This window comes from Sebastes umbrosus, chromosome 16 (assembly GCF_015220745.1).
Source record: "Sebastes umbrosus isolate fSebUmb1 chromosome 16, fSebUmb1.pri, whole genome shotgun sequence".
NCBI classification, from domain to species: domain Eukaryota; kingdom Metazoa; phylum Chordata; class Actinopteri; order Perciformes; family Sebastidae; genus Sebastes; species Sebastes umbrosus.
In genome coordinates this window covers 16,819,732-16,890,393 of record NC_051284.1, presented here as the reverse complement: position 1 = coordinate 16,890,393, position 70,662 = coordinate 16,819,732, and the positions used below count along the sequence as shown (strand labels likewise).

The 70,662-nt window shown below is 41.2% G+C and overlaps 6 protein-coding genes across 8 annotated transcripts in view; all 6 read left to right on the top strand.

Annotated features, from left to right (window-relative positions):
- LOC119474577 (serine/threonine-protein phosphatase PP1-beta catalytic subunit-like) overlaps positions 1-5,775 on the top strand; it is a 14,767-nt gene extending 8,992 nt beyond the window's left edge. Inside the window, exons 3-8 of the mRNA XM_037746666.1 lie at positions 1,336-1,566; positions 1,665-1,769; positions 1,903-1,974; positions 3,008-3,159; positions 3,786-3,920; positions 4,024-5,775. Of these exons, the coding sequence (XP_037602594.1) occupies positions 1,336-1,566; positions 1,665-1,769; positions 1,903-1,974; positions 3,008-3,159; positions 3,786-3,920; positions 4,024-4,128 (800 nt within the window). The 3' untranslated portion in view covers positions 4,129-5,775. The remainder of the gene's footprint in view (positions 1-1,335; positions 1,567-1,664; positions 1,770-1,902; positions 1,975-3,007; positions 3,160-3,785; positions 3,921-4,023) is intronic.
- A 2,488-nt stretch (positions 5,776-8,263) lies between these two features.
- On the top strand, positions 8,264-14,168 carry manea (mannosidase, endo-alpha). Of its 2 annotated transcripts, none has more exons than XM_037746659.1 (5): positions 8,264-8,420; positions 10,602-11,205; positions 12,587-12,696; positions 12,876-12,952; positions 13,134-14,168. In XM_037746659.1, the coding sequence occupies exons 2-5, from the start codon at positions 10,701-10,703 to the stop codon at positions 13,768-13,770; spliced, it is 1,329 nt and encodes a 442-aa protein (XP_037602587.1). In that variant the 5' UTR covers positions 8,264-8,420; positions 10,602-10,700; the 3' UTR covers positions 13,771-14,168. The 2 variants fall into 2 exon arrangements, with proteins under 2 accessions (XP_037602587.1, XP_037602588.1); XM_037746660.1 differs by having other exon boundaries at positions 8,283-8,420; positions 10,765-11,205.
- A 3,441-nt stretch (positions 14,169-17,609) lies between these two features.
- fut9a (fucosyltransferase 9a) lies at positions 17,610-24,499 on the top strand. The gene is made up of 3 exons (XM_037746661.1): positions 17,610-18,555; positions 20,301-20,545; positions 20,834-24,499. Exon 3 carries the CDS (start codon positions 20,842-20,844, stop codon positions 21,922-21,924), a length of 1,083 nt encoding a protein of 360 aa, XP_037602589.1. The 5' UTR covers positions 17,610-18,555; positions 20,301-20,545; positions 20,834-20,841; the 3' UTR covers positions 21,925-24,499.
- A 4,757-nt stretch (positions 24,500-29,256) lies between these two features.
- fhl5 (four and a half LIM domains 5) lies at positions 29,257-33,058 on the top strand. The gene is made up of 6 exons (XM_037747388.1): positions 29,257-29,340; positions 29,535-29,712; positions 29,907-30,081; positions 31,730-31,899; positions 32,045-32,231; positions 32,397-33,058. Exons 2-6 carry the CDS (start codon positions 29,554-29,556, stop codon positions 32,546-32,548), a joined length of 843 nt encoding a protein of 280 aa, XP_037603316.1. The 5' UTR covers positions 29,257-29,340; positions 29,535-29,553; the 3' UTR covers positions 32,549-33,058.
- Positions 33,059-33,204: 146 nt separating this feature from the next.
- si:ch211-266g18.9 (transforming growth factor-beta receptor-associated protein 1) lies at positions 33,205-41,855 on the top strand. Its single transcript, XM_037747387.1, has 11 exons — positions 33,205-34,731; positions 34,894-35,088; positions 35,275-35,429; positions 38,204-38,286; positions 38,421-38,768; positions 38,876-38,933; positions 39,006-39,149; positions 39,314-39,448; positions 39,535-39,679; positions 39,748-40,169; positions 40,264-41,855. The coding sequence occupies exons 1-11, from the start codon at positions 34,047-34,049 to the stop codon at positions 40,405-40,407; spliced, it is 2,514 nt and encodes an 837-aa protein (XP_037603315.1). The 5' UTR covers positions 33,205-34,046; the 3' UTR covers positions 40,408-41,855.
- Positions 41,856-42,639: 784 nt separating this feature from the next.
- col10a1a (collagen, type X, alpha 1a) lies at positions 42,640-70,351 on the top strand. 2 transcript variants are annotated; one of them, XM_037746373.1, is made up of 3 exons: positions 42,640-43,142; positions 65,715-65,862; positions 67,858-70,351. In XM_037746373.1, exons 2-3 carry the CDS (start codon positions 65,730-65,732, stop codon positions 69,696-69,698), a joined length of 1,974 nt encoding a protein of 657 aa, XP_037602301.1. In that variant the 5' UTR covers positions 42,640-43,142; positions 65,715-65,729; the 3' UTR covers positions 69,699-70,351. The 2 variants fall into 2 exon arrangements, with proteins under 2 accessions (XP_037602301.1, XP_037602300.1); XM_037746372.1 differs by lacking the exon at positions 42,640-43,142 and adding an exon at positions 65,219-65,341.
- The last annotated feature ends 311 nt before the right edge of the window (positions 70,352-70,662 follow it).

Genomic DNA, 70,662 nt, shown 5'->3' with positions numbered 1-70,662 from the left:
CTGCCTGACTGATGTCAAAAAGAGACGAGGTTGACCCTGATTCCTGGGAGAGTTGTTCAAATTAAAATTAGTTTTATGTGGATAATGTGTATGTGCGTTCTTTTTGTGATTAACCTGGATTGTCGGCATTCTCTCCCGAGGCAGCTCATTTCCCATGGGCCATGGCATTGATCTGGTGGCAGTTGTAATGACTCATTTAGTGTGTGTATACCTGCTGCTGTAGGCAGAGTCATATATCCCCACCAACCTACATGTTTGGCTGTGTTCTGAAAATCAAAATGGTTTCAGAGAGATAGGAGTTAGTGTGTGTATATATGTGCGGGTGAATATTTGTTTTGGAGATAGAAAAAGTTTTGTTAAGTCTTGCATTGGCTTTGATTAATATGTCTTATCCTTTTTCTCCACAAACTGCACCACCATTCTTTTTGATAAATCGCTTCCCTTTGGCTCCACTATCTTTAACTCTACACAGTGTTCTCCTCTCTAAGTAGTTCCCCCTTTCTGTACTAATGTATGTTAAGCAGCCTGTTCTTGTGGCTGCACTTACAGTAAATAATAGGGCTCTCAATTGATAAATATTTTATTAATTAATCGCATGATTGTCCGTAGATAAATGGGATTAATCGCAAATCAATCACATTTTTTAATCCGTTGAAAATGTACCTTAAAGGGAGATTTGTCAAGTATTTAATACTCTTATCAACATGGGAGTAGGCAAATATGCTTGCTTTATGCAAATGTATGTATATATTTGTTATTTAAAATCAATTAACAACACAAAACAATGCCAAATATTGTCCAGAAACCCTCACAGGTACTGCATTTAGCATAAAAAATATTCTCAAATCATAACATGGCAAACTGCAGCCCAACAGGCAACAACAGCTGTCAGTGTGTCAGTGTGCTGACTTGACTATGACTTGCCCCAAACTGCATGTGATTATCATAAAGTGGGCATGTCTGTAAAGGGGAGACTCGTGGGTACCCATAGAACCCATTTTCATTCACATATCTGGAGGGCAGAGGTCAAGGGACCCCTTTGAGATTGGCCATGCCAGTTTTTCCTCACCAAAATATAGCGTAGGTTTGCAGCATTATTTAGCCTCCTTTGCGACATGGTTGTTACCAATGGATTCCTTAGGTTTTCTAGTTTCATATGATACCAGTATCTTCACTCTAGCTTTAAAACTGAACCTGCTACAACCTAAAAATCTCAAGTTGCGTTAATGCGTTAAAAACGTTAAAACGAAGTTGCGTTAACGGGTTATTATCACGTTAACTCTGACAGCCGTAGCCAATAGTCAAACTAACTCGCCTCTCTCCCCCCTTTTTTAGGAGATATCCATGGGCAATACACAGACCTACTGAGGCTGTTTGAGTACGGTGGTTTCCCTCCAGAGGCTAACTACCTTTTCCTGGGTGACTACGTGGACAGAGGGAAACAGTCCCTGGAAACCATCTGCCTCCTGCTGGCCTACAAGATCAAATACCCAGAGAACTTTTTCCTGCTCAGGGGCAACCACGAGTGTGCTTCCATCAACCGCATCTACGGTTTCTACGATGAGTGTGAGTTGAAATAAACTCACCCTGCACACACACACACAAACAAACAGCCCTGCAGCACATAATAGTTTGGTTTTAATAATGTTTATGTGTCCCACCAGGCAAGCGCAGGTTCAACATTAAGTTGTGGAAGACCTTCACTGACTGTTTTAACTGCCTCCCCATCGCTGCTATCATTGATGAGAAGATCTTCTGCTGCCATGGAGGTAAGACAACTGTTGGCACATGTTTCCACCTCTCGTCCCAAATGTGTACCGGGACTTTTTGATGCCCTGGTTCGAAATATAATCGTAGTAGTAACTCCAAACAAAGGTAACCTCTTTTATTTTTCTATTTTAGGGCTATCGCCTGATTTGCAGTCAATGGAGCAGATTCGCAGGATCATGAGGCCAACAGACGTGCCCGATACAGGTACTGTATGTGTGTCTGTACATACTTAAAGGGGTAGCTCGGGTGTTTTGAAGTGGGGTTCTATGAGGTGTTATCCATAATCAGTGTATTACCTACAGTACATGACGGTCGGCACGCCCCCAGTTTGGAGAAGCAGACAGGAGTTACTGCACGGAAGCAAAGCAATGTACTGCTGTGGACGAGTGCAGCAGCAAAATATATTTTTGCCACCTAAAAATAAATAAATAAATATCAGTTAAGTGTATGCTATATTAGAATATTTTCGCCAGTTTAGCTTGCCGTGAAACAGCTAAACCGTCTATGTTTCCGACAGGGAACTGAAGCTGCTATCTAAGCTCTCGCCAAAGAAACCAGACTCCATTTGGGAAAAAAAGAGTAATATTACCTCGCAGAACGCAGGAGTTGCTGGTCTACCGCTGCCTTGATTCGTTTGTTTGTGTTATTGTGTGACTTTGGTTTGTTCGGATTCTCCAAAGTCACACAAACAAACTAACCGATGGAGGCAGCGGTAGACCAGCAACCCCCGTTTTCTGCAATGTAAAATTACAGTTTTTTTCAATGTAGTCTGGTGGCTTTAGCGAGAGCATAGATGGATACAACGACTTCAGTTCCCTGACCGAAAGGGCTGTCTGACGGCAAGGTAAAGCAGTGAAAATATAAATTTTTTAGGTGGGCCTTTCTTTTAGATGGCTAAAATACATTTTGCTGCCGGCCCCGTCCATTACTTTGCTCCCGTGTGGTAACTCCTTTCATCTACTGTAAGTAATACACTAACTATGGTTAAGAACCTCATACAACCCCACTTCAAAACACCAAAACTATCCCTTTAAGTGCATTCGTATATTTAGTACTGAAAATATTCACTTCCTTTGGATTTTCTCCCTGGAATTTTTTCCTGATTGAATGACTATTTCATCAATAGATCTCCTCTGTTGCATCAGCAAAGTCGGCTGAATCTTTAACACATTCTTCCCTCCTCCCTTCTTTTCTTTTTGTTTTTAATCTCCATCCCTCCTCTCTGTGTGTGTCTCAGGCCTGCTGTGTGACCTTTTGTGGTCAGACCCAGATAAGGATGTACAAGGTTGGGGAGAGAACGACCGCGGGGTCTCTTTCACCTTCGGAGCAGATGTGGTCAGCAAATTCCTGAACCGCCACGACCTGGACCTCATCTGCAGAGCCCACCAGGTAATTATGAAGGGAATGAAGGCCTGGATGTGGAATGTGTCAATGCAGGAAGTGCATGGTCAGCAAACTGGGTTTCTTTCTTTTTCTTTTTTTTCTTAGAGACTTAAAATTGGTTGACCATGCACTTTAATGATAGCTGACCTCCATTACTTTGTGTGTCTTTGGCACAAGTAATTACTGTGGCTGATGCAAAGACACAGACACAAGAGCTAAACCACGTATTAATAGTCCTTGTGCAGTAGTGTAGCCCACTGTGTGTATTTGTCCCCCATGTATCATTCATTATAACTTCATTTAGCTCTCAGTTATTATCAATCTTTTTTTTTTTTGCTGAAGTAAGACAGTATAAAACAGAGAGTGCGAAACTATTGTTTGCATTTGGGACACTGGCATCAAGTATATTTTACCTGATGGATGACTAAAAGCAGTTGGAATGTATAACTTTTCTGTTATACATTCGCTATTTCGGCTCTGCGTTGGGCGTTTCATATCGATTTCAGGTGTGGGTGGTTATCATGGAGACTCGAACCATGATGGCATAGTTAGATTCTGAAACTAGCTGGAGATCTGTTTTCTTGCTATTGATCGCAGTGGGCGGTGGAATAATGTCATGTGTCTTCTAACAGGTTGTGGAGGATGGATATGAGTTCTTTGCCAAACGCCAACTGGTCACACTTTTTTCTGCTCCAAACTACTGCGGGGAGTTTGACAACGCAGGCGGCATGATGAGCGTCGACGAATCCCTCATGTGCTCCTTCCAGGTAGTCTAGAAAACATAGGGACACATGTACATTTATGCTAATTTCATTTTGATATTTGTCTTAACTTAATCTTCTCTCTGTGTGTTTGTGTCATTATTTAAAGATCCTAAAGCCCTCAGAGAAGAAGGCCAAGTATCAGTACGGTGGTGTAAATTCTGGTCGGCCTGTAACCCCACCCCGCACCACCCAAGCCCCCAAGAAGAGGTGAACGTGCAGCCTTGGCTTCTCCCCACCCTCCTTCTCCCCTTGTCCGTCCCTGGTCTGCCATCACGGCAACCCCTGTAACTCCCCTGTATAGCAAAGATACAGGGCTTATCTAATTGCCCAAATCTTTCTCCTCTTTCTTCCCCACTCACCCACCCCCTCCCCGACTCCACTGACAGCTCTTTTCTTAATGTGTATGTGTACATAAATTTGCTGTGACCAATCTGTTTTATTTTTTGCCTGTTTGTTGGTATTTTTGATATTATTAACAGATAATCTTTCTTGTGGTTTTACTTCCAAATGCCATTTGAGGTTCTCTGAGGTTCTGTGTCATCTCTGTGTAGAGGAGCAAAGTGACTGAGTTAGAGGAATTTCTTTTTCAGTTTAACAAGTAGAGATTGAACATTGTTTTTGCCTTGACCTCTCAAAATACAGAGAGAATCCTTCCAATGAGACTGAGGTTTCTGTGCTAAATCCGTTGACACAAATAACATTTCTTATATTCCGGCTTAACAGTTTAAACACATTACAGCATTCGCTGTGCACTTGCGGTTGTTGTGTTGGCGCACATTTTATATATTTAACCATTGAAAAAGTGCAACTCCCCGTGAGTAACAAAGAATGTGAAGTGACCGGTTTGAATGAAATATAGAGGATAAATCGGACGCCACTGGCAGTGGACACGCTCTCCCCGAACACAACGCCCTCTGGGCATTGATTCCTCCACTCTGTTATGCCTCCCTGTGCCTCGACTCCACACCCACACAAAAACATGCCGCTCGTCTCACACAGAGCTGGTATCGACATTTTCCTGGGTCTATTTATTATTTGTTCTCATCAAGATAATTTCCCCCATATAATCCTCTTATCCTCTGGATATATGGTGTACTAAAAGTGCTTTCCTAGTCTTTGTATGAAGAAGCAGTTATGGATAGAAAATATCTAACAGCACTGGTTGCAATTTTGCAAGTCTCTAATGTATCTATAAGTAAGCCGTACAGTGTTAAAAAGACCAAATACTTAAAAAAGCAAGCTTCACAAAATGCTCCACAGTATTTGAGTTGTTAGTGCTGAGCACACAACAAAAACATAATGAAGGAAGTTTGCTCTTGGAAGCTTTGAAGTAAAATGCCAGCTATCCTCCTGTCACATCACCCAATCTGTTCTGGTGCAGAGTCTAAAAACTGGAGGAGTCAGGAGTGGGTGGCAGGACCAGCAGGCCGTTACGCTATGTGACAGTGATGCCACCTGGTGTACAAATACAGTAGTACAGTACGAATCCGATGTGAATTTCAAATTAGACAGCTCAGGATGGGCTTTTCATTACATATCCAGTACTAAATGTTGTCATTCACCACAAGGAGGTACTGGTAGATGACTTCAGTCCACTGCGAATAAGACGCAGTTGACCTTTTGTGGAAAACGGTTGCCTCTTTTCTTTCTTTTTCTGGTTTTTTTTCTGCTCTTTGTGGTATTAATCTTTCTGTTGTATTTCTATGTTCTCTATTCACATTGTTCACTTTTTATTCAGTTAATTTATTTCCTAATACTGATAATAAGAAAACAATAAGGTGTTACCAAAAGCTGTTTTGCAATTTGTACAAGTTTGTTTGAAAGTCTATAAATTCAATAAAATGGATGGAAACCAAAATTGTTGCTCCCCTCGGTTTTTACTGATGTCTTTGGATGGATGTATGTCTCTGTAGTGTCAAGGAATTTTGAGACATTGCAAAGTTGCTATTCTCTACACTTCTTTATCTCAACATACAACTGATACTTTAAACTCAGGTGTCTCACTGGTAGAAATGATTAAACAGAAAAGGGACTCCCTTTCTTGACCCGCAGACGCTCTTTAGCCCAGTTCAGAGCTCAGTGCATCGGCCCGAGGATCAACCAGAGGAACAGTGGCAGGAATAAACATGGAGCGCCCAGGTAGAGGTGGGACAAGATCCAAGCAAAGAGGATCCACAGTCCTTTTAAGATAAGATAAGATAAGATAAGATATTCCTTTTATTAGTCCCACAGTGGGGAAATTTGCAGTGTACAGCAACAAAGGGGATAGTGCAAAAAACAAGATGCATCAGCTAACACTAAAAAAAAGAGCTAAACAAAGTGTAACAAAATATGAACCATTTAAATAGAAGGAAGTATAAAAAAGGAGCAGTATATACAGTATTGACAATAAACAGACTATTAACAAAATTGCACAAGTGGAAAATGATATTGCACAGTATGAATTACAGCTGAGTAGTACTGATAGACAGTTGGTGTACAGTAAAGTGCAGTTATTGTCATTTTTTTTGGTGCGTAAGTGGTCTACTGGGAGCAATGCTGGTTGTGGAGTCTGACAGCTGCAGGAAGGAAGGACCTGTCATAGTGCTCCTTCACACACTTTGGGTGGAGCAGTCTGTCGCTGAAGGAGCTCTCCAGTGCTGAGATGGTGTCCTGCATGAGGTGGGAGTCATTCTCCATCATGGATGACAGCTTAGCTATCATCCTCCTCCTCTCTCCCACCACCTCCACTGTGTTGAGGGGGCATCCTAGGACAGAGCTGGCCTTCCTGATCACTCTGTCTTAGAAAGAGGAGAGTGTAGTAGATGATGCTCTGTGAGCTCAACATGGCGTTGCCATGAGGAAAGATTTGAATGCATTAATTTTAACATGCATTTATGATTCCAGCAATAAAAACAGGTTATGATGTTGGTTCACAAGCAACAATGACCGGCTCACTGTACTTTATCCCTTACATAAACTTACACTTAAAAAATCCTTACAAAAAACAAAAATATATATAGAGCTGCCAGCTCTACTCTCTCTGAGAGGGATCAAATGCTTAAACACACAAATAAGGTAGCTCATTATCCAGGTCTGAGAATGTGCTGTACTGTATACGGAAAATTAATTTGATAAGTTTACAGGTTTTGAACAGGAGGTAATAGAACAAAAATCTTTGTTTACCAGTTGAATACTTTGGCTCATTCAAAATACAAATATGCACAATTCATGCGATTATGTTGTGACATTATGAGTAATATCATTACATGATATTTAATACCAACCAAAGTATTTAAAGGAATGTTTCGAAATTTTGGGAAATATTCTTGAACATGTAAACCACTATAATGTTTGAATGAGAAATATACAAATATATATATATAAAGGTATTTCATTTATTTAAAGGTATTTCATTTATATATATATATATATATATATATATACAAAGGTATTTAATTTGTATATATATATATATAAAGGTATTTCATTTATTTAAAGGTATTTCATTTATATATATATATATATATATATAAAGGTATTTAATTTGTATATATATATATATAAAGGTATTTCATTTATTTAAAGGTATTTCATTTATATATATATATATATATATATATAAAGGTATTTCATTTATTTAAAGGTATTTCATTTACATATATATATATATAAAGGTATTTCATTTATTTAACGGTATTTAATTTACATATATATATATATATATATATATAAAGGTATTTCATTTATTTAAAGGTATTTCATTTATATATATATATATATATATAAAGGTATTTAATTTGTATATATATATATATAAAGGTATTTCATTTATTTAAAGGTATTTCATTTATATATATATATATATATATATATATATATATATATATATAAAGGTATTTAATTTGTATATATATATATATAAAGGTATTTCATTTATTTAAAGGTATTTCATTTATATATATATATATATATATAAAGGTATTTCATTTATTTAAAGGTATTTCATTTACATATATATATATATATATATATATATAAAGGTATTTCATTTATTTAACGGTATTTAATTTACATATATATATATATATATATATAAAGGTATTTCATTTATTTAAAGGTATTTAATTTACATATATATATATATAAAGGTATTTAATTTATTTAAAAGTATTTAATTTATACATATATATATATATATGTATAAATTAAATACCTTTTTATGGCATCAATTCATTGGTCCTTTTAGTGAGGATTGTTTTGTGTAATACACCTTCCCAAACGAGTGGCGGCGATAAGCATCACTTCCACTGCTTCTTTGACTGTTTGACTGGACAGGACGACGTGATGACGCAGTGCGTAACATCAGCCTCCTATACAGCATGGATGGGTCACAGTCAGTGCGCAGGCGCTGCAGGACAGTTTACAGATCTACAGCGACGTTTTCCGGGACAAGACACCGAAGCAGAAGCGTCCTCTGCAGCTCATGCACCGAAAATAATTCATGAAGAGTCCAAAGTTCAGGTAACGTTATAGAGTCGAGGTATCTGACGTTGTTAGCTTGTTAATTGTGTCTTTATGCATTCATAAACTGTATTCTAGTAGCTTATATGATGCATAGCACAGTTAGTTTACTGTAAGTGGTTGTAATTGTGCACCTGACAGTACTTCCGCACAGTGTGCAGTCATTCATAACAAACCCAGCTAGCTCTCAGTTTCTGCCTTTCTTTAATTCTATGGTTTTTAGAGATTAATGAGCAGCTGATTACAAGTTTTCCAACCAAACTGCGAAACATTTTGATGGTTGCAGCCTCTTAAAATGGGAGAATAGCTGCTTTTCTTTACCTTAACATCATAGTAAACTGAACTAGAGCTGCAACAATTAGTCGATTAGTCGATTAGTCGCTCCAGAGAAAAACTCATTATTGATATTCTCTTAATCATTGAAGTCATTTTTCAAGCAAAAACAAAATGCTTGTCATATGTGAATATTTGCTACATTTCCTTGTTTCAACGTTATAGTTTGTATTTTGGACTAGTGGTCAGACAAAACAAGACTTTTGAAGACATCATCTTGAACTCTAACAAATTGTGATGGGTGATGTTTCACTGTTACATACATAAAACTATTAATCAAGAAAATAGTTATGAAAATACTTGTTAGTTTCACTCTTAAAGGGACTGTTTGTAAGAATCAGAAATGCTTGTTAAAGTGGCAGTAGGCAACAATATTTTGGCATAATTTGGCAAAAATTCCATAATAACCTTTCAGCATATTGTAATTCAAGTGATCTGAGAGAAAACTACACCTCTGCACCTCCTCATGGCTCTGTTTACAGGCTTTAGAACATCTTGCCCGTGACGGCAGACTTTGACCAATCACAGGGCATTTCAGAGAGAGCGTTCCTATTGGCTGTTCCACAAAAGGAGATGCGCGTTCACGTCTGGTCTCTGCAGATAGTGAAAGCCTCGGTCAATGGCGGAACAACCTACTGGAAAGCTTGCTATTCCAGCATTGGCAGCAACTGCCTACACCTCAAAACAACCCAAAAAAAGAAAGACAGACTTTCAAAAAGACAGTCCAAACTGTTGATGTCGTTAGAAGGTAATGTGTAGCTCGCTGCGGTAGCCTCCTCAGATGTAGCGAGCACGTATGAAGCGCGTGCATATGCCCGTTCTCGTGTGGGGGGAGGGGCTTCGGACAGAGAGGGGAGAGCGGAGAGAGGAGAGAGAGGAGAGAGCAGCTCAAGGGGATGCAGGATTTTGCGTTTTCCGGATTTCTACGCACTGCAGCGACACCTGTGGTCGTTAAGTTAACGAAAGTCAGCGTCGGGCTCTACATAGACATGAACGAGCATCGCCCAAAACAGTGAGGTGACACACGTCAGCTAAAACCACAATATCACTATATTTCACCTGCTTGGCAGTAATGTTAGCTGACCAGATGAAGGTCTGATCCTAGTGTTGGCTTTTCCTGCTTCAGCCTCCCGACCGCGGTCGGAGGGAGACACTGGAGTTTTGGTCGGAGACGATAACGTTTCTCGCTGTCACTTCACAAGACACGGAAAACCCCTGTTGGTCTGGAGGAGCTGCAGCAGTTATTTCTGCACAAACGTCCGCTGTACATTCACTAGATATTCTCAGAGCTAGACTAACTCTCCTGCAGTGTGTAGTGTGCGCGCATGCACGTGAGATGGAGCGAGCTGAGTGAAGGCAGGCAGGCAGAGGAGCAGAGACTCCGGCCCTGGAGACCAAAGCTACGGTCTCCCCCGAGTCCTCCGACCGCGGCCAACACTGTTTAACAGACGGGCTTCACTAGATAGAACTTTGTGGTTTTGGTGCTTCCGTGTAGTTTGTGTTGGAGTCTTGTCTGAACAGCGTAGCCACACGCGAGCGCGCATATACGAGCGCGCATATACGAGCGCGCATACGCGAGCGCGCATTGGACACCGACCCGGGTGATTTATACGTGTAAGAAGTTACAAACAGTCCCTTTAAACTGAACATCTTCGGGTTTGGATTGGTCAGACAAACAAAGAAGTTGAAGACGTCATTTTGGTTTATGGGAAATACTGATGGGCATTTTTCACTATTTTTTTTACCTTTTTATAGACCACAGTTTATTAATCAAGAAAATAATTGTTAATTGCAGCTCGAATGTTCTTTTGTAACACACTTATATCCCTTGTGTCCTCAAACCTCCAGGCTGAACAAAACCTCGCTGACAGAGCTTCCATGGGATCCTGTCCAACAACAATCCCTCTCAACAATGAACTGTGGAAAGCCTCAAGCACCGAGTGAAGAATGGCAAGGTTTAGGCGCAAAACTTGCATCACGTTAATTGCTTTGGTGTTGTTTGTGCTCATAGTAACGGTGGTCTTGAAGGCGCTGACACCAGACGACTCTCCGTTCGACAGCCCTGATGGTGCGGAGCTGATCCTGGACAGAAAGAATGACAATCAGATCCAGAAAGAAAACATCAATAAACCTGACCAGACCAAAATGCACAAATCTGCTCAGTCAGACAAACTGAAAGCTACACTGAGGAAGTTCCCTCCTCCAAACTACTATATCCATGCCTTCTACTATGCATGGTATGGGAACCCCAAGTTTGATGGCAAATACATCCACTGGGACCACCCGCAGCTGCCACACTGGGACTATAAGGTGGCTCAAGGGTATCCACAAGCGAGACACGTCCCACCTGATGACCTCGGGTCCAACTTCTACCCCTCTTTAGGGGCTTACAGTTCCAGGGATCCCTCCATTATAGAGTCTCATATGCAGCAGCTGCGCACAGCAGCCATTGGTAAGAAATTAAACCTAAACAGGGCTGGACAATTATTCAACATTCTTACTTGTCTTTTACCATTAATGTGATATTATAATCTGACCTGATTCATTCACATTTAATAGTTTCTTCATCAGCATCCTTATAAAATTCAGTGTTTCTGCTTTGAGTTATTATCATTCAGCCGAGCTCCCTGTCCTCATGTTAGCGTACATAAAAGTGATGAGGGGGGAGAAGGGAGCACTGGTATAGGATCAGTACTCCGTATCGGCAGACACCCTGAGTTGAGGTAATCCAATTTAAATTGTGAGGGAAAAAAGTAGAATCGGTGCGTCCTTATTGAAAATCACAATGACAGTATTAATAAGGAAACTTTCCAGTAGTAAAATATACGCCGATATAGCAGATGTATGGAAAATCACATGTAAAATAATCAATCTGACAAAATCCTACCTACAGTATAAGGCAAAAAAAAAAAAAGAATCACAAAAATGTTGTTCATTTTCATTATTATCATTGCTTAAGCCGCCCACACATGATCGGCCGTAAAATCGCTCTGCGCTATCTGTGCCATTGTTTTTCTATGTGGAGAACCCGACTAGGTGGAAGCGTTACCCTTGGCGTGGCGCACTGCTCGAAATTGACCTTGGTTGCTGCTAACCTTTTAAAGCACAACCAATGAGAACAGCTGCAACTGTTCTTGTTGCCTAGAAACAGTGAATGGTGTTCCTTGTGCTCTTTTTGGTGACATACTTTACCTGCTGCATCTGCAGGGCTCTGTGCCCTTCCTCACGGAGAGTGAAGAACAAATGTCTTATCATGTGATGGCAGCTTTATGGTTTTGCCGTATATGACGATAATATTGAGTTACCACCCAGAGATAACAGTGTTTACCTGAGGGGGAAACCGGAGGGTTGGCGTTACGCTTCCGCGATGATGCTGTCGGTCCGGACAGCGTTATTAGCTGTAACCGCCGTATGAGAGAAGTGCAGAGCGGCGGTCGTGAGCTAGCCAGTGGAGCACGCTCACATGCACGAACATGCACTAAAAGCATGTGTGGCCGGCCCGGCTATGTCAACAAAGCACAGAGAAGCTTTGATTACAACACACAGAGGGAGAGCAACTTCCCGGCTCAGGTAGACATTACTCCTCTATATCTTTACAAAGAAAATAGTTGTTTGCTGCTATATTAACGCTCTGGATATTGATTTAGCACCTATAACATACATTAATCCATATTTTGACCTATATCAGGAGAACGATTGTCTGCATGTTCATTTCTGCCTCTACTGTATTACTCCTACGACACATTTAATACCACTGCAGTACATTTACACTATATGAATTACTTGATGTGATATTTATTGTTTTCTTTCATGTTTGAACTGTTTACACTCAGGTGTCCTTGCTGTTTCCTGGTATCCTCCTAATAAGAATGATGATAATGGTGCTCCAATGGATGACTTTGTGCCTTTGCTGCTGGAAGTGGCACATAAATACCATATTAAGGTCTGTACGGAGATAGTAGTGAGTTTAGCAGCCTTTTGTTTCGTATTTAGCTGCAGACTAAATGTTTGATGTGCAGAGTTCCTTAAAAACATCTAATATTCTTAAAATGTAGAGAAAATGTTTTGAGAAATTCACGTCTATAAGAATGTCTTGTGTTGCTGTCATTTCTGTGTTTACAGGTAGCGTTTCACATTGAGCCATACAAAGACAGAGATGAAGTCAACATGTTCACTAATGTCAAATACATCATTGAGAAGTGAGTGTGTTTCTTTGGCGTTGTCAGTCAAATGTCAGCGCCGTAATCTTCCACTCCCTCTGGAAATCATTCTGTCATGACTCATAATGCATCAATCAATAGTTGTCATGTTTGCATCAGTCTTTTTATTTCCTGTGACATTTTCCTTTCTGTGCTTGGGCTGTATGCCTCCTCTTCTCAGATACGGGGAGCACCCTGCTTTCTTCAAGTACCGGACACCGAACACTGGCAAGCTTCTTCCACTCTTCTATGTGTATGACTCGTATCTGATGAACTCGGAGCAGTGGGCCAAACTGCTCAAACACACAGAGAGCAACAGCATCAGGGACACCCCGTATGATGCCATCTTCATCGCCCTGCTGGTTGAGGAGAAACACAAGAGGGATATCCTGACCGCAGGTTTTGATGGCGTCTACACCTACTTTGCTACTAATGGGTTTTCCTATGGGTCCACTCAGCGGAACTGGGACTCCATGAAAGCTTTCTGCGAAGACAACAACCTGATATTCATCCCGAGTGTGGGCCCCGGGTACATTGACACGAGCATTCGACCCTGGAACTTCCAGAACACCCGAAACCGCATCAACGGCAAATACTATGAAACCTCGCTGAGCGCTGCGTTACAAGCCAGGCCCGATTTCATCTCTATAACGTCTTTTAACGAATGGCACGAGGGCTCTCAGATTGAAATGGCGATTCCCAAAACAAGTCAAACTGTATATCTGGACTACCTGCCCAATAAGCCTGCAATCTACCTAGAGATCACTCGTAAATGGGCTGCGATATTTGGCGGCGAGCGGCGAAAATGGCAGGATTGATGCGACTATGAGCCATAGGAAATATGTACAAATAATTCCATGAAAACTAAATGAAGTTCTTGTTGCTGAATGCACAACAAAATGCAAATGATGATTAATTGTATGAGAACAGCCAAATGATTTTTATGGCCACGGGCAAGTGGACTAAATTATCTTAATTCTGGCTGCAGTGATGTGATTTTTTACACTTGGGTAAATTATTGTTAATTTAACTGATGTCTAATTACTTATGTCATAACATAATCAGCATGTTTTATCACCGACTCCACCGTATCCAGCTGAAACTGTGCGTAGGCATGTTTTGCCGTCCTGTAATCTGTGCCTATATTAAACCTCAATAGAAATAAATAAAGTGCGTCCTGGAAAGGAAGGAAAGTAAACAAAGCAGTCTGCTGGCATGAAACTGTCGCCTCACTCTGCTTCCAACAGCCCGAGAACAACAAGAAAAAGCACAACGTAGACCTTGATATTTGAAAGGCGTGTCAACTTAGAATCTGAGATGAATCATAGTGATGAAAAGGGATGACAGGACAGGAGTTCAGTTATTAAAACAGGCAAAGAGCCCAGAGAGAGTGCAGGGGAAAATGAAGATTATTTTTAGGCAGATGCTATTAGCACCCAGGTGTCAGTAGCCAATAATACTATTTGCACCTGGGACGGATTCGCCGATGTGGCTATTTACACCCAGGTGTATATAGCATGAGATAGCAGAGACAAGCACCCAGGTTTCCGTAACCCTCTCTCATCTCTCATCTCTCTGCTATTTGCACCCAACCCGGGCACACATTAGATGCTGTATGCAGGGTCTGGAATTAGCACCCGCCAAATGCGGGTAAATTGTTGGTAGTGACAGGTAAAATCGTCAGACCATCCGCCACTTTGGCAGACAGGGGAAATGCTGGGGATGGGAGAAGAGAATCGGTTCCCGTTAAAGGTACTGTATGTAACTTTCAGAAAATCCTTGTTATTAATGACACCTGCGGCCGTTAAGTGAACTTTAGTCCTGACATCACACCACATCGTCCATTAATTCCTGATAATGGACCCCTCGTCGGGCATTATCCCTTACATAATGTTCTGTGATGTTCTTATATTTCATTTGGACCATTTGCTCCACGATACTAACTAGCTTGTAGTTAGCAAATTACTTTATCAGCTAACATTACAAAGCAACCAATGGCAGTCCCAAGTCCATTACATAGAAATCAGTCCAGAGGCTGTTATAGGCAACCGAGAAAGTCGAGGAAGGTCTCAGTTTTTAAGTTATGTTACAATCCGTTCACACATTGGCAATATAAAGTGAATAATAAATGTAAAATGTTACATAAAGTATCTTTAAGAACTGGTTCTTACTTTTCCAATTCCTTGGAATCTCATGACTCTGTGACTATGGATTCCTCTTATGGATGCTTTCCCACAGTTACGCATGCACAATTACGCACACTGCCTTTAATATGTTTCAGTTTCTTTGGGACCGGAGCCACGGTGGAGAGAAAAAAAACCTCTCAAAAGCATGGCGCTGCTAAACCTGAGGGACACACCTTATTCGTCCCCTGATAATGCTACACTGAGAACAACAAATCTGTGTTGAAATCAGCAGGAGGAGGAGGAGAGGTAGTAACGTCACCTGTTAGCAGCCGGTGAGCAGCACAGTCCTGCTTGGATAAATAATGGAGATAACGAACGTTAACTGAGGTGCCTTTGAGTTATTATGAGAGGTTCAAGGGCGAAGGTAAATGACAACGTTATCATGATGTGTTCTAATATAATTTCGTATAATGTATTGTTTTTGCCAAGAAACTTGAATAAATCCAGTTTCTTTGAAGGAGATGTTTACACTGCAATATAAAATAGATATTAGAGAGAGAATTGTGACATGTTTAACTTCATAACACTAGCTCTAAGCAGCTTGCTTTTAATCAAAGCAAATATTTAAATAATCATGATAATTTGAATTGTGTGTTTTTATGCAAACAACCTCTATAGATGAGGATAACAAAGAACAGTACAGCACTGTGTACAGTTCCTTCCCTGCCCTTGAAAAATAGGACTCCCCCGGAAGCCACGGTGTAATTCGAATACTGTAATTTACCATGTATATCATTTTTTTTAATGTAAAATATATTGAAAATTGAATGACATCAGACCTAAAATGTTATTCCTTCATTTAGCACATAGATTTCAAAAGTGGCAGATAAAGTACGTGCCTGCCACAGTGGCAGGAAGTGAAAAAAGTTAATTTCAGACCCTGACTGTATGTGTATATGTACAGTATGTTTATTTTTCCTAAAGTTTTGGTGCCTAAACCTAACCAAACTGTAACCGAAAACTGAAAATAATAATTTCAGAAACAGAAAACAATAAGTCAACTGAGTGTAAAAATAAGCATGGGCTAAACCCTGGTCTTCTGTGCAAAAGCCCTGAGTCTGACCCATTCATCCACCATAACTTACACCTGTCATATAGTTTGTTGCTCGTTATATATTACCGTATGTAAATAGCCGAATAGCTGCTGTGTGAATATTCTCACCTGGGTGCAAATAGAGGCTCCTTTATTTTTGTCTGTGGAATACTTTACCTTCTTATTAATGGTCTGACACCATCGTACATGCCGGGTACATGTTGTCATAGTGTCTGTATGTGTTGTTGGTTTTATTTTGGAACTTCTTTGCTGCAGAAGTTGCTTTTTTGGAAAAACAGTTCATCTTCTATAGACATGGCAAACTCCAATATTGTTTCTCCTATAGTTCTGTTTTTGGTCTACCAACTGCTGAGGGAAATATCAGGCTCTTAAACTGCTAAATGCTCGTCTGTGTTCACCAGCTAGTTGCTAACTTTGTCTGTCTGCTCTATTTGGTGCTGAGTAGGTAGTAGGTAGGGTACAGTTTTTTTTTAGAGCTTTTAGTTAGAATGCCGTGGGCATTTAAAAGGCAGAGAGGGGGTGCAATGAAAGACCCTATTGAGTTGCATTATGGGAATTGGAGGATCAAATGTTTTTAGGAGCTTGACTCATAGAAGGGACAAAAAGTGGTGATATCTCAGCCTCTGCTCCTTCGATTTCGACCGTTCTTTTAAAAACTATTTCTCTCCAGTGTTGGACGGGACTGCGATGGATCACTGGGTTTTCACCGAGAAGGCCGGAGTTTGCATCCCGTGTGAAACCAACAATGTGTAGTGTTCATGAGTTTCACTTTTGAAACATAGTTATTTTAAGCCAAAACACAATGTTTTTCCCTAAAGCTGTTTTTGTTACCTAAACCTAAGGTTGTAGTTTTTTGCCTAAACCTAATGTTTTTTGTTACCTAAATCTAAAGAAGTTGTAGTTTTGTTACTTAAACCTAAAGAAGTTGTAGTTATTTGGAGTAAACCTAACATTTTTTTTACCTAAACCTAAATAAGTTGTAGTTTTGTTGCTTAAACCTAACTGTTTGTGTTACCTAAACCTGAGATTGTAGTTTTTTTTGCCTAAACCTAAATGTTTTTGTTACCTAAACCTAAAGAAGTTGTAGTTTTTTGCCTAAACCTAAATGTTTTTGTTACCTGATCCTGAAGAAATTTTAGTTTTGCTGCTTAAACCTAAAGAAGTTGTAGTTTTTTGCTTAAACCTAACTGTTTTTGTTACCTAAACATAAAGAAGCCTTTCTGTTAGTGTTCAAAACATGACATTTCATTTGGTTTTGCAACATGTTAGAACAATGTTGCTTTTAAGGTAGTAAAAACCATGGTGCTTATAGCGACTGATAACACCTATTTAATGACCCGATTATACAGTCGAATCGGGTGGTCTCTCTCATAATACCCCCAATTTTATGGAAGTGCAATAATAAATCACCAGAGTTCCCCTTTAAATGATTAATAGGCTTATAACTTGTGATTTTAACGGTTTAATGGTGCTGGATGGTCACATTTGGAAGCTCAAGTGCCTCTTTGGTGATGAAGTGATGAAAATGTTGTGAAAGTTGGCATAAACGACTTACTTATCTGATGTTTGATTTAGTGAGTGGTTGTGGTGCATTGTCACCACTGACTGGCGGTCATAGTTCAGCCTATATCACTAAAAGGCAGCCATGTAGCCTATATACCACATAGACCCCCAACATTATTTTTATTATAAGGATAAAGAGTCGATGCACACCAAGAGAGAGGGGGAAACCTTCTGATCCACAGCAGCAATGATTCACCTGTTTATTCCAAGGAGAGCCTTAAGCAGATGATTGAAGTGTAATATGCTCAAACGCTGAAGCACCACAGCATCCCACACACACATACACACACACACCGACACACTGGAGCTCCGCCACAGCCTGCAGCTGCATTGACGGTAAACAGAGGCAAGGTAGCGCATGGGCAGCCAGCAGGGAATTATTCCACATCGCATCACATCACCGAGCATCCATGGCGTCCTCACACACCGAGCCATGAATTTAGTGTGCAGGCTGACGGGGTAGCCGCCAATTCTTCTTCTTTTTTCTTTTTTCTTTTTTTTGCAGCCATCATTCTCCTTTGCGTCGGTGTGCAGCAGCAGCAGCAGCATCAGCAGCAGAGAGGGAGATTCAGCGCACATTGCTCCAGTTTGGTGTCATTTTTTTTTCTGAATCTTTGACGATGGATGTGGGCTCGTCCGGATCTATTCCTGCAAATACGGCGGATTTTTTATTCCAAACGCATCCGCATCTTCCCTATGTTGCAAGGTGTCTTTGAGAGAAAAAAAAAAAAAAAAGGGTATACAGGACCTCTGGAGGAAATGAGAAGAAGGGTCTATTTTGACTCACGCCTGTCGAGATGGTGAGTGAAAATGCATGGCTGTTATGTGTTTTTTCCTCTCCCTCCTGCAGCCCAATGGATGAGGATGAGCAGCGGTACCTGCAGGGTTAGACGCGCAAAATCCTCACCAGCTAATTAGAAATGATCTCTCTCACTGACCGGCGCAAAAAACCTTTTTTCCTCGGTTATTTTTTACCACATTTATACATTTTCCAATGCATTGCAGTTTATACATAAGGGGAATGAAATCTTGCATTGCTCTCTCAGCTGTGTTTGCATGTAGGCTTCATTTTCCAGCAGCATCCTCCTCCACGCTATTATTTATATTCTGCGCGTTTTTGGTGCGCAAAAGGGGCGCATGAAATAATTCCCAGTGAATCTCTCTCAATATTCAACTTCGATGCAGTGTCACGCCTAAAAAAAAAAAGACAACCATTTTAAACAGCCTCTCCACTATAGCATGAAAAAAAAATGACCTTCAGTGTGCTCGGTGGCTGCAGAAATGAATCCTCACCTGCAGGATGGAGTGTCCTTTTTTACAATGTGTGGCCTTTTCCTGTTAGAATAAATCAAAAATATAGTGTCATTTTGCAGGACATGAGCGTTTACCCTTTACCTGTTATTAAAAACCACACATCAGGGATTTGATGCATCTCTGTGACTGATGATGATGATGATGATGATGATGCTGCCAAAATCTGTGCTTGCTTTTTTTTTTCTGCCTCTCTCCAGTCATTTTCTATAGCCTCTCTCTGCAGACTACTCACCCATGCGGTGCTCTTTTTCAGTGTCCCAAATACATCACAATGCATTTGACAAAAAAAAAAACCCAGTTGTGTTATTTAAAACATGAATGCAATGCTTGAGCTGCACACTCAGGTCTCATAGATGGAAAGAAGAGAGAGGAAAAATAACTGTGACTGTGTGAGAGAGCCATATTAACCCTCTCTTATACTCTGACCTCAGCACCATCCATCACCATGGAGACACTATAACTTTACCACACACTGCATATTTAATGGGATTTTGATCTCTTCTGAATCTCAATATTAAGGTATGCATGTGCTGCTTCATCTGTAAAGCAAAAGAGCTTATCACCGCTTTCCCACTGAAAACACGTTAACAGCTCTTTTAAGAGGATTTGCCTACATGGAAATGTATTGATACCGCAAGCTTTTAAAAGGAATGCACTCATCTGACTCCGGCTCATGTGGCCTCTGGGTGCAGATCTGTAGTCACAGATGGGAGAGATGAAGGGATGCTGTCATACGTGAGGCCAAATATCACTCCCCGTATGTCATAATGTAGATGATGTAAGGAAAAATCAGTGTTTGAGCTTGTCTCATTGATTTAAATCTGCCTCAGGGATGTGTGGAATAAGGTCAATTCGCTTGTATGGCCTCTTTATGCAACATGCAGGTGTGTTGAGCTCTCAGAGAGCTGGAGGGTCGGGGGGGGCCTTTCTACTCTCCTCAGCCTTAAGATGGCAGCATTCTCTCACAATATGCCAAGAACTAATAACAGCTGGAAGCTTACATCCATGCTTAACTAACAGATTTGAAATAACATCCATGATTAACATGGCAGTTTTGCAATAACCTGAGTGTTTTCCTTTCATTTTCCAGCTAATTTAAAAGATTTGTTCGATATCTCTGCATGTTGATTGCATATATAACCTCACATGCATGCTTTTTTTTTCCTGTGGTGATGTTCATTCTCTCCTAATTGATTCTTTCTTGATTCTTTCTCTCTCTGCTCACGTAAAGGAGGCGTCATTAAGAAGACCTGTACGTTCAAGATCAAACGCGCCTCATTAGATCATTAAGGATCATTGTTAATCTGCGTAAGAAGAGCAAAGGGGCATCTCGTAGCTGTGACCTGCAGTTTTTTTTTGTCCTATGAGCACTGAATCACAAAGAAGATTGATCCCACCGTCGACCCGATGTAGGAACTGCTCCCTCCGATTCCCACAACTCTTGTTTGGATTTCAGCATTCAGTCAAATCCACCAGGTTTGTATTATAATGAGCCTGAGGAGGCAACATATGAGTATTGATCTAAAGTAGTGGGTGCCTTACGCACAGCAGGGTGCAACATAGATTATAGCAAGAATGGGAACACTGTGTTCACATGCAGATGTTCAAAATCCATCTGTATTTGCAAATGCTGTTACGAGTCAATGATCCAGTTTTATAGGCATCATAAACTCATGGTGGTATTACATGTATTATTACATTATACATGTATTAATCTGGATGTTGTGTCCTATTGACTTCATTCTGGTTCTTTCTTCTTTCCAGGACGGAGTATGCCATCTGCACCTTTTCACAGAATCCTACGACCCCTTCTGCTCGGCACTTTCATACTGGGATGCTTTGTGACTCTGTTTTTAATGTATTTTAAACCATCCACCAGCTGGCTAACCGGTCCTGTAGAGTCCACGGTATCCACAGACCGGGTCAAGAACCTCTTTTCCAACAAGAGCGACAAAAACGTGACCACCGTGCTGATCTGGCTCTGGCCCTTCGGACAAACCTACGACCTGGGCGTGTGCAGCTCCCTCTTCAACATAGAGGGCTGCTTCATCACTGCCGACAGGAACCTCTACAACAAGTCGGATGGCGTCGTCATCCATCACCGAGACATCAGCACCGACCTGTCCAACCTGCCGCCGCTCCAGCGACCATCCTTCCAGAAGTGGGTATGGATGAACTTGGAGTCGCCGTCGCACTCCTCCCAGCTGCCCGGGATCGAGAACATGTTCAATCTGACTCTCAATTACCGTCAGGATGCTGACATTGAAGTGCCTTATGGGTCCATCGTAGCAGCGGAGGGCGATGAGGACTTTGTCCCGCCCAGCAAAAACAAGCTGATCTGCTGGATCGTGAGCAACTGGAACCAGGACCACGTGCGGGTGAAATACTACAATGAGCTGTACAAGCACATCGAGGTTCACGCGTACGGACAAGCCTTCGGGGAGTACATCTCGGACCAAGACTACTTCCCCACCATCGCCAGCTGCAAGTTCTACCTGGCTTTTGAGAACTCCATCCACAAGGACTACATCACTGAGAAACTGTACAACCCGCTCTCTGTCGGGACGGTGCCGGTGGTTCTGGGCCCGCCCCGGCAGAACTACGAGAACTTTATCCAGGGGGACGCCTTCATCCACGTGGACGACTTCACCTCACCCAAGGAGCTGGCCGATTACCTGCTGCTCTTGGACAAGAACGAGGAAATGTACCTCAGGTACTTTGAGTGGAGGCGGCACTTTAAAGTAAAGAAGGCCTATTTCTGGGCAGAGCACACATGCCTGGCTTGTGATTACCTGCGGAGGCACAAAGAGTACAAGGCATTCAATAACCTTGACAAGTGGTACTGGGGCGGATAGTGCTTTGAAGGGCTATGCAGTGCTTGTTGTGTTGTTAAAGGCAGTGCTTTAAGATTTTTGTCCTTCAGTTAACATGAAGGTTCATTACGGTCGTGTCCAGAGCTCCCGAATTATGTTTTCTATTTGTGGCCCAGCGAGACATCCATCTTGTTTAATTTCATTTGCAAGCCAATTTTGCTAAGCCTTACTTTGCCTTTTTGTGTTCATTTATTATTTAAATTTGATGAATTACAAATGCACTACATTTGTTATTGTTAATTCAACCCATGTTTTGCTTAACATTTGCTGCTATTTTTTATGCTTTTGTTCTTAGTACGAATGTGCGATTGTATGGATGTCCCTGTATAACAGACGACATTCATGATGCAAGGCTGTTTCTTTAAATTTCACCTTTTCATGACGACGGAATAGTGTCGGCTGCAGAAGGGAGACTGACATAAAAAGTGCAAATATTTATGTAATATTTATTCAAGTGAGGCATTATATGACAAAAAAAAAACAATGTCATCTGTGCTAGTGATGCAGTCACCTATGCAGTGTTTACTGAACTCAAATGTGAAAGTAGTTCAATTGTGTTCATGTACATATTGTGTATTTTTGGAATTATGTAGCTGTAATTTTTTTCCCATATTTTTTTTGGAAGTTTGCACTGCTAATCCAACGATTACCTATCTCTACATATGTACAGTGAGACAGACGGACGTCGTGTTGTAGGTGGCATATGGTGATCATTTCCCCGGTAGTCTCTGGCAGCAGATGCGACTTTGCTCTGCAAGAGGGAGGTTACTATTTTAATTATGTTGTGAATTGTTCATTGTCACATGTGACGTGTCACACGGTGCAGTTAGATCCTGTGTGGATGATGATAGTACAGTACAGAGCCATTGTACTGCAATATGAAACCCCTAGACACCTCATTATGTTGCATTCTGATTTGATCTGTTATTTTTAATTGAACAATGGGAAATAGCACAAAATGAACATACTACTGAAGCTGTGCGAACTGTACTGTCATCCCACAATGTGACATCAAATATTTGCACTGATATTTTCAAGTATCTGCCCACATGTTTAGGACCTCTTAAGAAAAAGATTACAGCAAGATTAGGCATCTTTGAATCATCACATCGCAGTGTTGAGTGGGCAGTTAGAGGACTGCATGTGAAAGATATTTTTTCTGTATTTTCTTTTTTTTGTTGTTTACACTCCTGTTTACAGTTGTGTGGCTCACCAGCCAACCTACACCACTCAAGATCACACTACAAAAAGCATCAGCATCTGTAAATATCACATCACTTTTAAATGTTGTTAGAACAGCTGAACAATGCATCTCAACAGCACTCAGCAGCTATTGACGTGATGGTTGAGTTTTTACAGAAAGAACTGTGAAAAACCAAGTCAACATTTTATGCAAGATAAGCCGGTGTCTTGGTCAAAGTACTCTTAACATGTTTCAGGTTGTTATAATTTTGATATTTCTTCACTGTCAAAGGGACCATCGATGTAAATTAGGATTATTTTTCTTATGGAGTATGGTTCCAAATGCCATAGTGAAACCTGTATATATATAAACCGTGTAGTGAACTGAATCATCGTCTGGATCAAACCAGCCCGCTAACACTGATCATTCCTGTATGTGCACCGGACTGGGGGAGCTCCAACAGCGTTTGCATTTATGGGGGAAAGAAACAATATGTTGTATATATTTTTAATGTTCAAATCTCTTTATAACATGCAAGTGTTGTCAGGCGGTGAATGTGATTTTGCTGCGCGTTTGTGGGTAATGTTGGTGCTTTGAGAGGATGTGAAACAAGAAAGGAGACACTTGAAAAGGATAACCATCGTCAGAGACAATGGTGTTGGGAGGTGGCGGTTTTCATCAAGGGAGGCAATTTTTTTTATTAGGCGGTAATCTGTTGGCATGACCTTATTGAAAAAGTCGTGTCAAAATGCAGCAGAGATATAGCACTTTTATTCATGTGGAGTTGTGTGACTCACTGTGCTAGTGGCTGTCTTTAGATGGAGCTATTGTGAGTTCAGAAACTGTCATCCAAGACCTCTTCTGTCCCACAGATTAACTATGAAACTGCCACTCATGGTTTCATATTGTACAGTCCTATCTCATGTAAGAAAACAAAAGGTTTCTTGTCCAATGTGGTTGGTGACTTTAAGAAACATTTTTTTTTTTCTTCGTGTCGTCTGTCTCTTTCATCCTCTCTCCCTTTCTCTCTTTTTTGCACAAAAACAAACATGGAGAGCTGTGGCTTCTCTGTCCCCCCCTCCCTGTCTGAGTCTGTGAGTGTGTCACAGCACCAGAGAGTGAATCAGGATGTCTCTGGATATACTGTCCTTAAAAAACACTGTATACTGAGTGGGATGAAATCTTTGTGTGTGGTTGAACATGACGATTTTTTCCAGAAATGCTCATTTTCTGCCAGTTCGCTGAAATAATCAGTGAGTCAATCAGTACAAGTTTTTTTGCCAAATCATTGTATTTTGCCAAATGTTGTGTTTTAACTGTAGATGTCTGATAGTGTCAAAGAAAATAAAGATATGGACAAATGAGCAAACGTGAGTGGAGCATGTAGATTTTTTTTGACAGCTGAAGAAGTATTTGAGGGTACACTTTTGAAATCTTACACTGAAACCATTTTTTTCAACAAAAAAATATTCTGTTGTTGCTTGCTAACCTTAAAGGAATAGTTTGACATTTTTGGGAAATACATTTATTTGAGGGTATTAGAAAAAAACAGAAGCCACATAGCTTAGCTTAGCTTAGCTTAGCTTAGCATAATACATATGCACCTTTAAAGTTGCTGCTAGGTGCATTTTGTTCCCTTTGGACAGAGCCAGACTAGCTGTTTCCCTCCCATTTCCACTCTTTAAGCTAAGCTAAGCTAACCAGCTGCTGGCTGTAGCTTCATATTTTCCGTACAAACTTGAGAATGGTGTTGATCGCGTCTAATTCAAGACATTGAGTCAGGGCATTTCTCAAAATGTCAAACTCTTCCTTTAAATTTGAGTATCTTCACCATTTCACATGTAGGCCTATTTTGCAGGCCTACATTTGAAAGTTTGAGTTCTTCAGGTTATACAAAGTTAGTTTGTCTTCACGCATTTAACACGATGCCACCTAATATAGTATTCTTGCATCTATATCAAATATAATTTCCGCAGATGTTGCCCACACTGTGCTCCAGTGCCATGTAATGCAGGCGGAGGTATAAATAGCTATCCAAAAGCCTTGATAAGTGATGGGTGAGAGTGAGGAGAGTGTGTTGTGTTGGTTACGCCTCGATCCTCTGGCTGTTGTTAGTTACCCCATATCCTCGCTAGCACTCTGGTATTTACAGTCGTCGCCTCCGTCACGCAGAGATGACGCATCTTTGTCAACTGCCTCTGCTCAACCCTGCGGGTCAAAACGTGTGATAAATGTTTTTGTTGGCGGGATCTGTGGGGCAAATACTCCGTTGATGTCATTTGGGGATTAATGTTAAAGTTCAGAAGGCAGGGGGGCATTCATTGTGCCTCCAGTTTTCAGAACTCAAGATGGTGTGACAGACATTGTAATGTCAAAGGTGTGTCTCGTAGCGACGAACCCACAGAACATTATAAACTGACTCTCTAGTTTCTCTCAGCACGACAAAGCTATAGAGCGTATTTCCCCTCATTGTTTACTTTTTTTTCTGGCCTGCATGCAACTTTAATGTTTTTGTTCACTCTAACCACTCTCATAGCATCGTTTACGGACGCTCCAAGCAGCTGTTTTCATTGAAAAGTCTCTAAAAACCAGCCGTACACTAGCGGTGTTCCGCTGCACCCAAGTGACCGTTACTGCTGGTTTCAAATATAACAACTTCCTAAAAATAAAGTCACATCAGTGCTGTAATAATGCCAACAAACATTTTACCATTTACCTTTTCTGTCATTTAAATCCTGTTTTGAATCCAGCAGATCAGAAAATGAGGCCCAGATTAGATTTCTACCCTACTACTGACTGCTGGGCATTTTTGGATCCATCTAATAATCTGGAACATTTATAGTGAACATTTTTATTTGTGCTGCACTATTCGTATAATAGGAGGTGTTTGAGGATGAAGTTATTATTACTGGGAAAGTGTCCTTGAAGGATATAGAATAAAGGAAGTCTTTTGGGGCTCTGAAGCTGTCTGAGATTGACTAAAGATTGTGATTTTTCACCGTTAGAATTTCAGTTTTTTGATTTCAGCTATCTCTGTTGTGCAGGCTTTGAATAATTGATCAAAATTCTAGGTATAAATTTCTTATATAGGTGACATATTGAGGTTTGTGCTCTGACTTGCTGCTGCTAGCGCCTAGAGGTAATCCAAATAAATCTGTGGGCTGGGAGGAGGCGAGGGATCGAACAGGAGAACATTTTAATGGGTTGTGCATTCCTAGGAGCAGACAACTTTCTCTCCTCTTTAGTAGTGGAGATCATATGTCTGGCTATGTGACAGGTCTTGTCACCCACTCATACCATGACTCATTTTGGTGAGAACTGGGGGCAGAGTCGGTGGAGGCTCACAGGGCCTCCCTGAAGGGGTGTAAGGTTTTGCGAGATTGTAGATTTAGTAGATTGTATCACCTCGCCCCCCGGCAGCCCCCTATGTGGCTATCCTGTTCAGTAGAAAACGCTGCATTGAAAGCGAGCTTTCCACGTCGCAGTAGAGTGCAGAGGGCCCGCTCAAAGGGCCAGTTTTGTGTGAGTCCTCTCATTAACTACTAGAGCCGCCCCTCATCACCACCTAATGGGTCCCACTTATGCTGTCATCACCATGCCAACCAGCTGTCAACTCTGGTGCGGCAAGGCTTTTGTGCCTCAGAGAGATGCAACTGTGTCGCGTTGATCTGTCTCAGTCTACAACAAGTCGCCACCTCAAAGGAGCCACCAAAGTAAATGCTTCTCTTCTTCTCCGAGATCATTCGATTAAGAGGGCGAAAAAACGGCCACTGACACCTTATTGTAAAGACTGAATGCATCAAGATAAGAGGACACCCGAGTCCAGGTCAAATAAAGGCCTATTTATTGGGGCTCGACAGGCCGCATACGAAATCTGTTGGCAGCTGCTCACTAGTTGACTTCAGAGGATTAAGCAGGCAAAAAGGAATACGCAAGATCAGCAAGCTTTTTGCTCCGCAGAGTTGGCACTGTCGGGTGTAGAAGTTAATAATCCGTGAGACAAAGACCGGCACCTGTTATCCATCAGATGCAAATCAGATAAAATTGCAAACATGCATGCGCGAATACAGATTAACACTGACGAACACAATAATCTCTGCTCAGTGACTAACGCCTTCTGTTGACATGCAATTCATTTTTCACGACTTTCATATCATGTTAATACACTCGAAGAGATGAGAGTTTTTGTTTTGCTGGTGAATATAGGTCACCTCCACCCCTGGCTTGATGTCACGTGGTGACAGACATACTGTGTGCAGCAGCAACAAAGATTAGAAGCTTTTTGAGAGGCAACGACTATATTTGCCCTACAGTTGGTTCTGGGTTTATTTAAGGTCTGCATGGCTTCGAGATTTGCAGCCGCTGAGCTGGACTCCAACAGGGAGTGAGGGTACAATGCAGCGGTAATTTAATCCAGAGCAGCAGATGACTCCTTGTAATCCGGCGGATCCACCTACTTACAAATAAGTAAAACCTGAAGGATGCCAGGACTTCAAATCAGAACTAGTTCCAACACCTAAATTCCTGACATGATACGGTTATTTTGTGCTGAAAGCCTTACATAACACCCAACGTGTAGGTAAAAAATAACACATTATTCCTCAAAGGTTTGTACTGTAGATACCACCTACATGTGTTCCAGCATCATCTGCTGATCCAAAAATGGATTTCATATTATTTATTCCAAAAAGATGATTTACTTTAAAGACAGAGAGTTCATCTAGACAGAGTTGCATTCCTCTCGGCCTCATCCCTGTTGCTGACCTTCCTGTGAGTGTATACGAGGGATTAGGCCTGTGGGCTGGGCTGGGGGTCTTCTCGGGCTATTTTTATGAAGATGTCCACCCCCTGATCCTTTTGGAAAACTGATATGAGCACATGTTCAAAGATTCAAATGTAATTAGTCGACAATCAATCAAAGATGCTGATTTTCTCAGGTGGAAAAGGAAGATTTGTACTGTTTCAGGCATCATTTTTGACACCTACAACTGTACATTCACTCGGTGTGTGTGACTGAGAAAAACACTGACAAATCAGAAGCATTTGAATTCTATATTGTACTGTAATGATCTGCACAACACTACACTCACTGGGTCAAAATTGATCCAACTTTGGTCAATATCGCACCAACGTGACAACTTCTTATGACCCAGTGTTGGTGCTATTTATATCACTGTTATTTACCCAGTGTTCCCGGTTTGCAAACTGTTATAATCTACTCACTTACATGTCACTATTTATCACTAATTCCTTTGCAGTTTCAGATGTCATAGGAAAATTGTTTTGTACAACTAACAATACATTTGTGAGAATTTTAAGCCAAAGCTTGAGCTTGTCATGTCAAAGTAACCATAAAAATAATCTCTGGGTGAAAACAATCAATTGGTACTTTTTAATGTTGACCCAATGTGTTAGTGCGTTTTAACCCATTGATTTTTACTGTGTGCATTATCTTTTGTACCAGAGCAACCCACTAAATATGTGTTTTTAATGAAGTTACAAGAGTATCGCTATCGACAAGTTGGTCACCATCAAACTGTGATTTCTGCTTCTCCTCCTTTATTTTGCCGTGGATGGATTGGACATCCAACGGCCCGCATGCAGCTTCCCCCTTGAAGTGCTGCCAATGCTCTCTCAATAGCTTCTGAGAGGTCCTGGCAATATATAGTTCAGTACCTGGCAACCACAAAGCTCCTGGCGCCTACCTCTCATAAGCCATCTGCAACTGCTTGAGTGTGTAGCAGGCTCTGACACGACATGTCACAGCATCCAAATGGCCAAATATCTCTGCTGTGGCACCAATATCCAAACGGATATTAGTCTGTGGAAAGAAAATATGTTGTGTATTTATGTGAAATTTATCAAACATTTGGGCACTGACATTCATGTTGATCATGTTTCAACAACACTAATCTATCTTCTAGTCCTAAAACTGCTTTACTTTTACATATTCCTGGATAAAGCAATGATTGAATCAGTTCAAATGCTTAGCGATCTGTGCACCATCAGCTCCCTTAAAAGGTGCAGAATGATGCAGTGGAGCATGTCCATTCTCCCCAGAGATTACCGCTAATAAGAGGGCCAGTATTTATAGAAGATCCCCCCCAGTGGATACCTCTAATCCTGCCTCACCCCTCTTCATCCCTGTGCCTGGACCGTTTGCTCTCTGCAGCCCCCAGCTCCAGCCTCACCCATATCTCCCCATATCAACTGAGGTACAGAGACTTCTTTAATACAACACTGCTTTTTTCAGATTCGTTTGAAAGAAGGAGGAAAATTGCTTGGCCTCTTTACTTGCTTGATGAGAGGGGGAAGAGATTGCTTGGACTATTACAGGGCACTTTCCATCTTTCCTATTCTTCTGTATTGTCCAATTTTTTTTCCTCCTCCTGCTCTCTTTGACCTGCAGCTAAAGAAACCAAACAACAATGTCCAGCGAGCGTTTCGACTGCCATTACTGCAAGGACTCCCTGCTGGGGAAGAAGTACATAATGAAAGAGGACACGCAGTACTGCACTAAGTGCTACGAGAACCTGTTCGCTAACAGCTGTGAGGGTTGCTCTGTGGCAATTGGCTGCAACTGTAAGGTAAGGAGGCACCATTGTTGGATGTCAGTAATGTCTAAAATAAGACTGTATGCTATTTTTATGTATTTTGATCACATTTTGACCTTTAAAAACACCAACTCATTACTAGTGTTATTCTCACATGCAAATTCTCAATAATTATCCTAATTTACAGAATATAAAAGTGCAATAAATAATGTGATAAATATCAACAGGACCTGTCCTATAAGGATCGCCACTGGCACGAGCAGTGTTTCAAGTGTGCAAAGTGCGACCGCTCTCTGGTGGAAAAGGCCTTTGCTGCCAAGGAGGATGTGTTGCTCTGCACTGAATGCTACGCCCACGACTACTCCTCCAAGTGCACCACCTGCAAGAAAACCGTCATGCCAGGTATGTTGGGATGATGATGATAATGATGATTGTGATAAATTGATATCACCTAAAAGCTATATAACGATACATTGTCACATTTATATTAAACAAAATAAATGTAATGATAACCCTAAAAAAAAAAACATAAATCCATTAATGAGATTGAAAGTTAATTTTTGACCTAGAAAACGGGTTGACTTTTCTCCGCGTGGTCCATTTAGTTAACCTGGCACGCCAGATGGTTTGTTCACACAGAACCATGTGAGAAGCCGTCACTGGAAACTGTTTAGCCTTTAACCTGATTGGTTGAACCATCTGTCAATCAAAGTCTTACCGAAGCCAGTCGGGAGAAGAGCAAAATATTTTTGCCATCAAGAAAAGCCTTCAGTGCCGTTCTTTGCTCTTCTTTCAATGAAGAAATACTCTCCAGTTCTGATATAACTGATGCTATTGCAGCTACGCTAACCTCTTTAGGAGCCGCCACTGTTGTTTAGAATGAACGGTCGCCTCTCCGTGTCGCATCACACACTTAAACTACGCCCGTATCTCCCAGTAGCTCCTCATAGGACATTGATTGGTCCGGCCACTGGCTTGAAGGCATTACTTGAAGCCTGACAAGATGGATTTTCTTGTGATATGTGATCCTGCGATTCTCACATGATCTGGTGATAATGCGAGAATCCAGCTGCCGCGCAAGATTTTCCATTGACCATGAGTGCCCTATAAGCTTAATTTTCTTACTTGTGTTGCTTCACTTCTACTGTTCGTCTTCCTAATTAAAGATATAAAACTCATATTTGTACGGTAAATATGAAGCTACAGCCAACAGCAGTTAGCTTAGCTTAGCAGAAAGACTGAAAATAGGAGGAAACAGCTAGCTTGGCTCTGTCCAAAAGTAACAAAATCCACCTTCCAGCACCTCTAAAGCTAAGACTTCTGGACTAGACTTTGAGCTGATTGGTTGATTAAACCTCTGGTTAGATGGCATGGGTTTTTGTTGCTATTCTCAGTCTATTTATATGGCATTTGGACATTATTTGAAGTTGGGATGTACTGTAAGTGGATTTGGGTTTGGAAGAGATCCATATTGTTAATCCAATACATTTGGTTTGTTGTTCAGCCATCGTTGAATTTGCATGGAGTTCAACTTTGGTGAACTTTCAGTCGAATATTGCCTCGGCAGGAGATGGTCACTCGTCTGTATTCGCACTTGTGTGACCATGCCTTAATATGTTTTAGAAAATAAGAAAATAAGAGCTGAGATTGAAAGTTCATTCTTGACTTTGGAAAAAGTAGTTGACAAAAGAAAATCCCATCACAGAGTCCATTTAGTAGCTCTTCTGGAGCTTTCGATCACAGAACACAATCTTCCTCAGTAGATGGAGTTGTCAGAGTTGTAGATGTTGAAATTTTCTGAGCACTTTAAGGTCCTTTCATCCATGTTGGCTTAAAGGTTTGTATGAAAATATTATATGTGCAGAAAAGACCCCCAAAACTAATTAATATCAAAATATAAACACTTAAAACACTAGACCGATGCAATTTCCAAGATTATTAAGATTGCATCGTGTTCTCCCTACAGATAAAGCAGCACTATTTTGAGCCACGGTGTGTTTCCGTCAGAGGTACCATATGCTGACTAAGCTGCTCTCGTCCCCTGTGCCAGGATCCCGCAAAATGGAATACAAGGGGAACAGCTGGCATGAGACCTGCTTCCTGTGCCACCGCTGCCAGCAGCCAATAGGAACCAAGTCCTTCATCCCAAAAGACACCGGCTACTTCTGTGTGCCCTGCTTCGAGAAGCAGTTTGCCTACCAGTGCTGCGCTTGTAAGAAGGTAGAGTTACAGCTGAGTGCTTGACTGCTGCAGAAAATCCCCCTGACTCTGGTGTTTTAAAATTACTCACATAACAAAAGGATGCGTAGTAAGACGAATGTGTCTTTCACTCTTATCTTTTGTGTTTTTTTTGTGTTACCTCTAGTCCATCACAACAGGTGGAGTGACCTACCAGGACAAACCCTGGCACCGTGAGTGTTTCCTATGCATCAGCTGCAGAAAGCAGCTGTCGGGTCAGCGCTTCACCTCCAGGGAGAACTACCCCTACTGCCTTGAATGCTTCAGCAACCTGTATGCAAAGAAGTGTGTGGGCTGCACCAAGCCCATCACCAGTGAGTCACTGACTGTGCTCATGTTTTCATTCACTCATTGACACACGCACATATTCAAGGCCTTTATTTGCATTTGCATAGGACCTGTCAGATTAACAAGGTGAGGATTTTGCATTAACCTTAATGTATTATGGAAATACATTGATTTCTGTTTGATGTGCACAGGTCTGGCTGGGGCTAAGTACATCTCTTTTGAAGAGCGCCAGTGGCACAGCGAGTGTTTCACCTGCATCCAATGCTCCGTGTCGCTGGTGGGACGCGGCTTCCTCACCCAGCGCGACAACATCATGTGCACCGACTGTGGCAGGGAGAAGTGACCTTTCCATGAAGGGGTCACGGGGTTTGTCCCACTGACAACGAGAGCTCCTTGTTCTGATACAGATATTGTGTATCCATGAATATTTCTTCTTCGCATGCCCGGTACACAAATTCTGAATATCAAATGCTTGATATTTTCTTATTTTGGTGTTATAAATTAGACCATTAGTTCTCTCACAATGCCCACACACACGAAAAGTGTGATGTTTCCATAAAGATAAACATGTATCTTTAAAATTAGGGCGCCATTGTTCCATTGTTGATGTTTTCTTTGTTTCTTGAAATGAAAAAATCACAGATTTTTACTCATAAACCTTTCAATTTTTGACAAAGATAAAATTATGGTGCAAAAATATTAGAGATTACTGGTCAATTAATGGATCAATCGATTGACATTTGTTTGTTCCAGTTTCTTAGGAGTTAGGATTTGACACTTTTTTTCTCTTATATGACCGTAAACTGAATATGTTTGGATTTTGGAGTGTTGGACGGATAAAAAAAGAACATTTTCAAGATTTCACTTTGGGCTTATTTTTTTTACTATTTTCTTATGGACAAAATGATAAATCAATAAAAATAAATGTATGAAGAAAACAATAGTTAGTTGCAGCACCAAAACATATTTCCCTTTAATACAGGTCTGACTTCCATTACTCATATATTTCTGTATGCTTAGTATAGGCTACATGATGATGATTGCCTTTATAAATGTATTCATGCTGCGAAAACAAAAAAATATGCATGATTTATGCTTCTCTCATGTGAAATACTTAAAGGTTGTTCCAATAATAAAGACCTTTCTATGTACAGTATATCATGCTCCTCCTCCATGCTCATCCTAATTGTCTTATTCTGCTCCGACGATGCCGTATAGAGGAGGAGTCTGCGTACGTGACTTTAGGGCAGACTTTTAGGGACGTTCAGTGCAAACAAATATAGATGTGATGGTAGGTTTGAAATCCACATCTTTTTACGAGAGTCACCATTTAGACAATCATTGCCGTAAAACAAACATCTGGTGTGCTTCCAGTGCTTCTTGACCTCATCGCACCCAGCTCATTCACGCTGTAAACAAGAGACATTGAGAGAGCGACCATATATGCTTTGATCAGAAGGTAACTTGCTCTTCTACTTGTCCATTATCCACTAACCAAAGCCAAGAATACAAGCGACCGTAACTGTGGGCACCTCAAAATATCTGTCTTCCTCCCCATACGTATTGTTTACACACTTGTAAAAGTTGGTTTTCTTGGCGAGACCGTTGGATGAGTTGTGTAAGAGTCCTTACATGGCAGGATGAGCGGCGTAAAAACGCTGACACAGGTTTCCTGTCAGGATACAGTCACATGGTGAAACTACTTTACGCTTCATTAACTTGTGGAGGAATCAGAGAGAAGAGCAGAGAGGTAGGGGCTTCTTATTTGGTATTTCACAGAAGATTTATAGCTTTAATTTAGGCCGATACATTTTGTATTTTACCTTTTTTAAATATCTGCAATGGCTTTTAGAGCATTTACACAAACGCATGTCTATGAAAAGCAATCAGCCCCAAAAGAAAAGAACAAATCCAGCATCCAGTGCCTTGAGTGCTACGACCGAAACGTGTATATAGGGACCAAGGATGCAACAGTTCAGCATCTCATCTTTCCCAGTAGCACAGAGGGAGACCTGAGTCCAGGCCAGAGCAAACTCAGAGAAGGAAGGGTGAGAAAATTAGGCTCAGGCAACCACGTAACCCAACTGAGGGTACTCCCACTTTTCAACTATCTGCTGGTCCTGTGGGACTGCAGCGTTACTGCCCTCAACATGTTCTCCTTAGAGCCCGTTCCCGCGCTGAAGAAGATCCAGCACGTGTCTTTGCTTGAAGTGTGCGACTCAGCCCAGCAGCAGGAAGCATGTGTGGAGATAGTGACTTCCTCCAGCCGCAGGAAGGTGATCCGGATTCACGTGGTGGGCGTGGACAGGTGGGACGTTGTAAAGGAAGTGCCTCTGCTCCAGGACCCCGTGGCGTTGGCGGTACATGGTGATAGTGTGTGTGTAGCCACCAGCAACAGGTATCTCCTCTGTGATATTCAGACTGGGAGCTGTGACGAGCTCTTTCCTCACAATCACAGCCGGCAGCGTGTCATTGTTACCTCAGTGGGACGAGGGGAGTTCCTCCTGAACGGGCCTGAATCTTTGGGTAAGAGCTGCCAGTTTATGGTACATGTTGTTCTACAGGCTGTCGAGCACATGTGACATGCTTCCTTTACAGTTAATAATCTCATATCACTCCCCCATATATCCATGTAGCCAGGGGATGTTTGTTTTGCCAAGATATCATTACTCCATCCTCATCCCTCAGGCATGTTTGTGATGAAGACAGGGATATGCCAGCGCCCTCCCCTGCAGTGGCCTCAGGAGGTGCTGGCAGCCGGAGTATGTTTCCCTTACATCTTAACCCTGCAGCCCCAAGTGCTGTCTGTCTACAGCATGGTAGATCAGCAGCGCAAACAGACTGCGAGTCTCAGCGGAGCGAAGGGTCTGCTCTCCACATCAGGTAAAAACCGGGCAACATCAGTCCATCACCTAATCCTGGCAGACTGCAGACCGAAGAGGCTGTCAAACTGTTTTTTTGTTTTCAAAAGATGTCGTCTCAGTTTGCACTGATTCAGTCAATCATCCTTACACCTACTGTTCCTACTCACCGAGTGTTTCTGAAAACCCAAAACAAATCTTCCCCCAGATGGTGTGTTGGTGTTCACAGAGAGAGACATTTTCAGCCTACGTCTGGTGCCACTCGAAGAGCAGATCCAGGCGCTTGTACGGCATGAGAGGGTCGAAGAGGCCTTGTTGCTGCTGGATGGAGTCCAAGCCCAGCGTCCACTTGACTCATACAAGGTGAAATTTAATTTATAGACACAAAGCAGGACGCAACCACATCCCCGCTTTGAAATCTAGGTTTCTGACAAATACGTTCTACTTCTCAAGGGTTACAAAAACACAATTTTTGAGGATAACCAAATGAGACAGATGCATTTATAGTATTCCTCCTCTCTTCTTTCCAACCCGCCCAACTGTAATGCCCTACAAACGCAGAATACAAAATTGAGCTTAGACCAGAATCTGCCATTTTTTAACAGCTGTTTCACCATATGAAATTATTATGCCAAAGAAATATGTATATTTAAAAAAAATAAAACTTGCTTAGCGTGCTTTGAGGTAACATGCTCACAATGACAATGCAACATAGTCTCACGGCAGTTCGTGATTCATAAAATTGAATCTATTTGATTCGTGTACATAGACACAAATTTCCCGACTTTCAACAACGTATTTTTCGTGCGTTTTTATTTCCGTTCCAGTCTTTTCAAAATAAAACTACTTAGTTAGGTTTAGGAAAAGATCACGGTTTGGATTAAAATAACACCGGAAGTGCCGTAACTTTATTACGGAAGTTATGTGACAAATAAATCAACTTTGACTTCTGGTTTCACACGGGACACAAACACCAGTCTCATGGGTGAAAGTCCTGTGATTTTTGACCCATCCATCCACTCCGACCTCCTGCCTATGTGGCATTCACCGCACTTTACACTTGCCGGTTCACAATTACTTGGATTACATACGAACTGATTTCGTGCTGACCATCACAAGAAAAAAAAGAGTGAAATTCATGTCTATATACACGAATCAATATATTAAATTTCGTGGCTATTTCACAAACTGCTTTGCGACTGGGCCGGACAATGCTAACTGATGCTGATGTCAAAACAGGTACAATGTTTTCCATTTACCCCATCTTAGTTCAGCCCGTTCTCAGTCAAATACCAACATTTGTCACAGCCGTCGACGTTCGATACCGACGCACAATGCACCCTTGAGTGTCAGAATGAGACGCACCGGGCTTTTCATTAACTGCAATGTAAACCCATTCGCGTCAACATTAAACTCTCAGAGAAAGAGTTGTGGTGGCGTAGTTTAAAGAGCAAAAAGAGACACACCGGACAGGCGGGAAGGGGGGTGGATGGGTCCAACAAACACAAGCCTTTCAGTTTGTGTCCCGTGCGTTAAGTTTCACTTTCACGTTACAATCAGCTGTTCATTTGTGTCATTTTCACGTAAAAACATAGTTGTTTTAAGCTCAAACATGTTGTTTTTTTCTAAACCTAACTATAGTGATTTTAATTCACAACATTAAGTACACGTTTACTGTGACCGAAAAGTGACGCCGAGGGGTCTGACAAAGCGTCAGTATGTGACGAGTTGGGATGAGATTGCGTTGCTTGGTTTAGCGTGTTATAATGCTAAAATTGGCTAATTATCACTAAAAACAAATTACCACTGAGGCTGATGTAAATGTAGGCTACAGCTCATAAACCACAGCATTAGACAAAGAGATTTTTTGACCTAATGATTGCGTTGGATGAAACGTCAGGGATCACCAAAGTGATTACAATTCATCCTGAGGGATGTGAATGTCTGAACCAAATTTCATAGCAATCTACTCAATAGTTGTTGAAATATATCACTCAAAACCACAAATGTCGACCTCATAGTGGCGCTAACGACAAAAAGGCACAGGATCACCAAAGTCATAAATGATATGGGAACCATGATGGTCTGTCTGTTCTAACGTTTGTGCCTATCCATGTCCCAGATGTTGAAATACTTCACAGGATGAGTGAAAACTTTGACCTGCTGGTGGCGCAAGAACAAAAAGTCAGAGGGTCACCAGAGTCACTTGGGCTCATCCTCTAGGGAACATGAATTTCTGCACCAAAGTTCATGGCAGTCCATCCAGTAGTTGTTGAGATATTTCTGCCTGGATGGACAGTTCAGTTTTAAATTTGTTCAGCAGTTAAATCATAATAAGTAGCATGGATAAATTCTTCCTAAAAGCTAACTAACTGAGCTTAGTATGTTTGTGAAGGTTCTCAGTCATCCAGGTTAGGGTATCCGAGGAAGGGTTAAATCAGCAGCAATTGGACTTGGTTTAGGTTAACTGAGTTTACATTCCTTTAGTACAAGTCGCCACATTTTTTTTTCTTTCGGGGTATACTCATCTTAAAAAAAGTATACAATTAAGGTTTTACAACTGACATAGCTGTCACACACTTTAACAAAGAAGCCTACAAACGTCAAGCCCTTTTTTCTCAACTTCCCTTTCCCTGTATTGTCTGACTTTACAAGGCAACGTTCATTGCTGCTTTAATTTAACCATTTTATAGATTCGCACACACCACTGATGTGAAGATCTTTTGCATGCATTACAACCACAGCTGGCACTGCATCAAAGTGTTTGACTTTAATATTTCATCAGTGTAGAACAGATTGAACCAGGCTGTCGACGGGCAGACTGAGTATATTGTCGCGAGCTGCTATTGTAGGTGTATTCCAGTTGGATGAATGCAACTGAGGACAGCAGCTGTTGTCTGAGATTTAGTGTAATCTGTGCCATATCTCAGGTTACAGGTTAGAGGTGACACACTGATGAGTCAGACCTTATTATTTGTCTGGTTTTGTGTTTTTTTGAATATCTTAAAGTGTGCCCTTGAGATTTAAGGACAGTCACACAGTCTTCTGCCTCACTGATTCCAGCTCACATATTGGTGCTTTAAATATGTTCATGCATTACGTGCCTGCTTTTAAGAGGTTTTTTTGTTTACTGGCAGGAGCTGCAGAAGGCCATCACTTGCCTGGCTGGATTTGTTCATTTTTACCAGGAGGGTTTTTCTGAGGCCAGAGATCTATTCATGTGAGAGTGAAACCCCTTTCACAACACTAAATAAACCACAGCAAACTGTGCAATATGTGAATTTTGTGTGTCTTTTCTGCTGAATTACACCCTTAAGTCTAACACGAATCAATACTCATTACCCACTTGAACAGTACCGGTGAGCTGGACCCCAGAGAAATCATCCGCCTCTTTCCTGACACGCAATCGTGCCTCAGCGAGGACTTTAAATCCCAGTTTGATCAAGTAAACAGGGGCAGGGATCTCCAGGTGCTCTGCCAAGACAACAGGAACAAGTTTCATCATTACCTGGCCTTCCTGGGAGACTTCCTCAGAGTAGTCAGGGAGATGGAGCAAGGCCTGAAGTGCAGTAAGGAGGTGGACTGCGCCCTCCTGAGGCTGTACGTAGAACTGGGAGAGAGTGAAAATCTGCAGCAGCTTGTTACATCTCCGAATGTGTGCAGGCTGGACCATTGTGTTCCTGTTTTGGAGCAACACAACAGGTGAAAATAAATGAGTATTTGTTGAATAGGTGATTTGTAACTAGAAACTATGATTGTGATTTTTTGTTGAATGACAAATTTCCTGTTTTATCTCGTCTTATTTACAGATTTTTTGCATTAGGTTCCCTCTATCAAAGCCATGGAAATCAAATTGATGCAATCCAGGTATCATTTCCCCAAAAACGCCACACATTTTATATAAAACATTGATGTATAAAAGTAGTTTTATTCTTCCAGACTTGGGTGAAAATTGAAGATGGCCTTCACAAAGACCCCTCTTGCTCAGATGTATACGAACACATTGTGTGGACTCTCAGTCAGCTGCAAGACAGAGATGCTGTGTGGAAATTTGCAGACTGGACTCTTCAAAGAAACCAAGAGGTGCTTTTTTTCCCTTTTTCATGCTCTCAACTTAACTGCAGAGGGCAGAGTTGCACAAAACAACTATGTGTTGGGGCTATAAACGCAGCAAAATGCCACCTTAATTGCTTTGCTTATAAGACAATTATTGGTAATGAATAACATTTTTTCTTTATTTGAAAAAGATAGGAGTGCAGATTTTCAACAAGCGTTCACCAGATGATCGTTTTGAGACACAAGCAGTCCTCGCCCTCTTGGAGAAGTACCCACTGGCGTTGCTTTTGTATCTTGAGTTCTTAATCCATGATCTAAACAGCGAGGTGGGTACAGCAGCAGCTACCTAATCTAATATCCCTGACTCCTTTATTAAATACACCGAGACATGATTGGTGTAATCTGCCCCCAGGAGGAGAGACATCACAACCGTCTGGCCCTGGCATATGTTACTGAGACGCTGCGAGAGGAAGAGGAAGCAGATTTGAGGAAGACCAGAGTGAAGCTGCAGCAGCTGCTATGGGAATCCAAATTCTATGACGCCTCCACTGTATATGGTGTGTGGATGCCTTATGAGGAAAATAAATCATGACTGAGTTGTTACTAAATTATATTCTCATTGCAGAGAGAGTCAAGTCAGCAACCCTGCACGTAGAGAAAGCCATTCTCCTCGGTAGGACTGGTGAACACTCTCAGGCTCTGCAAGTGCTGGTTCACCAGGAGGGAGACCTCCAAGCTGCAGAGGCCTACTGCTGCAGGGCCGCCCAGGGCCGGGACCCTCAGTTCAGGCAGACCCTGTTGCTCACCTTGCTCCAAATCTACCTGAGCTCTGAGGATCTCACCAGCGCTGCCGTGGATCTGCTCAACAACAACCCTCTGGTGTTTGCAGCAGAGAATATCATCCAGCTCCTTCCTGATTCCTGGTCTGTTCAACTGGTCTCCCAGTTCTTAGTCGGCTCCCTCAGAGAGACCTTCCACCAGAGGCGGATGGCGAGGGTGCAAAAGGCTTTGGGCCAGGCAGAGCTCATGCGGCACAAGGTCATTTGGGTGAGTTTAACGACATAGTTAACATTTTTTTTCGCTCCATGAACATTGAGTGTATTGTTGTTGTTATTCTGAATCTCTCTCTTTCTCTCTGCAGATGCAGGCCTCAAAAACAAAGTTCAGACTGGACAAAGGGCAGAAGTGTAACGTTTGTCAGAGAGACCTTGCAGATCCCCAGTTTGCCAGTAACCTCCACGGTGATCTGATGCACACAAGCTGTACTGGCTTTTCCTCATCGTAAAGACACCAAATACAGCAATCTGTTGTCTGTTTATGCAAATGTGTACATCCCTGCACTCACAGAGAATCACATTCATTTCAAACTGGATAAATGTCTGCTTCCAACCCGATATTTTCCTAGATTACACTGTGTCCTCTAGACAAACTCTGCACAAGGATTTGATTCATGGGCCAGACACTTTCCCTAATTAGAAAAAAAGAAAATACATTGTGTAAATAACTGGTTTCAAAAAGCAAAAGAGCAAGCAGTGCTCTTTTTCAGGGCGGCATGTCTGAGCCATTTCCTAGAGACATTGTAGACAGCAATAGCTATAAAGTGGAGGACACTCAGAGATATACATATATTCACTGATCAGACAGTGGTGTTTAACATGGAAACCACCTGTGGTCAACCTGATGACCAGAGGGAATCTGACCATCCTCCACAGCTGTATATATGCATCCCCGCCGTCATGGTTTCCACTGACTGTGTATATTTGTCTGCTTAGAGCTGGAAATAGAAAGTCAACAACTGAGAGGCTGCACGTGAAAGACAGATTTTTTTTTTTTCATTCCACTTGTGTGCATTAATATACATTTATGACCCACTAAAAAAAAATCACAATTACAGGCTTAAAAATGAAAAGCAAACAGGTTGAGGAAGTGCAGAGTTTGGGGTCATTTCTGTTAATTTAACAAGCAACCAAATGACATGTCTGTGCTGTGTATGGAACATGAAATCAGAATCATTTTTACCAACATCTTCCCTGTCATTAAGGGAACATGACAGACGTGTACTCCAAATAATAACACACAAACTCCAGTGTGTCCACATGTACAGTATGGACATGTATATAAACTTAAACACATATCATAACCTCTTAAGATCCAGCCCTATGGAAAAAAACACTTAAAAGAACAGACCCAAAACATACCTGAACTTGGTCATTTTGCTGGACCGCTTGCACGTTTTTGGTTTAAGTTTTTGGCCTGGGGTGAGTGACTAATTGCAGTGTACATAAATAATGAATTATGAGCATGTTGGAAGAGATTATGTCTTTATGCCCTTGCCAATATTTCTTCATTTTTTCTCTACTAAGGAGGTTTTTTGTGGGACTTTTTCATTGTTTTCACTGAGGTCTGATAGTGGTGATCGTGGTGCAGCCCTTTGAGAGTGTAACTAGGATTAGTGTAACAGAGAGAAATTAACTCTTTAATTTTGAGTGAAATGTGTCTTTATCATTGATGGAGTGTGGTATACATCTAATGAACTCTATAAGGGAGACTCCTGTGTCCAATCACTGTGTTGCATTTGCTGGTGTTACAACAAAATCTGTGACCGCAGAGGAGCCAGCAACATGAGGTCACCATTTCTGAAAATGTGACCCCCACTGTAGCTATCTTGTGCTTTTCTTTTGTGTGTGTGTGTGTGTGAATACATCTTTAATGTAAAATTATTAAAATACATGTATGTTTTCTAGATTTTGTGTGTTTTCTGTCACGTATTCTGTCACATTTTTTGACAACAGCCGTCAGAAATGCTTCTCTGCGGTCACAGATTTCGGTGGTCACAGATTTCGGTGTAACACCGGGAAGCAGCAAGAATCTCCCGCTGCCTCAGTAGGTCCAGAACTATTCTCACGGACTCCTCCCACCCAGCTCATCACCTGTTTGACCTGCTGTCTTCTGGCAGGCGCTACAGGTCAATGAAAGCCTGCACCTCCAGACTCGCGAACAGTTTCTTTCCCTGGGCCATACGGACACTGAACAAACAATAAATCTGTGCAATATTAATACACTAACTGTGAAATACATTTGACTGTGCAATATATACCTCAAGTGCAACTACCTTTGTTTACATTTTATTGATAACATCTACCCTACCTATTTTACAAGTGCAATTACCTTACATCTATTTTACCTATTTTATTCCTCTAGTGTTATACCTATGTTTATATTTATTTATTACATCTACTCTACCTGTTTTATTTGCTTTATATAACTGTGTGTGTTTTACCTGTTATGTGTTTTATCTGCCTCGTTTAGTCTTGTCAAGTATTTGTTTTAAAGCACATGACCAGAAGTGGCAACTGTGAATCTCGTTGTATTTAATACAATGACAATAAAGCTTTCTATTCTGTTCTATTCTAATCTCGCGAGAGTGGATGGGCGAGAGAGCGCGTCTACCTGAAAGAAATCTCGCGAGAGTAGAATGAGCGAGAGAGCGGTGAAAAAGAAATAAACGGAAGAGCTCTCGTACCTGTTAAAACAGAGATCGATATTAGTGAAAGGGAGTAAATTCCAGTTACTTTTCGAGGTCAGTTTAGCTGCAAAAAATGGCGACTGTCATTGAAGACAAGAAGAGGACAATTTTTGGGTTAAACACGGACGTTAAAACGGTTAACGGGTTGTGCCGCCGCATAGTGCTAATGACAGCTAGCCTAGCAACGTTAGCCGCGTTGCTACGTGATGTGTGTTTCTATGGAGACAGAGGGGAGACTGAGTTGTGTGTTTCTATGGAGACAGAGGGGATACGTTCAGTCAGTGGATGGTTCAACTGGGTCGCCTGTCATCACTAGTCAAGTTATAGGGTGAGAGAAACTGCATCGAGCTGCCGAGAAAATGCGTAGAGACAGGACGTGGAGACAGCGTGGTGTGTTATCAGCAGGTCTTCCAAGGTCAGTGGTTATCTTCTCCAACCAGTGATGCTTCTCCATCCACCGGGTCCCCTGATGGAGGTGATGCTCAAGGAATAAGGTACCAATTTCCTGTTTATGTTTGCAAAGACTGATGTTTTTTTATGTCTAGTTAAAAGGACAAATGGACATTTTATTTTAAAGTTAAATCTGCCAAAATCTCAAAGTTGAGATAAGAGTCATGGTTTTACTTTACATCAGAACTGTGGTGAGGTCAAGAGTATTACAGAGGCACTTTAAAGGGACTGTTTGTAAGAATTAGAAATGCTTGTTAACAGCTACACCTGTGGCCTTTGCGCTTGTGCTCGCTACATAGACATGAAAGAGCATCGCTCAAAACAGTGAGGCGACACGTCAGCTAAAACCACAATATCACTATATTTCACCTGCTTGGCAGTAATGTTAGCTGAGCAGACGAAGGTCTCTCAATGAATCAGTGCTGATCCTAGTGTTGGCTTTTCCTGCTACAGCCTCCCGACAGCGGACGGAGGGAACAGGGGAGAAACCTTAGATTTGGTCGGAGACGATAACGTTTCTCGATAACGTTTCCCATCACTTCACAAGACACGGGAAACCTCTGTTGGTCTGGAGGAGCTGCAGCATTTATTTCTGCACAAACGTCCACTGTACATTCACTAGATATTCTCAGAGCTAAACTAACTCTTCTGCAGTGTGTAGTGTGCGCACATGCACGTGAGAGTGGAGTGAAATAGCGAGAACGAGCGCGGTGTGTGTGAGTGAAGGCAAGCAGGCAGCGGAGCAGAGTACAGCAGAGACTCTGGCCCTGGAGACCAAAGCTATGGTCTCCCCTGCGTCCTCCGACAGCGGCCAAAACTGTTTAACAGACGGGCTTCACTAGATATAACTTTGCGGTTTTGGTGCTTCTGTGTAGTTTGTGTTGGAGTCTTGTCTGAACAGCGTAGCCACACGCGAGCGCACATGGCACACCGACCGGGATTGATTTATACGTGTAAGAAGTTACAAACAGTCCCTTTAAGAGTGTTAAAGAGGCACTTTAATATTTTAAACTGTTTCAAATGAAGGTAGTTTATTGTAGGGCTGCAGATTATGCCCAAAATGATAATCATGATTTTTTATGTCAATATTGAGATCCCGTTTATCTATTGATTTTAGGAACAAAATGTTTTTATGGAACTTTCACATTTTATATAAACAGAGCACTGCTTTCACTTATGTGCTATATCCCTGCTAATGTACAAATCATTGCATGAAAATCAGACTGGTCCTTATTCATAGTGCATCCCCAGCTTCTTCTATACGCTGATCCAAGTTCTCCAGTGTGATGAAGTTCTTTGCATCCTCCTGCAGCTTCAAAATTACCTTCTCTTTTTCTTTGATGAATTCTAGCTGCTCTTGTTCTCGCTGAATGGCAGCTTCTACCCGCTCTTTTTGAAGAGAACTATTTGGGTTAAAATCATTTTAAAGTCAAGATTAGATACAAAACAGGCAGACAGGGAGGGAAAGAAATCATTCACTGTTACTTTAACTTGCATACTGTATCATTTTGGCATTCTCTCAAATTTAAGTGGCATTTAACAATGTACGAGACACGCAACAGAAGTAATCATGGCCAGTCAAACTGTAAACCACAAAACAGCGCATCACCCTTTGCAAATAAATAGAAGCATATTCCAATGATGTAATCCACCAAATCACACTTCCTGGTATTCTCTTACAAATGATTTAATCCGGAGTGACAAAAAACAGATTTATTAAAAACGGCAAATGCAAAAGCAGCCGACTAGGCTGCTGCAGAAGTAAAGAAGATATCGGCCAATTAATCGACTGAATCAGCTTTTTCCTGATTTTTTTCAAACTATCGTTTTTGTATCGGCCTTTAAAAATCCATAGTCAAGTCTCTCTAGTCAAGATGAAATTAAAAATTCCTTTTAACCCTTTTAGATCAACTCCCCGGTCATATTGTGGTTTAGATCCCTTGGATAGGAGATGTAATGAAATATTGAACAGAAGTATATTGTATTTGTATTAGAGGAGAAGTCATTTAATAAATGATTTAAATGATTATATGGTAAACCTGATTCTCTGGTGAATAATTTTTTTTGAGAGTTGAGCTTGAGCTATCTTCTCTGGGGTAGGGGCTTCTCACTTACCAGAGTAAGGCTGCATAGGAAGGGTACATACAAGGTAGGTCACACCACCTCACCTGGGCGTTTAACCCTCAGGCAGTGGGCAAACCCGTGGTCTGTGAAATGAAGCCAATGTGGAAGTGCCTCAAACTTGCATTCTTTCTAATAGTCAGCAGGAGGCGATTCCTCTGGCTGCAATAAGAAGTCAATCGTTAGTTTCAAGTCTTCTTCAATACAGCATGATGTTCATTTAGTAAATGATGGTCCCATTTAGAGTCAAATAGATGAAAAAGCAGGGTATGCTTTAGGGTGGGGCTACCTTGTGATTGACAGGTCGATACCACAGTGTTGTCCGGTCCGGGTGTTGTCCATGTTTTCATTTTACAACTTTAACACTTTCACAGTGTTTCCAGTTCATGAATGTTAATTATAACCTTTTTGGTCGCCTATAAATGTCAGTTATACTTGCTCCACCCTTTTGTGTCACTTCTGATTGCAAATAATAAAGATGGCGACTGCCAAAATGCCGAACTCAAGGCTTCAAAACGTCAGTCTTCAAAGCAATGGGTACTCTAAGGGCGTCGCTGTGTTTCACATAAAATCCTAGGGCCCATCTCATGCCACTCATTAACTAGTACAGTTGTGGGCCGGGACTAGGACCCTTCTGTATTCTCGGCCGTCCATAGTTGATTAGACTTGCACTGCTTGCTTTCGGTCCGCTATAGCTTAAAGCTTACAAAAATACACTTGATTCAAGTTACGATTTAAAATGTCCCACTTGGAGTGTATAAACGTAACCTATGACTCATATAGGCTAAATAAACTGACTCATATCCCAGAAAACCCAAGAAAACCACTTTCCTAACCTTGCTCTATTATGAGGTTGCAGGAGAGATTACCATGTCCACTCCTCCACATCGTCTCCTTGTAATTTTGATAATATATATGCATTTAGTTTTAATCTACTGTTAAGTCATTGTAAGCACTCCTGGATATACAGCTGAAGGGTATCAGTGCAGAGAAAATCACAAAGCATCAGCTTCTTTCTGACTCGCTCTGCGATGTGAAGGAGCCTCTCGTAGTTTATATAGGCTGACCGTGAGGGCTGCTGCTCTTTGACTGGCTGATCTTTGGGCCGTGCCTGATGACCAGTGACCACTGGGTGGACCCGAGGCCGGGACTATGTCCTCTGATTCCCTCTCACGGATGTCCTTAGGGAGTATTAATGTTGTTTTGTACACTTGCGGTTATGCTGTGCCTCAAATAAAGTTTTTCTCATCTTTGATGTTGACCGACAGCCATAATCAAATAAAAGGTAAAAATATACAGATACAAGGACAAGTACACCTTCTTCTACCTTAAGACTCCAGTAAACCTATTTGGTGCATTTACATTTTTATTTTTTTTTACTTTTCATACCTGAAGCACTTACATCCCCCTCTCATTGTATATACGAAGTTAATATCAGTAGCTTATATTGATGTGGATGTACAGCTGTTGAAATCTGGAGTTCAGTGCATGAGTAGGCGTGGGCTCTTGGTCATTGCATGGTGCTCTGGGCTGCCGGCCAGATGGACATTTTACACATGAGGGGAATGGATCGGATGCAAAAATGAACAGTTATAGAGGAAAGTATGGTGGGGTACCCAGACGTTGGTCTCCCATTATAAATATCCATGCCGCCACAGAGGGAAAACAAGAACAGTTTCTTCTTGTGCTTTTCTAAATTTAAGACCAAATGTCGTCTGCCTGGACCGTAGGATGTAATTGTTTACATGTAAGCATAGTTTTGTTTTATATGGACTAGGAGGAAAGTAGTTATAAGACGCATATGACTTCTTTTGCCCATAAGTTATAGAAAATGGTTTACTATAATGCTCTGTTTGTCCCCAAACAACTTTTAAAAAAAAATCACATTAACATTGTTTTATCAGTTTTGTAGTTCATGACTTTTCCTTATTTTCAAAGATACATATTCCACACGTTGGCACCAAGTTTAAAAAAGACAAAAGTGAAATAAGTGCTGCCTCAGGGTTATGAAAATCTCAGCAGGTATCTCACTAAATAAAGCCTATGGGGGAAATAAATACACAATGCTTCTCTGTGTATCATGCATCATATTTATAGTCAAAGCCACAAATTACTGTATCATGTCCCCTATGACGCATTTTTCAGTCTCTTAGTGGTTGCAGAGAGACAAGGAGAATCTTTATTTGGTAGCAATAATGGTAAGGTAGCAGAAAACCTAAATGATTGAACTTTAATTTCCACTTTCCCAGCAAAAACTAATTCTATAGATATAGCAGAATAAGTATGGGAATAAATAGCTGAAGAGGATGATCAAAACACATCTTTTTTTAACTCCCAAGGCAACGCTCTCATTTTCATGGCTTGCTACCTCGGGGTTTGGCTGAATGCCACTGGGAGAAATGGCCCACTGGAGACACAGAGGGCAGAGACGGCGACCACAGAGACACCCACCCTGCTCTGCTGCATGGAGGCATGGTTTATATACATCATACTGCATGGTATAGAGAGCAGTTTCACCATGTCTACAGGGCTGATATTGTTCACTGCTTGTTTCTTTCAGTGCTCAAAACTGTTTGGGCATTTTGAGGAAGATATGATGTATTTTAATTTTGTACATAACTGCCTTACTTTCAGAGTAATTATCCTTACTGCAAAAATATAATTTTCAGATAATTGGTTTCCCTAAGAGGTAAATTATACTATTACAAATATGGGAAAGTGCTTGGGGACTGAACAGAAATTGTTAGGGGAAAGGGGTGGTCAGAAAAGTATTCTAATTTTTAACACAGCCTTATTAGCTTTCTTGCCAAGAGTTAGATGAGAAGGTCGATACCGCTCATGTCTGAACAGTAAACATGAAGCCACCGCCGTCAGCCGGCTAACTTAAGGCCCTGTCACATCAAACCGACAGTCGTCCATCGGCCAGTTTCGGGCTGTCGGTGAGCGTCCGTCGGCCAAGCAAGCAAACGAGTGAAGTAAAGAGGGCACACACAGAAGGCTCTTCTCATTTTTCTTCTTCATCTTGTCTGATCATTCCAATACACGGATATTTTCACAACGACATGGCTATCTGGTATGAAGCTAAACGGTGGGTGAGAGTGGTCTAAAAATGGTCGGCAAATACACTTTGTTTAACGTACGTATCATAACAACGGCTTGTATAGCCGCCGTCCTCAGCCTCCCAGTTTCTGAATGACGAATATGAACTACCGCGATCTGCTGTGTTCAAGTTGTCGGCCAAGACACAGGCGATGTGAGGCAATGCAACAGATGGCCTTCGTCGCCGCTAGTCCTCTGATGCCGGTTTGGTGTGTCTGGGCCTTTAGTTTAACATAAAGTCTGGATCACAGCCAGCCTGGCTCTGTCCAAATGTAACAAAATCCACCTTCCTGCACCTCTAAAGCCAAATAAAAATATAAATATAAAGAAAGGTGAAACACAAGGTTCAGCCCCATCCCCACTCCCCAATCATTTACGTACAATCCCTTATGATTCCAAAAGCTTCAATTTTTGCAATGAACTTGCCAGAAATCTCACAGAAATATTGCTTCAGATGTACATGGAAAGACTTATTTGTCCAACCTGAAGTCAACCATAAATAGATATATTCCTAAACAACTTAAGTTGCATTAGTATAATTATCTCTTGGTACTGCGTACGGCTAATGACTCAATTTTGGATGAAGAAGGAGAGTTCAGTTTTGGAACATTTTTTTGGCAACCTTGTGTGTTTACACTGCCCTTTTCTAATGAGGAGTGAATTTCAGGTGGAGAGTTAAGTTCTCGGCCCAAGGGGTGTAGTTGTGGTTGTCCGCCTGGGGTTTTTTTAATCTGGAAGCTTGTCTCATTTCCAGGTCTAGCACCTTTCATCTCTGGACCATTTGGATTTCTGGGAACAGAAACAAACGGACCTGCTGACTAATTTAAAAGTTGGGGCAGAAACTGCAATCTGGCAGTGTAATTGCTTCGTTGTTCCACACCCATTCATCCAAATAAACTTCATTATCAATATGAACAGTTTTTAGTAGCACAACATGTCAGAAAACAATTAAGATCATATCAACTTTCATTAAGAATTAATTTCATACCACTCAGTGAAAAGACACAAGTCAATAAATCTTACTTACAAGTGCGCCTAATTTAGATTTCTACTCCTGTACAACTTAATTCAGAGCATCCTGTTACTGACATTCAAAAAGGGCTATTTAGCAAGCTACATTTAATGAATATAGCACCACAAAATATGGCTTCATGGTCTGTCCCGTGTAAAACTAACATAATTAAAGCTCTGACGACAGGATGGACGTGTGTTCTGCACCGCAGGGTCCCGATTTCTGAGCTTCGTCTGCGAGACTGTGCCTCATGTGATGTTTGACATCGCTGATTACAGAGCATGTGCCACATTACGTTACTGTTACTGTACCCTGGGAAAGTTGAGAACGTGGGATCACGCATAATTAGACATTTAGCGCCAATCCTCCCCACAGATGAACACACCCTTCACCACAACAGAGGAGGGCCAGAGAGTTAAAAATGTCCCAGCACCCCCTGATATCAACCGCACGAGTCAAAAACGCCCTCCCTCTGCTATCTCGGACTGAATTTGCTGTAATCTACACAATAAAGGCACAGCGGGGGCATGAAATCCAATACAAACCCCAAAAGGCCTCATGCAATCTTTGAACTGAAGCTACTGCAGCAGGAATCTCAAGTGATCTGTATTTTAGAGCAGAAAAAGTCCCATGAGCTATCATGAACTTATATATAGCAATCAAAGCTCCAATCAGAGCTCAGTCAAATTAGAGGTATGTCGTGTTTCAGCATAGAATTACAATTCTATTTCCACAGATCGAATATCTCTGGAACCATCGAACGAAAGGATATTTCAAGGCTTTCATTAAGTCTTTCATGAACCCTAAACTACCACGGAGGGCAGAAGAATAGAACGATTCTCAGCTGACGTGAAGCTGCACGACATCTCGGTACTTTGTGGTTTCATGCACCAACACATACCCATACTTGAGGGTATTTCAGGAGCTCCCGAGCATCACTTTGCATCCCAAAAATGCAAGCAACAATTTCAAAAGAGTTGCAAGATGTTCTCTGACCAAAAAGGTCACAAGAAAAGCAAATATTTGTTCTTAAAATTAAATGATTTTGTGTCACATTTTCCCTAATTTCTACTCATTTTAGCTGTTAACTTGGTCCCAGTTGTGGATGTTTACAGGTCTTGGAGAGTACTATGGCATATGTGAAAAAAGTTGTATAAAGCTTTTTATGGCTCCAGAGGAAGCTGCGCAAAGTTTGATTAATTGCCTCAAGTGATGTCACCTGAGTCTAGGGCTGGTATTTGAAAGAATTTGGCGATAAGATATGTATCATGATACAGGGGTTACGATTCAATATATTGCGATGCTGTAAGCAAGGCGATATTGCGATTTTAAGGATCTACATTCATCACAGTCTCTGTAACATCCAACATCATAGCACTACGTTTTGTGCAATCTGAGCGAGTCTGCCAAGAATCATTGCATGTAAACTATTAATTAAAAATCCATAGCATTTTTGAGAATCGATACAGTATCACAAAACATAATATTGCGATACTTAAGTGTATCGATATTTTCGTACACCCTTACTTTAATAGTAACAGTTGGGGCTGAAGATTACAAATGAAAGAAATCTGAAATCACACCTGAATCTCTGAATTTGGGTGTGTTATGCGAACTGTCTGCAGTTAAGTTGCATTGTGGGTAATATAGGTGCCAGGTTTTGATAAGGAGGAAGAATGCGTTAAATAAAAGCTGATATCTCTGATTCTGATGCATCGATTTTGAACCTATTTTTAAAAACTGTCCATTGTGAGTTCAACAATGGGAACCAATTGACTAAACGATCTCACTGTGAATAAAGCATTTAAAACAAGCTCCACCTCAACCAGTTAAAGGAACAGTGTGTAACATTCAGGTGGATCTATTGTCAGAAATGGAATATAATATTAATAAATATATTTTCTTTAGTACATAATCGCCTGATGAAAAGAATCATTGTGTTTTCGTTGCCTTAGATTGAGCCGTTTATATCTACATACGAAGCGGGTCCTCTTCACAGAGCCAGCTGCCATGTTTCTGTTTCTACTACACGCTTAGCAACCTCACCACTAAATGCTGCAAAATCACACACACTGCACCTTTTCAAACAGTAAAATGCTGCTTAAACATTGATGCATTAATATTAACTATTTGATATCATCAGATATAACAAAATATCAGTTACAGGGGGCATTTTTCTGCAGAACAAGTACTTTTACTTTTCATACTTTAGGTACATTTTGCAAATAATACTTATGTTCTTTTACACAAGGAGTATTTTTACGATGTACTGGTATTTTTACTATAGTAAAAGATCTGAATACTTCTTCCACCGCTGTTTAATCCTGCCTCCCACTGAGACACCAGCTCTATCTATGATGGATGATTTGCTGAGTGATGTGTTTAGTCATCTTTCAGCATATGTTCAAACCCTGTGGGTCCAGATACAGCAGTGAATCAGAGAGCAGTCATTGTGGTGACTGCACCGTGAATCACAGCGTCCTAAATAAAGCTCTCTAGCTTTCCATTGTCTAAACACCAAAACCAACTCCAAGCTCTATAACATAACACTGTGTATGCTTAACATGTTGCTTAATGAAGCAACAAAACCATGGCAACAGCCACTATTATATGTTTGAGTAAACCAGAGTAAGCATGTTCTTTAAGCCCATAAAAACTGGGGGAAGTACATCTGCAAGCTGCGTTCCAATCCTTAGGCAAAAAGTGCTTTAAATATCTTTTAAGTCTTTCTCTTTATACATAATGAAACCTGAATGCATGTTATAGTACCTAATACATTATTGAACTGGCATAAATATCTTTATTGTTCTATATTCCGTCATCTAAAATTCCCATTTATAGCATTTTGTTGCTTAAACCTTGCATAAAGTATACGGGACATTAGTGCTGCAACTAACTATGTACTAATGATTATTTTCATTGTTGATTAATCTGTTGAATATTTTCTCGATTCGTTGATTGGTCTATAAATTGTCAGAAAATGGTGAAAAATGTCTATCAGTGTTTTATTCATCATTCTACATTTTAAAGACCAATCAGTGTTTCCCAAAGCCCAAGATGACGTCCTCAAATGTCACATTTAGGAAGCTGGAATCAGAGAATTTTGACTTTTTTTTCTTAAAGAATAACTCAAACACATTAATCGATAATCAAAATAGTTGGCAATTAATTTAATAGATGACAACCAATTGAATAATCATTGCCGCTCTACAGGACATTCAGAAAGTATTCAGACCCCTTCACTTTTTTCACATATTGTTATGTTGCAGCCTTATGCTAAAATCGTTTAAATTAACTTTCCCTTTATCAATCTACACTCAATACCCCATAATGACCAAGTGAAAGCAGGATTTTAGATTTTTTTTTTTTTTTTTACATTTTATTAAAAAGAAAAAACTGTATTTAAGTATACATACCATTTGCTATGACACTTGAAATCTAGCTCAGGTGCCTCCCGTTTCTTTTGATCATCTTTAAGATGTTTCTACACTTTAATTGGAGTTCACTTGTCCACCTAAATTGATTGGACATGTTTTGGAAAAGCACACACCTGTCTATATAAGGTCTCACAACTGACAATGCATATCAGTGCAAATCCAAATCCGTGACGTTGAAGGATCTGCCTGCAGAGCTCAGAGACGGGAGGATTGTGTGGCGGTATAGATCTGGGGAAGGCTATATTGAAGGTTTCCAAGAGCACAATGCCCTCCATAATTCTTAAATGGAAGAAGTGTGGAGCAACCAGACTATTCCTAGAGCTGACTGCCCGGCCAGACTGAGCAATCAGGGGAGAACGGCCTTAGTATAAGAGATGACCAAGAACCTGATGGGCACTCTGGCTGAGCTCCGGTGATTCTGTGTGGAGATGGGAGAAAGTTTCCTCAGTGAAAGACACATGAAAGCCTGCTTGGAGTTTGCAAAAAAGCACCTTAAGTCTCAATACTTTCTGAAGTTTGTGCATGGATGGGGGTTATCTACTGAGCACTTGTACATATAATTTCAGCCAAACTGTTTATATATTATACAAATCAAATCCTTTCAATAAAATCATGAATTAAAAAGAACAGCTTGATTATCTTTGATGGTTGTGGTTTGAAAAGGCAGAAAAATACCATCCCGCTGTCTGTTTTGAAAATCTGTTTGACAAAGTGCATGTGTCTGTGCACCTCTGTGTGACTGCACATACTTTCCTAGTTTTTTTTTTTTCTTATCCTCAGGTGATTGCTGACATTTACAGTTTATTGCTGCATTTCATCATAGAGCAGAAAGCTTAAATTGTCTGGAGGAGCTCACCTCAGCTCTCCTCCTCTCTGTACTGACTGCAGAAGAAGGCTGATTTCCACAAGCTGAAGCTTATGCTAAGCTCTCAGTTGACGGCAAACTGGGACGGGACAGACTGACAGACTGGGCAGCTTTTTACTCCGAATAACAGCTCCCCATCTTATAATGTCAGGTTCTGGCACATATCCGACCTTTAATTTGGAGAGGGTGTTTCACAGTCACAAAACCGCCGAGAGATAATAGCGGGTGAAAGTATAGCTTACAGTGGCTGCATGTGTACAGGCGTGGAATATAATTAGCTTAATTTCAATGAAGCAAACCACTTGTCTGTGCGGTATAGATGGGATCAAACTCTGCAATCAACAGAGGGGCTTCACACTGTGTATAAAGTGAAAGTGAAGGGCTTTGAAATAAGAGTGCAAACATGAAACTAATCTCATTTAGGTTTAAAATCTCTTATTTCGCATCTGTTAGTAAATGTATGCAATTTACACTTAACAACAGAGCAACAGGAGAGGATAACACTCTGTCATTAGAAATGCGACGTAATACCTGACTACAAACATTTTGCATCTGTGTGCAATCCTCATTAACCATGACCTTAAGTTTGGGTCAACATAAAATTCTTGTTAAGGGTTTTTTTCAAAATATATTTAATGTTGATTAAATCAGATTCAAAGAAAACCCCTCGTAGGTGTATATTTTCAGGAAGTTTCCTTGTAAGAGTACTTGCTATGTGACTTTGGGTCTTCGTTCTAAAAGAATAGTGAAACCAAAAATGAATATTTGACATTCAGTGGAAACAGTGGGCAATCTCAGGGTCTGAAAAGTGAAGCCAATGCTGAAGTGCCTTAAAATTGTATTCTTTTCTAATAGCCAGCAGGAGGCGACTCCTCTGGTTGCAAAAAGAAATCTGATTTTATAGAAGTCTATGAGAAAATGACCCTACTTCTTACTTGATTTATTACCTCCGTAAACATTGTAAACATGAGTTTATGGTTTCTATCGCTAGTTCCAAGTCTTCTTCAATACAGCATGATGTTCATTTAGTAAATTATGGTCCCATCTAGAGTCAAATAGACCATAAAGCAGGGTATGGTTTAGGGCGTGGTTACCTTGTGATTGATAGGTCGCTACCACGACGTTGTCCGGTCTGAGAGTTGTCCACATTTTCGTTAACTTTAACCCTTTTACAGTGTGTTTTCTATTCATGAAAGTTAATTGTAACATTTTTGGTTGCCTAAAAATGTCTTATTTAGCGTTCGGTTGTACTTAGAGTAGCTCCACCCTATTGTGTCACTTTTGGTTCTAAAAAAAACAAAATGGAGACGGCCTGCTTTACTCTTTTGGTTCGCTCTCACAGCTTTCATTAGCATTGTTGCAGATGTAGATGGCAGCTGTGATAAGCCCACAGACAAAGTTAGCAACTAGCTTGTGAACATAGTGTAGCATTTAGCAGCTAGAGAGCCAGATAGTTCACTTAGGAGTTGGTGGAGACCAAAAACAGAGCTAAAAGTGACTATTACATTCATTATTGTCAGGGAACACAACTCTACATAAATGCTAATATGACAGATCTGTATCTGGTGGGTGTGTAAAAAGGCAACTGCTAACACATTCACCATATCAATTTAAGGTATGTTTATAGCTTTTTGCTCAGCCCCTAAGTAGCAAAAATGGAATCAATTAATGCAGATTAAGGCTACTATGTATACAATTTCAAAATTTCCCACTTTAGCACCCTGAAGCAATGCACACCGCTACCCTCCTACCCCCCATTAATCCGATCCGGGGACACTAAGATGAATGAGCTTAAAGCATGTAGCCTACTGTAGACTGCACTTATTTCCAGGTTTGTCTCATTTTATTAAAGGAAAAACTTATTTGAAAGATGCTATGGTCATTTAAAAAAAAAAAAAAAAATACACATATTGGCCTTAAGAAAATAAAGGAATGGGTGCATCTCTGTGTTGTAAAACTAATCATTAGTGGAAATAGAAACAGATGGCTTTGGATAAAAAATAAATTTGATTCACTCCGGCAGCCAAAGTGGTTATAGCCTCCTGGAATTGTCTGGTTTGGTTCACCAAATGAGATGCACACAGCAGCACAGTCTGTGAGTGAGGCCTGTTTCCATCTTGGAAAACATGTTTGATCAAATGTTCAGTCCCTTTAGTAGACGGCCACTTGAAAAAGCTGCTGCCATTTAAATGCTACTGCAGGAGTTTCCAGACACAGTCTCAGTCCACCTGTTTGTCTGTCATAAGATGGGATTCAAGCAGCGGCTACAACCACAGTTTTATTCAACCACAAGCTGTTGCAATCTGACCAGAATATGACTAGACCAATGTAAACACAGAGGCAGAAAAAGTCCACCACTATTAGGACTGTAATGCTCTCTTCTTTTACCGCAGGACCTCAAACTTCCACATTTGGAGATTTTGTTTGAAATACAGAACTGTAAATAGCTGAGAAAAATACCAATTGGAAACTCTTCAAAGTCTCGTATGAACCATTCGGCAGAACTAGCAGTTCACCTTGTGCCATCCAGACTTGACTGTCCACTTCCAATTCTGTCACCGGAGAGAGAGAGACATATACTTACAGGTTTTAGATGTGCCTTAAAAGCAAATCCCATACCCTTGGAAAATGGTATTTACAGTAGCTGCATTATCCAGGGGAAAAAGGAGATTTGGTACAGGAATTATGGAAGAGATTAACAGAAGCTCTTTGTCGGGAAAGAAGGTCAGAGACCCAAAATAGTCATCAGGCCTGTCCTAGAAAGATCTTCCAGCAAGCTGTCATTGCAGTTAAACCTATACATGCTGCAATTTAGGGAGAGAGCTCTGGGAAGTGACATTATAATTATTATGTTAAGAGGAAAGGAAAATGTTACATGTGGATCAGTTTGGTTAACAGGTCTACAGCCGCGGTCTCTTAAGACAGCTGCAGTGTGCCGAAATTACAGAGCACAATGACTCGCACTTTTTCTGTGTTTAAGACCACTTGGCTCTGCTTGGGACGGTACAGTAAAAAAGGCTCTCCACAGAGAAACTGTTGGCTCATCAAAATAACAAACTTTTTGTTCTGCTGTGCAACATTGGCCCCACAGACCACCTGGAAGCATTTATTATTTTTGTCGTTAGATGTTGATCAACTCTAAGAAGTATGTAACCCCTGAATTTTGCAGACAGAAAGAAACAGGCCACGCTGGTATATTTATGAAGTTGTGAAAAAAAAAAAATTCACTCAGACCCCCCAAGAAGATTTTCATTTATAAAATTACATTTCGATAGCTTTCATCTATGTAATGCAGCCGAGTCGCATACATCGTTTAACAAAACCCAGCCAGGATACAGCCCATTAGGAGCCTCAACCTTATTAACAAGTGCATGTAAATGTTACAACCTAGAGGATTACAAATGTGCACGCGTCCTGTACGTCATCCTGAACACTGGAGTTACCTGCTAAAAAAAGACGGGGTTTAACAGCTCATTTAATATAAATGCAGGTCTAATAGTCCTTTAAAGATGTGCTCAATCATGACTTTCCTTTGTGAAAAAGGTTTAAATCGCTTGTAATTTCACAGCATCCTGCCGACCTGCGAACACTAAAGTTCATTCACTGTGTTTCTGTAACATTTCTGAGTAAATGCCCATCAAACGCGACATAGCCAAACTTAGACTGTGAGCTTTTTTGCACTTCAGATTTGTTTTGTCTAAATGTCAGGGACAGTCTCAGATGACCTGTGGTTAGCCATGTGTAATGCTCTATGGTTTCCTTTATGGTGGGTGTCCAAAAGATACACTGAGGGCAAGAAATACCCAGGACACATACTGTGTCAGACAGCTGTCCAGGTCCACAATCACCGGCCACGTGAGGCTCTGGACAAACTCACAGTGTGAGTGTTCTTACATTCAGGATCCACCTTTGGCGTGTCTCTTCAAAATATCCTGCAAATAAGTCTGGTCCCCTCAACCCTTTAAACAAACATAAGAAGAAGCCAGCCAGCCAACATGCAAACCATATGGAATGAAACTTCACTTTGTGCGTTCTCATCCCAATTTATTCTGGGATGTTCTTGTGTCTGTGGATTACCAATAACAAACTCCAAAACATCTGCAGCGAGCCACTCGTCTGAATGATTGTGGGAATTTTTTTTTCCTATAAGATAGAATACTTTGGTTTTTGGCAAAACACATGCAGATTTTGTTACATTCTTGGTCACATCTGAATTCAATTGACAAACCAACTGCATATTTGCCATATACTTTAATTTTGAAGACATTAGTGTGTTAAACAGGTGTTTTTAATAAGCATTTGTTTTTTGTTTTCCAACGCAATCACAAGGTAGTTAAGGTGCTGTTCAGTGCAACAGACTTGAAACCTAAAGGGCAAAAACAAGGGATGCAAATATTAAAGGGACCCTGTGGAGTTTATGACCACTAGAAATGCTATAGAGCAATGTTTTTCCATGTTGGTCCCAGTTTTCTTTTTTCTTGTACGTGCACAAGGATGCACATTCCTGCCAATGGTCTCACTCTATTCGACTGATGAACAGGTGGCAGTAAAGTGCCAAGAAACGCAGCAATTCGCCAGCAAAGGCAGAGAACTGCTGGCGAGGAAATGGATGTAAACAATGCCGGTTTCAAACTTTTAAGAAAGTTTAAGACTTTCTGCGTGTTCCAATACCCATGCTACCATATTATTTAGTATGCCAGAAAAAGATTTAGTATGTCCCAATACATAGTTTATCAAATGCAGTATGCCAAAAATACCATCTGGTCGCATTTTGCAGTATACAATCTAGCATGCTGTTCTGACCCACAATCATCTGCGCAGTGGATATATGAGCAAGAGAGTCAAAGTTCGGGGCAAAATGTTCTGACGAAGTATTATGCCCCAATTGTATGCATACTGCATGCAACAGTATGTACTTTTAGGCTATACAAATAAAATTGACTACTTTTATAAGGGCAGCTGCAGTATGTACTAAAAGTAGAAAGAAAAAAATGATTTGGAACGTAGCCTTAAAGACTTTAAACCTGCAAAACAGATACAAGCTGTAAACACAACATTGACATACTTTAAAAGAACTTTATTTAACATTTAGGGGGATCTATTGGCAGAAATTGAACATAATAAATAATAACAATTAATTAGTTTGTTTTCTTTAGTGTATTTTCACTTGCAAATAAGAATCGTTGTATTTTCCTTAGCTAAGAATGAGCCATTCATCTATATACAGAGCAGGTCCTCTTCACGAAACCGGCCACCATGTTTCTACAGTAGCCCAGAACGGACAAACCAAACACTGTCTCTAGATAGGGCCATTTGCATTTTGGCGACGGCCACCGTATTTCTCCACGCTTGACAAAACGGGAGGAGTTTCAGTTGGTTGCAATCTGCAACCTCACCGCTAGATGCTGCCAAATCCTACATTGCACCGTTAAGTTGATATGGTGAACTTGGGGCTTTTTCGCTGAAAACAGCTACGACTGAAAATGACATTATTAGAGGGGTGAGAGTGAACCAGAACAGTAAAGTTTCTGCACCAGACAGCTAAACGATGAGCTGAAACTTACTAAAAGCTCCGTAAAGCCGAGGGCAACTCCACAGAACACCTGAAGCTCACTGTTCACTGATTTGTCTTTCACTGTACAAAAAAACTGCTGAACTACCCACAGTAAGTTGTCAATTTCAAACTTAAAAAAACATGAACAAGAACTCTTTATGCATTATTACTTTTACTGTCAGCCTGTATCGGCTCCAGCCCTCCGCAACCCTCCGAAAGCTAGTATAGCTAATGGATGTACTGTATGTTGTTATAGAGAGTAGACAGGATGATGTTGTTTGTGTATATTATATAATGTGGAACGATTCCCATTTAGACTCAGTAATGACCACTGTTTCTGGCTCCGGCCAGAGTATCAGCCCACACAGCGTCCATCAGCCAGCAAAACAAACCGCCAAACCAAACCGGATCGAGACTTGACCTCGGCATTGTTTTGGTTGTACTGTACGTTAAACTCCAGCTAACGTCTCGTGGTCATGTCTTTATATACAAACATCATGAGCATAGATATGTGAATTCTGTGGGCACTAACTAACGTTTCAGCTCCAACACTTATTTTGAGACAGACATGGCTGGAACCAAATATAGTATACAGAAACAACACTTGTGATGTCTCTCCACAAGTCGTTATAGCGCAGTGCTAACTATACAGAAGGTGAGGTGACATTGTGTTGTATAAACATTGTTTCTTGGTTGTCACTCTGCATTTCAGGCACAGAACGGGACATTTCCGCCCACGCATTCTGACTGCAGTATGTGCTTAAGTCAAATGTAATTATGAACTGACAAGTTGAATATAAATCCACCTCTGCTCTGATGAGGTTTACTCTGCATTAAGAGAGCTAGGCGTTTTCATTCTCCTGTCTCTCACAAAGACTTTTTCACACACCCTGACAGGTTTTTTTTTGGGGCATTTGTTGTGAAATGGCTGACGATGCCTGATACAGACAGTGAAACCTGACATTTACGCAGGCTTGATGTAGCGGATTAGTCATTATCCTTAAATACAGGACTCCGCCACCTACACTTAAGCGCCAAAAATCCCATTGTGGTGGTTTTATTTAACTTTGATATCTTTCAATGATCCCACAATAAGCAGATACTTCTAGCAGTCTGCCTTCTGTTTGACTGGGATTTTTTTCAAGGCAAGATAATGCAGAGAATAAGGGCAAGTTATAATGTCATGAATAGCAAGCAAAGATTGTTTCCTCGCTGGAAAACAAAACAAGAATAAAAAGAATATCAATATATGTTGTTCTGACCTTTTTACCTTTGTCGTACATTGTATGCACAAGTGCTGTTTTGCATCGCCTCATAAACTGTCTGGCCGAGTACTTTTAGTTAAATTACTTTTTGGCTGCTGCAACTCCGAAACCCTGATTTCCTCGGCTAAAGAAAGACTACGAACGCTGCTTCAAGCCAGCAGCTGAGTCAGACCTTTCCAGAAATAAACTTACAGCAAATGATCTATGGAAACCGAAACAATCAAATCACACAGTTGAGATAAAACAGCACTTGACTTGGTTGACTGGCAATAAGCAAGTTCTCGCTTTCTGAAGAAGTGTGTGACAAATATCTCCAAGTCATCAACTTAATTACAAAGTTAATTTCAAGTGTTTACACAGTAAAACACCCTAAAGTAAGATTTTGAACATTTTAGTGGTTTGTTGAACCTCAGGAAAGTGTGCATGGCAACACACTACTTCACATTCGTACAGCTACATGTATTCACACCTGGGAGTTATTGAAGGACATCCAACCATTGCTTTCTCATCCATCCACCCTCCCCATTTTCCTGCCATTCTGGGGGTTCAAACTGATGACCTCCCAGACGTCAACTCTCATCTCTAAGGCTACCACCACCGCCATTTTTCAGTTACTTTTACACTTCCGGCTCCTTTTGGATCCATGTTTGTTTTCAGGACCCTGTAATTTCTCCACCAATCACTCACAAGGGCCCCCGTCAAGTCTGCCATTCATAAAGTTTAAAGTAGCTCTTAGTGGTCCGTGGAGTTTATTGAAACATTAAATTTGTATCCCAGCCGTGATGGTGTATCTTTAGCCGTTGCTTGACTCACGTGCTCGGCCCGAGTCCCCTTACATCAACCGCCAATTATGTTCTCCTCTTGGGTGTGGGTTGAGCCTCGGTCAGCATGGCGAAGAAACCAGAAACATCAATTCCTGGGCAGTGGCGCGAACAAAAACAGACAAAATACAAAAACCCTTCTTTCAAACACTGTTATCATTGTAGAGTACAAGCGCAAACATCACAAACATTGCCAGTAACACTGGCCAGCGGTACTCTCTGGGGAATTTAATGAAATCTACAGGCTTTTAGTAAATGCGGATGAAGGCCTGAACAACAAGCAGGACCTCGTAATGCCAGATTATGTCCTCTGCAGACGGCTCAGACAAAGAAAATTTGCCCTGTCACAACTTCCCATGCCTGTTTTTCATTTTTCAATCTATTTTTGTAGAGGATGATAAAAATGTGTTATCCTTCTAAACAGGTGACAGTAGTACTATTTTACAAGAAATACTACAGTGCAGAAATACTGTATCACAAGAAAAAATACTTACAGTATGTATTAGAGATGCAAAACCAAACCGTAAAAAAAACAATAGTGGACTTGTTGAACCGTTGAGCCATTATTAAATACAGGGCTTTCTAATTATTAAATGAGGTGCCGGAGACATAGAAGAGGCAACTATCTGATTCTGAGCATAGGCCTACTTGACCATTAAGTCTGCATATTTCATGTATAAAATCAGTGTTATGGCTTCATATAATACAGACATATCATTCATTACTATCTGTTGGAGATCAAACACATTGGAAATGGCTGTATTTCTTCTCCCTAATGTGCAAAACAAACCGGACCGTAACCAAAACCATGACCCAAAATCTGCAATACAATGCAAACTAATATGTATTAGCATAAAAATATGTTGAAAGTACCAAAAGTAAGTCATTATGCAGAATGACCCATTTCAGAATAAAACATATTATTGGATTATAATTCTGATGGACCAGCATGTAAGCATCACTTTTATGTTGCAGCTAGTATACTGCTGGGTAGCTTAATCTATAATAATACATCATAATTTGTCAGTTGAGTATATTTTGTATTAATTTGAATCTGCAAATGAACTAGTAACTAAAGCTGTTAGATAAATGCAGTGGAATAGAAGCATAAACACTCAAAAACTCAATACTGTACTTACTTCACTACTTAGTTGTTTTCCACCACCACAAAAAAAGCACACACAACAAAATCTGAAATCAATGTGATCCTAAAACAAGAGGCTGTGCAGCTTCCATGTGCCCTCATTGACTTTGGGCGTGTCATGTTCATAATTAACCATTTTCTTATTCTTCTAAATGCAGTAAAATAGTTTTATGCCATATATCAAGTGTATGAAGTGACATGAAACTGAAAGCGTATTTTACAGTGAGGGTCTCTCCACAATATTAGGGCAAAGCGACGTCACCGCCTTCAGCTTGAAGGCTGTTAACCTAATTCCTAATGGTTATTACAATGAAGCCTGCCGACCACATCAAGCTGCTGCGGTGCTGTAATGAGCTGAGCAGAGAGAGAGGGCTCCGCCATGCTCTTTCACAGCCTTCAATTTCGCCACTATAAGCACAAGGACACGGAGTCTTTCGCAAATGATTGCAGTTGCGTGTTTAGAAAATAAAAAAGATGCTGTAAGGTTATAAACAACATCTAAATTACACTGTTAATTCAAGTCTTCCTCGAGCCAGAGTATACTCGGGTTTCAAAGCTCAGCATGGGTTTGTCTGCCTCTCCGTAGGCTCACATGCAGACACAGGTTGTTGTTACATTTTCATGCATGAAGAGATGAATCATTGTCTCTTGTCTGACTAAAAACGGAGAACCTCTTCTGCCGTGGTTTAGCCATGTTTGAAAAACATAAATAAACTGAAATTATCTGAACCTATAAACATATGAAATCCTAACTCCACCCTCTCTTGCTCTGTCATTTCATCTAAATTTGACTACAACTGGCATAGCTGGGCAGAGGCATAAAGAGATCCTAAATAATATAGTCTAACTAAAAGATATCAAAAGGATGAACATGATTTTTCTCAGCTGGTGAAGCAACATGTGCAATCAAAATGAAAAATATGACTTGCTTTTATGATATTGTCACGAAAGTGATGTTGCCTTTGCTTGAGTTGCACGCATCTGTTGTACATGTAATTTGACATTCCTCAATCATCACACAGCCTCAGGTAGTCAGTCTGCACCTCTGCTGTGAGCCGTCGCTCCTGTCTCGGTTATGAACAGAATTTCAAACATTTGGAAATGAAGATCACAAATTGCAATATATTTTATTTGACAGGAAGGGAAAACTTAAACAATACTTGCCAGACATGATTAAGTGCCATAAGCCAGCGAAGGTAGCACTTTAGAAAATTGCAGATAATTTGGTCTAATTTACAGGAGAAAAAAGGGTTCAAATAAGCTCCACGTGTTAAAATATTTGATTATACCCCCAGTGGAAGACGCCTGTCACATGTTGTATAGACGCCTCAAATAGAAACTTGGTGAAGGCCTCAATCAGGCAATGCATCATCATCATTTCTGCAAATGTACACATGTTGTCAGCAATATGTACATTATAAGAACACAGGAAGAGCATGTGCCATAAATGGTCCTATGTTCTGGGATGGGATATAGTGTACCCTACACATCGGTTATTGCTACTTGTGTGTTTGAGAACATGTGATTATTTGGGTGTATGCATTTCCTATGTGGCCAGGCTTAAATTGAGAAATTACAGTTGGAGGATCTCTAAGTAAGCCAGGCCAGGTGGAGGGTGAGGGAGGGTAATACTGGAGGATGGCGCTGATTGAGGAAATACAACATCATGACAAAAACTAGCTGTAATTGTAGGAATCAGCCTGAAACCTCTGATGATGTATATGCACTGAGGGGACCAAAAATAACAATTGACCACAGCGGCATGGCCCCTTCCCTGCTGCAGCAGCAGCAGTAGCAGCACCACCACCACCACTTCACTCCATGGAGTACTGTACAACAGTAAAACCTGCCCTCTGGTGTCCAAACATCCGTACTGCAAATGAGGGCTGTTGCACACTGGGTTGCATTCACAAGACTGCACAGAAAACAAGCCCAAATGTCTTTTCCAGTGGCTCCTTATATAGTTTTATTAGCTGTTTTGAGTGTGACACACTTACAAAAATACACAACTTAAGAAAAAGTGTTCATCCCGAAATAGAGATTGAAATCAAGGCGACTTTGTCCTCTATTAGCCACAATGACAAGCTGACCAAATAATACCCAGGAAATGCACAAAGCTAAATATATGAAAAGCTAAATTCATCAGGAATAAACATAATTAGTTGCTTTCAACCTAAGGCAACTAAAATCTCCAGTACCCCTCATGGCACTCTAGACAACCTTTCCCCACCATTTCCCTTGTTTACCTTATCATGGCAAGCGTGGAGGTGCCCAGACTGTCCAGCCGGCTGGACAAGATGTAAATTTGCAGATGTGGCTGGTACTGTACATCCTCAATGCAAGCTTTGTGAAGCAACACAGGTGCCACTGCAAATCTGGTGTTGTTTTTTATGGATGTTTTGACTATTTTCAGACGTTGTCATACCTTAATAGGAGATCTTATAAGCATTCAAAAATATAAACATGTCGTGATCATAAAAAAAGTAAATTGTTGCTTGATAAAAATGACAATGTAAAGGTGTTACTAGATTCTGTTTATTCCTCCTACAGAGCTTGTTTGTGGTCTTTGTTTATGTTTTTGTTTATTCTTGCTTTGTACATGATTATTTTCTAGTTCAGAAGAAGACTGAAATAAGTGATAATCATGTGTCTGGATATTCAAGACATGGAGGCACCCTGATGTGACATGCCCGCTTTGGGCAGATCTGTCTGCTAATTACAGCCTAGCTCTGAGGAGGGAGGTACTTGCATGGTGGGGGCTTTTTTTTTTTTTTTAATGATGCGAGGGGTAGATATGGTATAAATACCCACATCATTGTACTAGAAGGCAGCATATCCTCAGTTGTGCTCCTACCCTAAGGATATACAGCAGTACCAGGAGCTCTCTGGTGCTGAAGAAATTGTTTTTACCCCCTTTGGAAGCAGGTATGTGTGTTTTCTCTTCCTCTCTAAACAGCTCTCTCTCTGGGGGGAGTGTAGTCAATATCTAGGCTTAGTCTAGGCCTTGAGTCTGTTTCTATGGCAGGCTGGGGACAGGAGGCAAATTTTGGCTGGCTTGGAGCATCCTGACAGATATTCAGAGTCCTGAAGGATGCTCTGGCTGAATCAAAAATTGAAATTTACACTCTAACTTATCCTATATTATTTGTTGTCCATTGAGTTTCTGTAAAGATGTTCAGCCTGTACACTTAGCTGAGAAAGTTTTAAGCTCCGTAAAATAACTCAAGAATTGAAAGCTTGCTGACACTTTGTACCTTGAGAGTGGTTGTGCTGATCGTCTCCTCTTTTCCCCTTGCAGATTTTACTTTGCAACATGGACGTACGAGTAGCAAGCATCCTCCTCCTCGTGGTGGCCTTGACAGCTGCCCATGGGGACCGGTATGTGGTGAAGAAGGTGATGACAAAGGCCGCCCCTCAGTACCAGCCCTACTCTGTGAAGAGCCACGGTAAGAAAACACAGCCTCTCTATACATCTGTTTTTGACAATAGTACATGCTAGCATTTCCCCTGTTTTTCTTTAGTTTCTCCTCACAAAATTTCCCTCTAAAGTCAGATTGTCTTCTCTAAAGACGATCTTTACTCGAGCAACATTTCGTGACAGTCTCGCCTTACCTTTGATTCTTCGGCTAGCGAATTAGCATCTTTGTTGTGGCAAATCAGAGCAGCATAAGCAGCCAGGCAGATGCTGGCCACAGCCAGCTGCACTTTACTTTGAAAACTGAACAAGACCTCGCTCTGGAGCTGCCTCGAGCTCTGATTGGCTGAAACAGTGTGCCTGCTTCTCCAATCACATGGTCTAGATCTAGGAATTGAGAAACAGGGCTTATTTACTCAGTGCAGAGCTTTGCAGTTTACACGCACCTAACTGAAGTGTTGTTTTCACAATTTTTTGTAGTTTACTTTATTTGTTCTTTTATTCAGCCAATGCAATCACATTAACAACATATTTTAAATTAAATGATTTTGGGACTTTTGGGGCATTTTGTTATCATGATGATCAACACGATAGACACAATTTAAATACTTTTTTGAGACTGCCTTTTTTAACTATCTTGTACAAAATGTTCATTGCATGATCAGCAATTCAGAGGAATCACTCATGTTTTCCTGAGTATAATGTTGTAAGAGTACTGTTGTTTTCAGTACATTTAGTGTGTTAGATTTGACATGTATGTTTCTCATTTTAGTTATTTTAGCTGTAAATGTTGGCTGTTCATTTGCTCACAGATACTCATGCTAGTCAATGCAGCTCAAAGCTCATTTCAAACATAATTTAACTTTGCTTTTTGTAAATATTCCCCATGCAAAACAAGAAAAAGATCCATATTTCTAGTATATTCAGAGATTTACTGCACTTAAAAAAATGTTAATTATGGCATGGTCTTGAGTGTTGGCTAAAATGCAATATAAAATATGAAATGTTGCTTTTGTGTGAATCAGCATACTATTTTTATTTTAGAAAGCAGCTGTTAGGGAATTATTTTTAGTTTGACACTGACAATTACAGTCCAGTCACCCAGCAGTGTGGTTTGTCTGGGTGTGCCTGCTTCACACAGAAGTAGAAACATCTGTTTGGCTTCATCCAAACTCAACTACAGTTAGCCAAGGAGTGGGCCTTTTATACTCAAACACATGTGACCACATTAAGGCAACACATAAAAAAACAAAAAACACACTCCTTCTCATTTAGACCTACTGTTTGACAAACAAGTCTCTTAAAACTCTTTGACCTGCACAGTAGGAAAAATAGCTATTAAACATCTGATTTATAACAAATTCTTAAAAAATTCCAAAAGACAAATTTCTACATTTATTTTGAAGGATTTGCAAGTTTAACATTTGAAGGAGGATTTTATAAAACTGTGCCAGTGAATCAGCTGTAGTCAAACCTCAGAACAACAAGATTGGTTCCTGGGAATAAAACTTGCCCCGCCTCCAGGAATCAAATATCATTGAATTTGGACTAAATTATTTTATAATGCATTCATCATTTTTAACTTTATGATGAAATACACAACAGCAATGAATGAGAGCAATGTTCATTAGAGCATTTTTCTTAAAATGTGTTATTCATCTCACATTTGATTGTTGAACAACCATGTCAACAAGATACTACCAAAGCTCAGTCATACTCACACTCTCTCAGACCTGAGAGCTGGCCAGTACATCCATGTTCTTGTACTCTTTGTCACATGAATGGGATATAATTAGAGCTACTAGAGATACCAAACACTGTATTCCAAGATATCATTGTATAGATATGCACAGACTATAGGTAGGCCAACACATTTCCATCACAGTCACACAAAAAAAGATGTTTTGAAATGTACTCTTAATGTATTTGGTTCAAGCTGTAACTCTAAGTAGTTGTTTTCATTTGAGTACTTTTTAGTTCTTGTTTCTGGTGGTACTGATGATGGACTCTGTTTGACTCTTCACAGTGGTTTCAGTGGCAGGTGAGCCTGGAGCTCCAGGTGAGCCTGGCCCTGAGGGACCTGAGGGTCCCCCTGGCCCCCCCGGTGAGAGTGCTGAAGGTCTCCCTGGACCCCAAGGACCTGCTGGATCTCCCGGAGCTCCTGGCCGCTCCGTCGCTGGCAAGCCTGGATCCCCAGGTGGACATGGCAAACCTGGCAGCAATGGCGCACCTGGCGAGAAGGGAGACACCGGATCTGCTGGCCCCCAGGGACCAAGGGGATCCCCTGGATCCTCTGGAAGCCCTGGACCCGCTGGCCTCTCTGCCACTGGCAGGCCTGGACCTTCAGGTCTTCCTGGAGCAATGGGACCTAGAGGAGAGTCTGGTCTGAAGGGACATCCAGGTGTACCTGGTCTCCCAGGTTCTAAGGGTGATAGAGGGGTGGGAGTTCAAGGACCTCAGGGTGAGACAGGACCCGAGGGAGCCATGGGCGCAACTGGAAAGCCAGGTGACTCTGGAGTTGGAAAGCCAGGAAAGTCAGGTATGGCCGGTGAGCCAGGAAAGTCAGGTATGCCAGGTAGAGATGGTGCCTCAGGTCCCATGGGACCACAGGGACCCAAGGGACACACCGGTGCCCCAGGTGTAGGTATGTCAGGTAAACCAGGTGAGAATGGCGCCCCAGGTCTGCCTGGTTCAGCTGGCCCTAAAGGCCACCAGGGACCTGCTGGAGCCACTGGTGCCCCCGGAGTCCCCGGATATGGAAAGCCAGGTGCAAATGGAGAGAAGGGAGAGAGGGGAGCTACAGGAGCCACAGGTTCCACAGGTGCAAAGGGTGATGGGGGTCCCACAGGATATACTGGTGCTACTGGTGCTACTGGCCCCACTGGGCCTGCTGGACCTCAGGGCCCAGTTGGATTCCCAGGTGAGTCCGGCCCTTCTGGCTCTAAAGGTGACACAGGTTCAACCGGAGCTCAGGGATCTAAGGGAAACAAAGGAGATCAGGGAGCACAGGGTTTCGCTGGCAAGCAGGGTTATCCAGGTGCAGCTGGTCCTCCTGGACCCAGGGGATCCTCTGGACCCAGTGGTGACAAAGGAAATGTAGGCGCCCCAGGTACCCCAGGTTCCCCAGGTATCCCAGGCCCCGCTGGACCCAAAGGTCATCCCGGCCGTGCAGGTGAGACAGGTGCCTCTGGTTCCGATGGTGCTCCAGGTTCCAGAGGACCCTCTGGGCCTCAAGGTCCTGCCGGTGCTAACGGCCTTAAGGGACACCCAGGTCTCCCTGGTCCCTCTGGCCCTGCTGGTTTGGCCGCTAAGGGTGTCCCCGGACCTCAGGGTGAGCCTGGTCAGCCTGGTGAGAACGGTGCCGATGGAGAGGCTGGCCCAGCCGGCGCTCCTGGTGCTCCTGGTCCTCCTGGTGAGGTTGTGTTTGAGAAGGGCATGGGAATGGGAGTCAGCGAGATCATGGTCAAGTCCCCCATGTCTGCTTTCACCGCATCTCTGATCACCCCCTACCCTGCTGATGGCACCCCCATTAAGTTTGACCAGATCGTGTACAATGCCGAGAATCACTATGACCCCGAGTCCGGCATCTTCACTTGCCAGATTCCTGGAGTCTACTATTTCTCCTACAGCATCCATGTTAATGGAGCTCATGCCCTGGTGGCTCTGTACAAGAATGGCCAGCCCGTTATGTTCACTTATGATGAGTACAGCAAGGGCTTCCTGGACCAGATGTCCGGTAGCGCCGTCCTCTTGCTGGACGAGCAGGACACAGTCTACGTCCAGATCCCCGACGAAGAGGCCAACGGTGTCTTCGCCGCAGAGAATGTCCACTGCTCTTTCTCTGGGTTCCTCATTGCCTCAACGTGATACGTTGATACAGTAGTTCCCAAAAAGCCAACCAACTAAATTTGCCATCTATTTCTCAAACTAAAGTAAACTCCCTGTTCATCTTTTCCTCAAGCAAACAGACAGGCAGTTCACCCTTCTTTGAGGAATAGTAGCATCTCGACTTGAAAACTACAAGAAATAGGTGCTTAGAAAGAAGGAAAACTAATTTATGAAAACAGGTGATCAGGGATGGGGGAAGCAATCCACAAAGTTACCAGTGAGCTTTTGCAATGGAGACAGCATGTGAAATTGAGGTGTTATAACTGTGTTGTGTCCTGACTTTTTCTTTTTCCACTCTGTTCCTTTAATAATGACTTCAACTGGTGATTCTTAATTTAGTGTTTGTCTGTTTCTTTTTGTTTTTTTGTTTTTTTTGTACCTGCTTGTTTTTGTTTGGGTGAGCAATAATCTTATTAAAAAGTACACAAAACCTTTCTGTGCAACATGTTGTAACTGTTATCCTTGTATGTGACTTGAAGATTGTGAAATGGTAATGGTCAAATTGACCGTTCTAATGAAACAAGTCACCAGAATACTGTCATACAAACACAAACTACCAGCAACATCGTTATATCCCTGAACATGCATTATGTCATGTAAAGCATAATGACCAAAATAAAAGATGTCTAAACAAATGTTTTGTCTCAGAAGCACTTTTTTAAATAATGAAACTCAAAACATTATGACCATTTTACTAAATATCTTATAGACAAATTACTTGGAGGTGCATATGAAATAATACAAAAAGTCTTAATTGGATCTTAATTAATCAATTACACACTGAATATCCTGTCAGAAAAGTCAGTCCACTTTCAACTCGTTTAACTGTGTATTTTCAAGTATTGCACATGAAACCTCATCAATCCTCTAAAGAAAATTTCACTTGCCTCCTAATGCATTGTAGTCAGAGGTCAACTATACAGAGTAATACTCCTTTGGCCTG

What these genes read in the sequence shown, in the direction of transcription:
- fhl5 (XM_037747388.1), top strand. Translation starts at nt 29,554, where the DNA reads ATGTCCAGCGAGCGTTTCGACTGCCATTACTGCAAGGACTCCCTGCTG. An exon ending in CAAGAAAACCGTCATGCCAG is followed by an intron (nt 30,082 to 31,729) that starts GTATGTTGGGAT and finishes CCCCTGTGCCAG; the next exon opens with GATCCCGCAAAATGGAATAC. An exon ending in AGTGCTGCGCTTGTAAGAAG is followed by an intron (nt 31,900 to 32,044) that starts GTAGAGTTACAG and finishes TGTTACCTCTAG; the next exon opens with TCCATCACAACAGGTGGAGT.
- manea (XM_037746659.1), top strand. Translation starts at nt 10,701, where the DNA reads ATGGCAAGGTTTAGGCGCAAAACTTGCATCACGTTAATTGCTTTGGTG. An exon ending in CACATAAATACCATATTAAG is followed by an intron (nt 12,697 to 12,875) that starts GTCTGTACGGAG and finishes CTGTGTTTACAG; the next exon opens with GTAGCGTTTCACATTGAGCC. An exon ending in GTCAAATACATCATTGAGAA is followed by an intron (nt 12,953 to 13,133) that starts GTGAGTGTGTTT and finishes TCCTCTTCTCAG; the next exon opens with ATACGGGGAGCACCCTGCTT.
- fut9a (XM_037746661.1), top strand. Translation starts at nt 20,842, where the DNA reads ATGCCATCTGCACCTTTTCACAGAATCCTACGACCCCTTCTGCTCGGC.
- si:ch211-266g18.9 (XM_037747387.1), top strand. Translation starts at nt 34,047, where the DNA reads ATGGCTTTTAGAGCATTTACACAAACGCATGTCTATGAAAAGCAATCA. An exon ending in GTTTTGGAGCAACACAACAG is followed by an intron (nt 38,769 to 38,875) that starts GTGAAAATAAAT and finishes TCTTATTTACAG; the next exon opens with ATTTTTTGCATTAGGTTCCC. An exon ending in TCCATGATCTAAACAGCGAG is followed by an intron (nt 39,449 to 39,534) that starts GTGGGTACAGCA and finishes ATCTGCCCCCAG; the next exon opens with GAGGAGAGACATCACAACCG.
- col10a1a (XM_037746373.1), top strand. Translation starts at nt 65,730, where the DNA reads ATGGACGTACGAGTAGCAAGCATCCTCCTCCTCGTGGTGGCCTTGACA. An exon ending in CTACTCTGTGAAGAGCCACG is followed by an intron (nt 65,863 to 67,857) that starts GTAAGAAAACAC and finishes GACTCTTCACAG; the next exon opens with TGGTTTCAGTGGCAGGTGAG.